This window comes from Amphiprion ocellaris, chromosome 19 (genome assembly GCF_022539595.1).
Source record: "Amphiprion ocellaris isolate individual 3 ecotype Okinawa chromosome 19, ASM2253959v1, whole genome shotgun sequence".
In the NCBI taxonomy this organism is placed as follows: Eukaryota; Metazoa; Chordata; class Actinopteri; family Pomacentridae; genus Amphiprion; species Amphiprion ocellaris.
In genome coordinates, this window is record NC_072784.1 from 10111164 (window position 1) to 10179286 (window position 68123).

The window sequence follows — 68123 nt, forward strand, 5'->3', positions numbered from 1 at the left end:
CGGAACTAATTAGCTGAACTATTGTTTAACGTCGGCCTGTTTTTCGCGGCGTACAACAATACTGAAATTGTGCTGGCCCCATAGACTGTATATGCCATAGATAAAAAAATAATAATAATAATGATTTCTGTATATATCTATGGTATATGCACTGGCCGTTCAGACTCCGAAGTACAGACCTCCTGAGAACGTGAGAACGCATCGTTAATGTGCAGTCGGAACACCAGCGTACTTGATCACGTCACGTACTCGGCTCATCTCCTCCGATTATTTTTTACCAGCAGTGTCAAACTACGGCCTGTGGGCCAAAACCGGCCCACCAGACGGTCCATTTCGGCCCGCGGGACGACTTTACAATGATAAAAATTACAACAACATTAACTGTAAATTTGTAAGCTGTAAATTTAAAATAGTTTCTAGAACTTGACAAGTTGTTCTGATCATGAACTAAAATACTAGATTGTTCAGTTTGCAGATACCTGTGACTGAAATGTTTTGTGTTTTTGTAGATAAACTGTTATCTGGCAGTTACAATGCATGTGTAAATGATGAACTGAGGCATAATAGGCTACTGTTGAAATTGAACTTGTTTTCCTTAAGAAATTTCAGGTTCATAATATTTTGTAAAAAGATAGTTCATTAAATGTGAATTTTTCAGAATGTACTTTTTTTGAATTAAAACAAAGGGGAAAAGTTGGAGCTGTGGTTATTTATAGGTTATTATGCTGTGATTTTACTGGTGGGGCCCACTGGAGATCAGATTGGGTTTATGTGGTCCCTGGACTAAAATGAGTTTGACAACCCCTGATCTTTACTGTGAAAACAACAAAAATGGAATCAGATAAAATAACACAGCCCTGCATATTCATGTTTTCACAGTTTCATATATATATATATATATACACACACACACACACACCACACACACACACACACACACACACACAAAGTTTATTGAGGGGCACGAAAGTTTTTTGTCCTCCAAAGGGGGCCCGACAGAAAAAATTTGGAACCACTGCACTAACATGATGGACCACGTTTGTTTTATGTATTATCAGGTGTACACCATCAATTTAGAGTCCCGTTACCTGATGGTCCAAGGGGTCCCAGCCATTGGGGTGATGACAGAGCTGATCCAGCTGTGTGCTCTGTACGGGGTTGTGGAGGAGTACAGACCCTGGACGAGTATCCTGCTGAGGAGTTCACTGAAGTGTACCTGGTGAAGTTCCAAGAAACTCACAAGTGCCAGGTCAGGATGCAACTTACCTGGTTCATCATGTCTTATTGGCAAAGTTTAAAAGATCTGCTAAATTATTGGGGTTTTTTTGCTTAAAAACATGTCTTTCAGAGCAGCAAAGCGGCACATGGATGAGAAGAGTTTCTATGGTGGCGCGCTACATGTGTGCTACGTCCCAGAATATGAGACTGTGGAAGACACCAGGCTAAAGCTGCAGGACCGAGGGGCTACGTACGAAGGGCTGCTCAGTATAGAGGTAGAATTTTACATCTAATTTATTTATGCTTAAAGAAAATGCCGCTGTGCTGATGCAGTCGTTTTAGGTGGATAGATACCAAAGTACAAAATCCAGCACTGCCAAAACAAGCAACTTTTTTTCTTGGACTGCTGAACATCTTACAGCTATGCAGCAGTGAATCCTCAGTGTAAATAATCTCACATGCTAAGCCTTACATCAGTTTATTGCTTCTTTGTATGTGTATGTGGTTCAGATCTTTCTAAGTTTTGTGTGTACCCTATACATTATTTATATTTTTTCAACATTTAAACCCTACTGCTGGAGAAACATAATTTAGTCTCAGCTGTATTTTGTAAGTTGTAATGACAAACCATTGTTGAAATTGTGTTCTCTCTTTATATTGTTACAAAGCAAGAGAAAGGGAACAGAAAGAGGCAATACATGAGGAGCCCACATCATCATCAGAAACAACCACTACATCAGACCAGATCATCAACAGACACAATCAAACCTCTGATAATAGCAATGCAGGAGAGACTTTGAACATCAGCCATTATTCAAGCTTTCCTCCACTGCTGTTACCTCCCCAAGAGCATCATTTCTATGGACATAAAAATCAACCAGCGATGATACCAACAGAGGACAAAATGGGCACTTTACATAATGTTGTCCCTGACACAAAGCAGCAACAAGAGCAGAATTCAGGCTCCAACCAGACCTCCTACAACAGAAACCAAGGCACAGAACACAGACCGAACTCAAATCAGGCTCCTGCAGTCAGATTTGTCCCTAGGACCACACACTTGCAGAACAGAAAACGCAAAATGGAAGTGACTGGCGAGCACTCAGTGACTGTTCCTGGACAAAATGAGCCTTTGATTGGACCAAAACTACCAGAACCATCCAAACTGGACATGGAGGATGAAATCGCTAAACACAACTGTTGGCCTGATCAGGAACACAATGAAGCAGGTACCCATAATCTGATACTAACTAAGAATGAAACTAATTCTTCACTATAATGGGAATAATTTTTATGCATGTCAGTAAAAATCTGTCGTCTTTCTTAGGTGGGAACAGTTTCTGACCTGAAGCCGGTGGAGAAACAGGTCAAACCACGACGTCGGATTTGATCAAGCAAGCGCTTGATGGTGGAGTTTTTTGCAGACTTGTTGTACTATTTTAGAAAATGACCTTTTGAACAGTGTCTCCTAAGAGCTTCTTTTCATTTACAAACTTTGCACAAAAATTCTAACTATAATGTTTTTTAATAAAGACAGTGAGGTCGAAAATGTGCATTAATATGGTTTCTTTCTTTATTGTTCCAGCTGTTCTTGAAATACATATTGCTCAAATGCCTCAACACTCTGAAAAGCAAGAAAAACAAATTGTAAGATTAAGATTTCTGACATGGAAATTTAAGCAATTACAGCTTTTAATTTGTAATTACCGTGGAGTCAGGAAGACAGGTTCCAAATGCTTCAAGCAATAGGTTCTCCTCTCGCACTGCCTTCTCAAAGTCATCAAAAGACAGTTTGCCATCGTGATCATGGTCCTATGTGAAGATATGACATGGGCAGGTGTTGACAAACTATCTACAGACCAGATAGCTATTTTTTACCTGCTGAAAACATTCAAATTAAAAGCTATAATTTAATAGTACCAACATCTCACCATCTTCTTGAGTGTGATCTCCACCAGGTCTTTGACTCCTTCATCGGGGTCCTCTTCAGTTGGCTGTCTGACGAGGCTGTTTTTTCAGCAAGCGAAACATCTCCTCCTGGTGATGAAGCCGTCACCATTCAAGTCATACACGTGAAAGCAGTCTGAGCCACAGAATAAGAGAAGGGTTGTTAGCTGGATAAGCTTGTAACTTTGTATGAAAAAGAGAGAGCACTTCAACACAGAAAGTAAGGTTGAAAAGTTACATTTTATTTTTTCATTCAAGGTCCCCCGAAGAAGAACAGACAGTCCCTCGATCCACTCTTTCAAACTGACAATGCCATCATTGTCTTTGTCAAACGCCCTGAAGGCTACAGGACAGACACTCCGTTACATTCATAACATGTCTAGGTTAGCAAACATTCTGCACATTCAGTCAGGCAATGGCTACAATTTGCAGTTATCTAATAGTTGCTAATTATTTGTGACTCTTTGAATGTTTAGAGGCTTCCAAAGAATGTCTGTCATTCTGGCATACAGTATAGATTCGGTCAAGATTTATGTCAAATATCAAACACAACATTGACTCAGTTCATTGCACGAGTGCACAGCTTTTTATAAAGGACTATAATTATCTTTTACACATGTCAAGATTTTGAAACCATATACTTACTATGTAGTTTTTGCACATTATCATGTGAATAATTGCAAATTTCTGCACACAGTAAACATTTTTATCACTTATAATCCCCTGCATTTGCTACATTTGATGTTTTCATTTAACTTGTAAAAACTGTCTGTTGACTTTATTAAACATCTTTTTGTGCTTCTTTGAAAATGTACTACTTGTCAGTGTGTAATGTTATGCACGAAAACACCATGTCGAATTCCTTGTATGTGTGAACAGTAAAAACAGGCTCTGATTCTGGAAAGTAAATGCTTACCTCCGTCCATTATTATGTCGTCGGTCAGGTCAAACGTATGGTGCAGATGCTCCTGAACCTCGCTCTGTCCAGCCCTGGACTGTTCTCCCATGTTGGTGGGCTCCCCCAGCAGGAGGTTAAACTCTCGGATAAGGCACTCAGCTTCCGTTTTATTGACTACAAAATGTAAAAAAAAATTTTAAAAATCACATTCTAAGACGTAGCTTATTTTACTTTTCATTACTGTCGGTAGGTGCTAATTTATGAATGAAATGTAACCTGTATAGAGGAAAGCGCGCCTCACTACTGCTAGCTACTATAACTACTAACTTAGCTTAGCACGGGATAATTAGAAAGAAGAAGTTAAACTGCGATACTCACAGTGCTCCACTTGTTTGGAGATCGTTTCAGCGAGAGTTTGTATCACTTTTCTGTTCATAGCAGACATTTTCCGACATTTTTTAGAAGCAGGACGTCGGACTGGCTGAGGGGAGATGGTTTACATGTCGTCGCCATGGCAACCGCGTAGCATTCAACGCTACTTGTGTCCAATGTTCCCTCTAATTTTTCATGAGTCTGAGCAAACACACAAACTCCCTGAGCGTCCCTTGGACCACTGTGAACAACATCAGACAGTGTGCACTGTGGTCACACCAGCATCACATCCATTCAAGTTACATGGTTCATTAAAAGAATCAAATTACAGCATTTACATTTCTGTTAAAACACTTTGTCAACAGGAGCCAGTTGAAGGCTGCAGTGATTTTAGTGACACTACAATGTATAAGAGTGAAGTTATTGAATATTTTTCTCTCTTTACTGTTGCAGCGGTTTTGCAAATTGCAGACGGACCCTGTTCACTCCATAGACACCAATGTTATTCCTGTAGCTTGAAAGACAGCTACTTTTGATAAAACTGGGCTTGTAGCACATTGTCTGCCTTGCAACAATGGGAAAGAGGCACCGTTTATGTTTTGACAACCTATATCTAACGAGTTATTGAGGCTGGAAGTCCGAATCTGTGAATATCTTTCCAACTTAACGAACTTGGGGCCACTACCACCTAAGGAGTGATATATTTAATTTTGAAAAAAGCATTTAGCCATACTTAAAGCTTTAAGTGCTTTATTAACATGGAACTAAAAATTTTGTATTGTTTTATTATCACAGGTTCTGTCTGAAAAGACGTGGCATCATTTTTAAGTAGTGAAATCAAACTAACAATATGTAATGATCAACCAGTGAGCAATACTGGATTCTGCAAAAACATAAACAACTTTTTAAAAATCTAAATCTTATCTTAACACAGTTAATGTATTAACTTATTTTTGTGTGTATGCATGTATTTATTGATTTATTTAGTACTGTTAACACATCAGAGTTCTGAGTGAATTTTTCTTAAGATAGACAAAGGCCATTTATTGATTACATATAGGCAATTAAATGTTTATCAAAAACTAAAAAGCATTTAAAAAAAAAAAAACAACTTAGGCATTTATTGAGTTACTAAAATACTGTAGAGTACAGACCACATCAGCATGATTATAAGCATCCTCTGGTAAATTAACAACCAGATACTGATGTCTCTCACCATATGGACTTCAGGAGATGACTGGGGGATGATAAACTGTGATCTACTGGTTGGGTTCTCTCTGTTCTCATGTTTCTTACATGTTTGTCCCCTGACAGCCGGGTCCTAATGTTTTTTGAGCAACACACCATACTATGATGTTTTTACAATGATGGTTCTACTATGGAACCAGTTTGACATGTTCAGGTGTTCTTTGTGTGAAAACTCAGAGATTTCAGGTATCAGAAGGTGGTTTTCAACTTTCTTTGTTAACTTTCTGCTTCAACCTTTAACTACATTTCCTTCACTAACCCAAGCCCTCTCTGGACTTCCAGTAAGCCTGTGATCCTATTGGCTGTCCAGGTGGCTGATTGGTGTTATCAGGAACACCTGAGAAGCTCAGTTTCTTCCTGCTTTATTTAGCTGCAGACAAACATTTCCTCTGCTTCTCTTCACCACAGAACTGGGTTTGGCTCCGTTTGCTTTACTTTGTTCTTTAGGCAGTTGGCTTGCAGCTTCCAGCAGTAAAATTGTCTTTTATGTGTTTCTTGGTGGTTTAGGGCTTTGTACTGGGGATCAAGTTGTCTTTGGTAAATGTGGTTTTCTTTAGCCATCATTTAGACACATGAGTGCTAATTGTGTGTGTGGGGGGGGGCCAAGTGGATTAGTGGATTATGGCTGCAGCTGAGTTGTGGTCTTTTTATCTTGGCTGTAGTGAGGTCTTCAAGAGGTTTTCTGGTCAGACACATTCTGTATTCTTGTTTGAGAACCAGCGTTGGTTGTCCAGAAGGTAAGAGTTCCTGTCCTGATTCTCTGTTCTCAGAGGTTCTCTGGTAGGCTGCAGGAGACTTTAGCGTTTGGGTTGTGCTAGTTTGGTTTTTGTATGGTTTCATTTGGACGACTATCTTGAGGCCCCTCCATGTGGTTTAGTGAGGTTTTCTGGAACAGTTCTACAAAGCAACCTGCAGCAGAAGAGACTTTGAGAGTTTTTAGGAAGTTCTGGAGACCAGACTTTAGAGCAGCAGAAACATTTGTCAGCAGTTTGAGCAGGAGAAGGTGAGCTTCAGAGTAGAAATGAGACGGAAACCTTCTTGACCCGTGTGGTGAGGTCCTGTACCAAGAGTTTGAGCAGGTTGTGAAGAGTCTGTAGTTCTTTGGTCTGAAAGCACAAGAAGAGTCGACTCCTTAAAGGAGAAAACAGGAGATATTGTTGGTTCTTCTGTCGCTCTGCAGTTTCCTTAGACTGAATATCAAGTTTATATTTTAAATGATTTCCCATGTGAGCCCAAGAAGACTTCAATAAACTCCCTCCATCCCCTGGACACGACATATTTTATTACCATGTTAAATCTTTTTTTTGTTTGTTTGTTTTCGAGTTTTAATCATAGTTTTTTCTCTTTGCTCGTTTAGTTTTGTAATCTGTGTGAAAGGTGCTAAACAAATAAAGTTGAATTGATAAACTGAATAATTGACTAACTCATGATTGTGACAACAGAAGTATTTTCATTGTGATTTAAGGGTTTGTTTCATTTTTAAGGTTGGGGTTAAAATCTTGACAGTAAAAAAAGATTAAAGAAATAAACTACAGTAAAAAAGTAATTAAATCAAAGGAAAACATTTAATAAAACTTTTAAAAAGAAAATTAAACATTAAATACATTTAAATTATATTAGACAAAATATTTAATTAGATAATTAAACAGAAGATACAAAGCATGGAATTATGAAATTAAACAAAATTTTTAAACAAAAATATTAAACATTAAAGATGAAATATTTTAGATAATTAAACCTTTAAAAAATACAATTAAACAAGAATATTACACATTTAGCAAAATATAAAACATTTAATTAGATTATGAAACCTTTAAAAGTCAAAACATTTAATTAAAAAAGTAAATGTTTAATTAGAAAATTAAATCTTAAAGACACTAAAACTTTAAATAGGAATTAAACAGAAAATACAATGAAGCATTAAAAAAGAAAATTAAACATTAAAAGGTGGTAAAACATTTAAAAAGAAAAACCTTAACAAAGATTTAATCAAAAAATTAAACATTGGGAAAGAAAAGGAAATTTTTCAAACAAGCCGATAAAACATTTGAAAAAACAACAATTAAACATTAAAAAGACAAAACATTTCGAAATCAGATCAGACATTAGAACAGAATAAAAGGTGAGAAAAGAGCAAAACTAAACATTTAAGAAGAATCAAACTAAAGATAAAACCTTTGAAAAGACACCAGTTAGACTTTAGAAGATCAAATCAAACAGAGGAGACAATAAAACGATCAAAAAGAGCAAAAACAGATAAAAGTCTTAAAGTGTTTTCTAGTCTGAAATGAAAACATCAAGTTGTTTCTTCAAACATTTCCTCTTTCTATGTTCTTGGTTTGATTGTGGACAGATTTGCTAAGAACTTATTTCAGAAAACCGATTTCCAGATAAAGTCTACTGGAGGTTTAAGGCATCGATCAAACTAATGTTACCTTCTGATCTCCACAAACTTTACTGTTCAGTGAAGAGAATCAAAGTTTGTTCAGGATTTCTAAAAAAACCCACAGGTGAAAGTCTGAGAAGAACTCAGATGGATGGTCTAAATGTGAAATCAAGACTCATGGTCACAAGTTTTAAGGCTTCTGTTAACCAGAAACTTCAAACTAACAGAGAAGTACTGAGAAACTTTTAAAACTTCAGTCCTTGGACTGTCTGAAGGTTCAAACTAACAGAGAAGTACTGAGAAACTTTCAAAACTTCAGTCCTCAGACTGTCTGAAGGTTCAAACTAACAGAGAACTACTCAGGAACTTAGAAGATATCAGTCCTTGGGCTGTCTGAAAGTTTAATCTAACAGAGAACTACTGTGGGACTTAGAAAATTTCAGCCCTCAGACTGTGTGAAAGCTCAGGTCCTGAAGACTCGGGAGGTCTGGAGGCTTTGGAAAGTCTTGGAACTGAGGGTTCAACCCTCCAGCTCAAAGGCGTAAGTCCAACCTCCTGAGAAAAACGGTCGAGTCGAGACTTGAGTTAAAAAAAAACTCGAAAACGACGAAAAATAGATGATAAATGCGCAAAAAAAAGAAGAATTAGTATCTGAGCAAGTAGCTCAGGGGGATAAGAAGAGAGACTACGGAGCGGAGGGTCGCAGGTTCAAGACCCACCACTGGCACTTTTCTTTCTTTGTCTTTGTCAGGATTTTGAGAAAATTTAAGAAGTGTCTGGTCTTGAACCAGCGACCTGCAGCTCCATAGGCAAATCCTTAACTCACTGAGCTACAGATCAGATGAAAAGAAATAATTTCGTCGTCCCTTTGACATCGTAGTTCCTGAAGTGACCACATGGGCAGAGCCAAGGCGGAGTCTGGGTGGAGTCAGGGCGGAGAGTAGGTGGGGAGGTGGGTGGCGGCCTCCCCCCTCTACTCCCCCACTTCCCCCCACCGCCCACCACACCTTCCCCCGCCCGACGAGTTCTTCGAGTCTCCACGAGTTCTTCGAGTCTCCACGGGTTTTCCCGAGTTTCTGGAGTTTCCACGAGGTCGGAGGCAGAACAAGTTGTCATGTAGAGGTGTTGAAGTCGGCCAGGATGGACTGACTTTTTACAGCGACTAGAAGGAAGACCACTAGAAGAGCAGGTCTTTAACCACCATCCATAAAATCCATGGAGTCGCTCCAGAGAAATGAAGGGAGGTCAACTTTTATCAACCTCCATCCAGATGTTCAACTTGATATCTTTACTTTGACATTTTTAGCACCACAAACTTTTAGTATCACACTTTTTTTATCATTTATTAGGACTTTAATGGAATCCACCAGCAGATTTTGTTTTTATTGACAAACTTTATTCTTGTCGTCGTGGGACTGCAGTATTTAAAACTGTTCCTTCTATTTGACCTCATGTTTATTAGCTTTAGTGGAGAAAGTTTTAATTGTCAATTAGTCTCTTAAAAACTAAATAATAAATTGGATTAGTCAAGAGGTTTAAATTTCTTACTTTGTCATATTTTAAATATGACAAAAAAATATAAAAATAAAGCATCTTGAGACAATTTGACCTGTAATTGGCGTTATATAAATAAAATTGAATTAAAATTGTATGTATCTTGTAATGTTGGAGTAATTCAGCCATATATGTTAGAAAACACATTTTCTTTGTCCATTAATCTGTCGTTTTCTCCAGTAATTCATTTCTTGTTTTGGTTTATAAAATGTCAAGCCCAAATATATTCAGTTTACTGTCATAAAAACCAAAAAGATTTACATTCATGATGCAGGAATCAGGCAGTTTTTCACTTTTTATCTTAGTTTAGTCAGAAAGATAGTTGATAATGTGTGAACTGTTGCAGCTTGTGAGCCGTAGAAGGTTTTAATCTTTGGGGCCGAGCGTCAAAAAACATTTAGAAACCAACATCAACAAAGCACTCAACAAAGATTTGAACATCATTAAAGGGAAATCCAACTTTTGCATGACAATGTCTAATTAAAGGACATTTATTTCCAACGTAAATGTGTGATATTCATCCTCTGGAGCTTTCTCTTCACATCATCTTCCACCTGAACTGGTTTGGTCGGGAGCATGTGCAACAAACATTTGAAAAACTGCACTTTAACATCAATGAATGACACTGAAGTTTAATCTCTACATAAATGAGACTGAGTCTGGATGTGCTGCTCTTTCATTAACTCCTAAGTTTAGGGAAAGTTCAAACAAAAGAGGACAGTTCAGATAAGACTTGAGAATGAGCTTATTTTGAACAAACATCTCAGACTTTCTGAGCTTCAGCACCTCTAGCAAGATATTTTAACAAGTAACTCAAGAGATCCAGAAGTTGGAGTGTTAGCTTTAGCTGAGTCAAAGAACATGTGGGACGCTAATCTAGCAAACATTTCAGACTTTCCTCTGTGAATTCTGAGAAATAATTTCCTATTTAATGACAGAGCTACACATCTTAACTCAGTCTCATGAAAACAGACTCTAATTCAGTGTCATCCATCCATATTAAAGTGCAGTTACCCAAAATGTTTGTTGCATGTGCTCCAACAAAACCTGTCCAGGTAGAAGGCCACTTTGACAAACAGGAAGTGGAAGATTCCAAGCAGATTTATAGAAGGGGGAACCGGACTGTACTAATTGTGGTGGAGTATAGAGGGGTGTTTTGTGGGTTTTTAAGGCTGATAATGATTATTAGTGACACATTTGGAAGCTTATCCTTTTGCAGTAAATGAAATTATTTAAAATCTTAGAGTTAAACTTAAAACAACACAAACAGAAAACTTTGTTGATGCATTTTTGTTTTGTTTACTGATGTTAAGTTAAAGGAGTTTTATTTGTGACATATAACCAATCAAATCACTCCAGAAGACAGAGCGACCACAGGTAGATAAAGGTTCAGAGCCAAAGTAGCGCCACTTTAAAATGTATTTATTACCGTAAATCAGTACAAAATAAAATACTGATAATCAGTAAATCAGTCAGCCCACAATTACTACAATTCTACAATGTATGTCTCTTTCCTTTGACTTGTTATTTGTACAATATTCAATGTATATGATGGCGTTTTTTTCATACCAAAAGCTATACTATGATGTTTTCTAAGAGACATACGATGCTACTCTGGTTGTTCTGGCCCTGCACTCCTCCTCTGTTGTTTTCTGGATTGTACTCAGCTGCATGTCTTCGTCCATCCGGCCTCCGTTGACTCGTCCCGCCTGCCGTCTCTGGAGCTGAAGCTGGATTGGAACAGACCAAAGTACAGTCCAATCACGATGCCAGCTGCCTCTCAAAAGGCTCCTTCATCTGGTGGCACTTCTTCTGAGGGGAAGCTGAGCTGGCCTGGCAGAACTTTGGAGATGTGTTCCAGTGGTTGGTGGATGTGTGGGGAGATAGAGAGGGACCTTTGAATTGTTCAGAAAGGAAAACAGGGAACCCATTGGTAGTTTTAGTTTAGGATGCTACTGTGGTGTGTTTTTGGGCTTGAAGAGGTGAACAGGAAGAGTTTTTCTTTCGTATTGATTATCTTTTACTTTGTTCCTGGTTGGAATGCCCATCAATGTCAACATGAAGTTCACTTTTAGTTCTGTTGGTTTATTTTTATTTTACTAACACCCATTTGTTTTTAACCCCCTCACATGTTGTGTTGTTGTAAACTTACTCTTTCAAATAAATACTCATCTAACCCTCTGGAAACCAGCGTTTGGACTGTTTTTGTGTTGCTCCTCACCTACTGACAGCTGTGGACTAAAGGCTATACTCTGACGTTTGTTGGGCGACATGCTATACTACAGGCTTTTTTAATTGACATATTATTGTGACTGTTTTAGTTTTTTGTTTTTTTTTAGCAACATATAAGAATTCAAACAGTTTTAAAAATTATTATTCTATGGCATTTTTTAGATGACATATTATACTCTTATGTTTTCTTGAATTACATACTATTTTGACAATATACTGCACTATGACATTTTTTGAACCACATATCATACATGACAATTTTAGGCAACATCCTATCATTTTGCGCTTTTTGAACCACATAATAATCTATGGGTTTTTTTTGCCGACATGCTATACTATGAACTACAGGCCATACTATGTTATTCTTGAGTAAAGTATACTATACTTTGACATTTTCTGAACTACATCCTACACTATGGCGTTATACACAGAGTGCTTTGGTTACATGTTGATTTATAATCTAGATGTTTTTCTGTTTTGTTTTTTGATGGGATTACCACAGACTTGACCGTGAACACTGTTGACACCCACCTCAGGGAGACGCTGTCTAAGATCTCAAGGCTGCTTGGTCGTGGTCTTTCTGGCACGTACTCTTCCAAGATGAGCCGGGAAGTTTAACACTGATGGAATGACACCAGGTCTAAGCAGACAAACTTTCAATTCCTCCTCAGCCCATAGTCTCTGGGAAACCTACATGGAAGAAAAGTAGACAGAGAAGTAATTAAGTCTGTACACAACATATTAAAAAGAATTCATGCTAATAAATTGAGTACAAAGAACCAAATTCGCCAATATACTGGAGACCAGAGCTATTTAATTTGATAAGTATAACCTTGTTTAGTAACATTTCAATTATTTGAGAGCAGTCCTAAAGAACTGCCTGTAATCCCAATCATAAAATGGGTTTGGAGGAAGAACATAGATGGTAATCTGGATATACATGAGTTAGGCTTTATAACTACTATTGGTAGTATTGGTGGTAGTAATAGTAATGCACTAAATACACTAACTACTGCTGCTGATACTGGCACTGATACTACAACTTGTAATACTATTACAAATGCTGATACTACTTCTATGACTCTAACAGCTATTTTATACTACTACTGCTTGTACTTTTAGTATTACTACTACTGCTTGTACAACTATACTACAGCTACTATTAATCATCTGGTATTTGCTTGTCAAGCTGCTAGCTCGCCTTAGTGTTTTGCTAGTGGCTAACTAGTTAGCTCTCATAGACTGGAAGCTCTCAACAAGATTTCATAATGAAAAAAGAGCCAAAAACTATTCTTACCTATGAAAAGTCATTCCATGTTTCCTTGTCTCAATCGTATGACGTAGTGTGTAATTGTATGCAGCACAGTGAGCCGGCATACTTGTTGTTTCCGTTTCCACGCCGTCTACATCAACGAAATGCACTGAAACTTTGCCCCCACTAGCTTAGCCTCGCTGTAGCACGCAGCTCAAAGGGGCGTGTCCTATCTACTCATTCATATCTATGACAACAACGATGGCTGCACATAAGGACGCCTGTCAATGACGTTGATTAGCTGCGTAAATACCATTATATACAGTCTATGGTAAATACGTATGTGAATCGCATCATTAGCTGCAGCAGCCAGTCACTGGTCACTCACTGACTCACACTGAAAAATAGCACAGAATGAATTGTTACGTGTTTATTTTATTTTCAATTTAGGTTGGATTTTTTTGTGTGTGCTGCGCAGATTTTCTGTGCACGGAGAGCGTGTCAGCAGTGCGCAATTGCGCACGTAGGCAGCTTAGAGGGAACAGTGCTTCTAAGTCACAAAAGGATCACTGCCAGATGTAAAGAGACACGAAACACCAAAATTACTCCAACAAACTACGAAGACCCACAAAACAATGCCAAGAAACACACAATAAACAGTAAGAGATTCAAACCAATAAACAAAAACACTTAACTGCAAAGATGCGAAAAAAGACCAGAAACAGATGCCAGTCAATTAAAAAGTCATGCAAAATAACACAAATAGACACTAATTAATGCAAAAAGAGACAAAACCACCTCTAAGACACATAAACTGACCACTGCGAGATGCAAAATGAGCACAAATAAATTCAAAAAGACCGCAACACACAAAATGACCAGAGAAATGCCAAATGGTCCCAAACAATGCAGAGCAAAGGCAAACTGAGACCCAATGAGACACCAAAGTAACTCAAACCAACTACAAAGAGCCACAAAACGATGATAAAAACACAGAAAAACACCAGAAAGGGATGAAGATCAATGAAACAGTGACACAAAATGAACACAAATACACATAAAACACGAGGCACAAAAACACCAGATAATGATGCAAACTGAGCAGTAATACATCAACCGCAAATATATTTGTCATTATTGAGAAATAGTAAATACATTTTTATGTTTTTACAGATTTTCCTAGTTTTATTAGATAACTGATTAAATCACATTAAATTATTAATTTACATGTAAACTGTAATTAAAAAACAATGTCCACATCAAATATCTGTATTTTCATAAAAAGCAAATTTACTTTAACAATGTGTAACTATAAAATTGCATTTTTGTTATATTTGAAACAGCAAAAATAGAATTTGAATATTTGCTGTTATATTATTTTTTATTTTTTACATACTTTTTGACACTTTTGCCGCCAGATTACTATTATTTTTAAATACAGAATCTTCTTTCTCATGTAAATCTTACCTTGAAAGTCGTTTCAAAAAGCTAAAAATTCTTCATATAATCAAAAAACTGCCAGAAATTCAAGTTACAGAAGCTTCAAACTGGACTATTTGTCCTTAAAGTCACATCAGCTTCAAGGTAAATATCTGGAAATGAGAACAAAGTTGCTGCAATTCATTCATTAAGACAGAATCCCAGAATATCTGCATTTTAATAGAGCTAAGTTTAGCAACACCCATCTTCAAACAAGTGAGATTAGAACATAAAATGTGAGTTAATCAATAAAACTCTGATCTACATGGAGAAAGTGCTGCTGTGTTCGAAACATCCACCTGCGATTCTACAATCTGAGCACAGAAGTCATCACAGTTTCACTCAACGTTTATTTATTCGTCTAAAAAAAACAAGAATTTTCACATTGATACTAAATACTGATGAAATAAATCCACTCTGAAACTCCTCGAGCTGCTTTTTAAACAGAAAATCTGCTGGTTTCTGCTCTTCATCATCAGCTGCGAGAAGATTTCCAGGACAGAATCCAAACCGTCTGACAGAACAGAGAATAAATGATGAGTTATTTTGGTGCAGCGGCAGCGTTTTCTGACAGAATTATTTATCAACTGAAACTCTCTGAGCTGCAGCTCCAGGCAGAAAAACACCGACGTCTGAGCTGCTGCTTCATCAGGATCAACTTCTCACCTCAGTGTTCACCTGTGAACATCAGTGTTCACCTGTGAACATCAGTGTTCACCTGTGAACATCAGTGTTCACCTGTGAACATCAGTGTTCACCTGTGAACATCAGTGTTCACCTGTGAACATCAGTGTTCACCTGTGAACATCAGTGTTCACCTGTGAACATCAGATTTTTACATGTAAGTCTGGTCAACTATAGTCGTAAACTAAAGTTTCCATTCACCTGTAAACTCCATCATGCCATACTTTAGTTTCCAGTGACTCCTAGAACTCTGGATTTTCTGTGATGGAATCATTTAAACACATGAATCTTTGTCACCAAAAGAATAATTTTGGTTCTTTCATATGTAAATATTAAAGCCCGACTGATACGGAGTTTTTGAGGCCGATGCCGATATTCGGCAGAAAAAATTCCGATAGCCAATTAATTGGCCGATTAATCTAAAAAAATATATAATGAGTATAACAATTTCTTTTTTGGTCCCTTAATGCTTGCAACAGCAAAGATATGAATTACAGGCAGAACATTTTACTGTTTTACGATACTTGGTCCTTTAGTATTTATTTAACGTTACAACAAAGAGGAATTTTCAAGTACAAAAACATGCAACAAAGTATTAAACCTCTGGGAAATTATATAACCTTAAAAGAGTCAATCTATAAATGAGTTACAAAATACATCTGATCTTGTACTGTAGAGGTAGTATATACATATCTAAACATATATATACATATGTGTGTGTGTATATATATATATATATATATATATGTATATGTATATATATATATATATATATATATATATATATATATATATGTATATGTATATATATATATATATATATATATATATATATATATATATATATATATATATATATATATATATATATATATACACTTAAACCCATCAAGTCTGAGTCAGAAAGACAACAAATTTTGTTGAACTGAACCAATTCTGTCCAGAGGAGTCAAAGATAAACCAGAAGCTGAACTGAGGTGAAAATCGACAAATTTAACCAAATACTAGTATTTCTGTTTATGATCCAGCAGATTTTGTCATATTTCCAGAGGACCTTTAATAAATCTACGAAAGAACCTAAATTCATGATTGGTTTTTGTGACAAAGATTCATGTGCTTCAATGATTCGATCACAGAAAAGTCAGAGTTAAAGGAGTCAATGGAAACTAAAGACTGACTTTACAGGTGGATGGAAATTTTAGTTCACAACTGTGTCTTGGCAAAAGTAAAGCAAATTGGAACAGGCCATAAATACTTACAGAACTTTCTGATCATACCTCAAATCTGTACTTTTGGCAACATCATTTCTGCATCTTTTCCAGATCCATTATTGGTTTCCCGCTGAGATAAAAAGTTTTTTCTGCATATAGAAACGCTGACCTGGTGGAAGTTCTCCTGATAAACTGGCAGCTCAGAGAAACATGACGATATTTCAGCAGCTGAAGGAGAATCAGAGGAAACTTTGAGCTGCATCAGTGATATGAAAGCAAAAAAAATACTGAAATGACGTGAAGAGTCAGTCGTTCTGTTCTGGTTCAAAGCGTCTGAAAATAAATAGATAAATTAATAAGATGTCTGTGTAGCTGCCTGTAAATCCATCTGGACAAACTCAAAGTGCATTGAAGACGCTCAGTAGGAAGAAGAAGAGATTCAAGTTCTTCATATTTCTGCAGCGCAAACCAGCGACTTTAAACATGTCTGAAAATCCAGTTTTTAAACCTTTCTTAGTTCAACTTATCATCCTCATGTGGAACCGATTCTTTATCTGCAGTAACTTCATTAATCATCAGAGTTTTACTTTCAAACTATGAATATTTCCAGAGTTCCAGGCCTTTGAAGTACACAGAGGTGGGCCCAGATTTATTTTATTATTAAATTATTTAAACTGATTCATCTGAGATTAACTGAACAGATGAACCTATTTCATTCTGATGGAGTCATTTTACTTTTTACTCTGAATCTGGATCCTGGTGCTGATGTTGAAATAAAACATGTTTAAAACTCGCTGGTTTGTCGCCACATTAACGCTTCTACAGCGTCGCGTTTACAGTTTACATCCTCCACTCTGATTGGTCGGTTCTTCTCTGACGTGTCAGCCCGTTTTCTGATTTGCTTTCACAATTTCTTCGTTTTTGAAACTTAAAACCGGTGAAAATGTGCCACAGAGAGGCGGCACGACAGTCGCCGCCATGCGTCAGAGGATATTTGAGCTCTTCCCCGTGGAGCCGCATCTTTTTCATACAAATCCGCAGGTACGAACCGACCAATCAGGCGCTGGCCACGAAGCACATGTCCTTCTTCAGGTGTATCTGCAGGCCGCCGGCGCTGCTGAACGTCTTGTTGCACTGAGCGCAGCGGAACGGCTTCTCGCCAGAATGCGTACGTTTGTGCTTCTTCATGGTGTCGCCGTCGCTGAAGGTTCGGCAGCAGAACGGGCAGCTGTACGGACGCTCACCTGTGTGGATGCGCAGGTGTCGCCGCAGGTTTCCTCGCTGGCTGAAGCTCTTGGAGCAGAAGGTGCAGCGATGCGGCCGCTCGCCGGTGTGCGTCCGCAGGTGGCGCCGCAGGTCAGCTGACTGGGCGAAGGACTTGCAGCACCAGTCGCAGGCGTATGTCTTCCTCTTCTGCTCCAGGTGGAGGCGCAGCGAGGCGGCTTGACCGAAGGCTTCGCCGCAGCGAGGGCAGCGGTGGACGAGTTCGGGGATGAAGGCGGCGGCTGTGATGTCATCAGGTGCCTCCTGAGAGGAAGTCCTGCTGCGCTGAACTTCTGGTTGCTCCAGACGCTGCACCACCACCGTCGTCCGGTCTGCGTCCTTCTGGATCCTGAAGTCCTCCACTGGAGCGCTCGCTGTCCGACAGTCTGAGTCACTCACCTTGAACTCCCGAGGTTCTGTTTTGACCCGTGGCTCCTCCCTCAGAACCGGAGCATCTACAGGAGGCTTCGGGACCGAGTGGGACGGCAGCGCTGGAGGAGGGTCGGCCTTCAGAACCGGCTCCCAGGGCTCGGCCGGGTTCTGCTCCACCGGCAGGTGAACCGGTCCTGGAGGAGCATCGCTGTGAACCGGCAGCAGCTGCTCAGGTGTCGGTTTTGAGCCAACATGCTGTCTGGGCTGGTTCAGGGTGGAGTCCGGCTCCTCGGACCGGCGCCGCTCCGGATCATTGGGCTGCTGCTCCGGAGCCACAAAACCAAGACTGGACCGGGTCGACCCTGAAACACAGAACGAGCAGACAGTCAATACCGAGGACATCTGGACCTGCTGCAGTCCGACGAGCTGAGAGACAAAAAATTTAAAACCTGCTGGTGCCCAGATAGCGCAAATGGTTGAGCAGGAAACCCATGAACAGGCAATAGTTCCCGATGCAGCGGCCTGGGTTTCATTCCAGCACATTGCCCTTTGCTGCATGTCGTCCCTCCATCCTTCTTCCTACTTTCCTGTCTGTCTCTCAACTATGTCTATCTAATAAAGCCAACAAAAGGCCAAAAAGTAACTTAAAAAAACCTGCTGCAAAAATAAACATCAGAAACTGTCATGAGAGTAAATATTACACCATCTGAACTAGGGCTGCCACAAACGACGCGTCGACGAATCGCCTGAGCACGATACGTCATCAAAAGCGGAAGTGAGCGCGCAATGCAACAGAAATCACCGTCCGAGTGGAGCGCGGAACACGCATGGACATCCGCGCTGTATCGTGCATATATAGTATATGCATATATTATATACGCACAATACAGCGTGGACATCCGCGTTTACGATACAGCGCGGACATACTATATATGCTATATATCGTGCATATACTATATATGCACGATACAGCGCGGATGTCCATGCGTGTTCCGCGCTCCACTCGGACGGTGATTTCTGTTGCATTGCGCGCTCACTTCCGCTTTTGATGACGTATCGTGCTTAGGCGATTCGTCGACGTGTCGTTTGTGGCAGCCTTAATCTGAACCCAAAAACAAACCAAGAGTTGGAAAAACAAATTATCTTTAAAAAAATGAACCAACTCTAAGAGCCAGAAACTGTAAAAATGGAAAGAATTACTGAATTGTCACTTCCCATCTGTCCTTAAAGTACTTATCTGTGAAGCACTGAAAACCATCATATTTCATTAAAATCACATTATTCTACAAGTCATAGAGAAATTCTTCAGAATTAGCCATTTACTTTAAGCAAATTCACCAAAAAATCTAAAAATCTGCACTAGTCTCCACAACTGTGAAGGTACAACTCACTCAGCTGAGACTAGGGTGACCAGTTTTCTGCACAGCATTCTTTTAACACGTCACACAAAAGAAGACCATGTCCTGCATTATGATTGGTTGTCACCCGCTAGCACTCCCCCTACAGCCAATGAGAAGAAGCTGCATGCTGCCGACACACATGGACTCTCTGTTTACTGTCATAGTAGCACTGTGTGCATTTCCAACAATAAAGCCAAGTGGAGAACTGATATGACTTCACCAGCAGCAGCTAACAGAAGCAAATGGCTAGCTTGAAGAACCAGTTCACCTTCTCGGCTCTCTGCTCAGCTGCAGAGGTCCTGAGTCAGGAGCTCCTATCATGGAGAAGTGGTCCACCTTGCTCAAGCACACACAGACAAAACCTGACAGGAGTTGCTTCTTTCCTCTTAAGCATCACCAATGCTTCAGTGGAGAGAGTGTTCTGGACTGATCAGACGAACTGCTGCTCTGTGGAGCTCATAAAGTCAGAAATCCAAGTAAAGGGTAACTTTAGATTCAGTTGCGAGGAGTTCTATGTATATGTTCTAAAGGAGAAGGCCCTGCTGGGGACGGATGTCCCACATTGTCCTTCACAAACATACTCCTTGTCCCACATTTGGTCCAGGGGGTCCTGGTCACCCAAGCTGAGACCAACAGTCACTTGACAATAATTCTGAGAGTTTTTGGATGAACTGCTGACAGTGTAATACAGAGCTGAGAAGACAAATGAAAATATGTCTGTAATATGTAAATATGTCATATTTAACTACAGGTTAAAGTCAAACCCTCCTGTGTTTCAATATTGAGTCTGTTGTTATTTTTTTCCTGTATCACATAGATTCTAATTTAATAATGTGACACTTCAGTCTAATAAAGTGTAAATAGCGTAAATGTGAATAATGTACCTTTAGACCTTGACTGACCCTCATTCTGAAAGTTTCTCAAAGTTATTTTCTCAGAGAATTCAACTGCATGCAAACCGCCTCACGCCAAACTCTATTCTATAATACGCCAATTTAACGTTCAGCTGCAAAATATTCATATATAATTGAAAAAATCGAGGTAAATTCAATAACCAACAGTTTCACCAAACGTTAAAGCTTAATTCGGCTCATGTTTTCTTGAGATTTAATCCATCAACTGCGTTTTAAGAGGACAAACCTGCTCTGACAACATTAGACGAAGCTAGCTTGATGGAAACGAGGAAGTAAACAAGCAAAACGAAAACAGTCGCGTCTGTTTTCACATTTCAGCAAAGTAGCTTCGTTTAAATGAAGCCGAATGTAAGACCGAAGACTTAACGACACGTAGAGACGTTAAAATCCGCGATTGGTCCGGTATTTAACGGTAAACTCTCACTACGACCTAATCGCGCCGGTTTTCCAGCGCAGTTCTGAACGGCGCTCCGTGCCGGCTAGCTCGGCCCTTACTCAGCCACTCGGTCTCGGCCTCCAGCAGCAGGATGTCCCGCAGCTGCCTCCGCAGGCTCTCGTTCTCCCGCCGGGTCCTGGCCGTCTCCTCCCGGTACTCGGTGACGGTGTCCTCCACCACGGCCAGGATCTCCTTCACCACCGCGGTCAGCCGCTCCGTCAGGTAGGAGCTCAGCAGCTGCAGCTTGGTCATGATGGACGGAACCGGACCGAACACTGGACGGAACCAACCCGCAGACAGGACGGAACCAGCCCGCAGACAGGACGAGACCAACCCGCAGACTGAACCAACGGTGGAAACGGTGCTGCTGCTCCTTCACAATAAGTGTCTCTTCAGACATCCAGAAAGCATTTGAAATAACCTTTGGAGAACATTCAGAGAATATTTATTTACAGCAGCACAACACACAAACAAAACGTTCACAAAGAAACTCAAAACATTTAAAAGTAGAAAAACATTTAGAAGAAAATGCAAAATATTGACAAAAACACACAAATCACATACAAGCCGACATAAAACAACTAGACAACACAAAACATTCACGAAGAAACATGGAACATCGATAAGGCCACATAAAACAACTAGATCATCATGGAAACATCAACAAAGACACACTAAAGGTTCATGAACACATCAAAAACATCTACAAAGAGATAAAAACAACTAGAAGTTAACATAAAACACTTGCAAGGAGCCACAAAAAAATACAAAGCGCACAAAATAATGACAAAGACGTATAAGAATAAAGACCATAAATCAACAAAAAACTAAAGACACAAAATAACCACAACGGAATGAAGAACAAGAAGACAATAAAAAAAAACATAAATCTTATATACACTGTTACAAACTCTGATAGAAATGTTACAGACCAACACACAACGCAAACACAGCCGACTGCTTCAGTTTGGACTCTTATTCTGGCGGGACTCAGGATGTGGATCTGTGACGTCACAGTACCTTGACTCTGTTTACGCACCTGTAACAGGTTTCAAACCAGCACTGTAGTTTCTCATTGTGACCACTGGGGGGTAGCAAAAACACACAAACACAACACTGTCAGCGCACTGAACACAGCTTCTAGACAGACACACAATATCACACTTCCTGTGAAAACCTCCAAAATAAAGCAGTAAAACACAAACAGACTTTCATAACAACACTTCCTGTGAAAATTTTTAAAAAGCAGATGACTAAACTGGTACCAAACTGGTAATAGACTGGTTTTGGGATTTGTTCCAGACTGGTTATGAATGTGGTTTCAAACCGAGATCCTTTACATAAAGCAAGATTAGATTACTCTGATTTACTGTCTCTCTGTTCCATAGAGCAACTTCAGTGTCGTTCAAACTCAGTTATTCTGGGAACTAGTGCTGAGAAACTAACCTGGTCCGGGACAGAATAACTGTCAGAAAACTTTGCCAGGCTTTCAGGCTAAGTGGTAGACTAACTCTTAACCGTTAGGCTAACTGTCGGGCTAACTGTCAGACTACTAGGCAGACTAAGGCCGTTTCTCAATTCTAAGAAGGCAAGTCCATACTCGTGTACCTGGCGAGTCGTTCTCACAAGTCCGGACTTGCGAAACCATGAGAACGCATCGAGGCTGAAGTGCATTTGGATCACCAGCGTACTTGATGACGTCACTGCCTCGGTTCATCCATAGACAGTCTATTGGTTCATCTGCTCCAGTTATTTTCACCGTGAAAAACAACGAAATGGAACAGATATAATAATACAGCCCTACGTGTTCACGTTTTAATATTAAAATAGTTACTGTGTGGATATATTCAGGTTTGTGAGATTGTTATACAGCTTTTTCTAAAAATCTTTTAGAGCTGCTGATTTATTGACAGCTGTAGTTTGTGATGAACTGAACCGTCTCATTCTCAGTTCTATCAGTGGATCCACTTTTCAGAAGTTACAGACATATACTGTATAGCTATGGATTTGCTCCATGGTGCTGATTCATAATCTGCCCTTTATTATTCGCAGTGCTAATAATAAAGTAAAAAAAAAAAAATAAATGATATAGAAATCATGTATTGAAATGTATTTGTGCTTTTATTCAGTTTGACTATCCACTTTGCCTCTAGAAACACAGGAAACACACTGCAGCTCACTGACAGCAAAATAATACATCTCTCTGATGCACTTTGTCCATGACAAAAGAAACATACAGAAACAAAAAGAAGCCTGGCAGACTTTATCCTCTCAGCAGCTGTGTGGTTAACTAGTGGCTAGAACAAATCGACAAATAAAAAAACAAAATTAAATAAAATTTAAAAAACAACTTTGACAAAAGGGCAATTTGGGCATCAAGGGGCAAAGGGGCAGGTGCTTCAGGTGCTTAACTGTCAGGCTAACAGGCTTACTAACTAACTGTCAGGTTATCAGTAAACATTTACTAGCAGCTAACAAGCTAGAACTCACTTTTGTTTTCTCTGATGAGCGAAAATATCTATAGGTAGTAATGTCTTAGTACTTTTGTTGTGATTTTACTAGACAGTTTCTGTTATTTATCAAAACAGTAAAAATCAGCTAATAAATGATTTACCAATTTTGCAAAACAGAATTTTTCTTATCTGTAAAATCTGATTTTTTTGGTTCATTTAAATACAGTAAAATATTGTGTAATTTACAATCAAGTATCAAGTGTAAAAGAACAAATAACTGTTTATGAAAATGCTGATTTTTACTTTTTAATATGTAGATTAATATTTTTTCAGTGATTTTACCAGACATTATTTGGAGTGTAAAGAAAAAAAAAACTAAAGAGACAACTGTAAAATAATAGTCAATTGTTAAAAAGATTACAGTAAAAAACTGTATTTTCTTTAAAAATTTTGAATATATATTTTTTGAAATTACAGAAATTCTGCTGTGGAAGCTTCTGACGTGTAAATATTTGTTAGTTTCTATGTATTCTATAATGCTACACGTCAAAAACTTCACTATTTTTGACTGTTTGACTTCAACAATCAGCTGATAAATAATATATATTTATATGTATCTACAGTACAATAGTTTCTATTCTGCTGGACAAACTACTGCTGCAGATTCACAGTGAGCCTCAGAGTTTCAGTGATGCAGCTTCTTAATGCTCCTGTTTAAATTAATTTAAGTTAAATTCATTTAAGTTAAATAAATGCAGCCAGTGTGGTGCTTCAGAGTCGGTGAAGCATCGGCAGGACACCACGGGGCTTTTATTATGAAAGTACCGTCAGATGGCGCACACACGCACACGCACACGCACACGCACACGCACACACACACACACACACACACACACACACACACACACACACACACACACACACACACACACACACACACACACACACACACACACACACACACCCCTCCCTCCACGTCTTGCAGTGAAGCTGCAGCAGCAAATCTCTGCATCACCAGAAATCAAAGAGCCACTGCAGCAGATCGACTTCTTTTCCTTCACTGCTTTCTTCTGTCACTTCCTTTTAGTTTATTTATTTTATTTCCAGGTGTGATTGCATCTCGTCGGTGGACTGAAGCTCCTCAGACAGAATGAAGCTGCAGCATCCCGTGGACTAGCACCAGGTAAAGCTGTAGAACATGTGGTGGGTGTGTCGCTGCATCACCTACAGTCCATCTGCAGCCTTTGTCCTGCTGCCATACTCAGGGATCTGCTGCATTTCTGCTGCGACGGTGTGTTTGTGAGGCTCAGACATGTTTCCATGCATCAGTGTGTTTAATTATGTACGGAACGGTTGGAGTCGTGCTGTGTTCAGGATCAGGTCTGTGGCTGTTGGGGTGTTTTCCAGAAGAAGCCGGTTTCTGCATCTTCTTCTACTGTGGAAGGAAGAACAGGAGACGATAATCAGACCAAAGCTGCAGCTTCAGCATCAAAAACATAAAAATATTCCAATCAATGAGCAGCGTGAGAAGCTTTATTCTGCAAAAAACGGGTGTTTTACCATTAAATTACATTCTATTTGGAGAATACTCGGTCTAAAATACTTAAATAGACTCTTGTTCCAGTTATTTTTTAAGATTAACGAGTGAAGCTTTTGTCCAAATCAGTTTAAAAATACTATCAAAGAGACAAAAGCAGAAGATTTTGTTCGTTTATGGGGTTGAAAATTGTCATTTTGAACATCTACTTTAATATTCTAACATCAAAGTAGCTGCAGATTGGTCGACTAAACTGGGTTTGATCACTAGTTAGACTTTAAATAGTAAAAATAGAAATACAGACTGATGTTTTAATAGTTTTTGAGGTTTGTGATGTTTTGTCAAACCAGTAAAAAAAATGCTCAACTCGTTGTGGTTTTACTTTAATCAGGAGAAAAAAATCAAGTCTTCTAGGATGAAATCACCACTCAGACACACAAAGGGATGATTTTAAACAGAGACAATTTGAAAAAGATACGCAAAATGATCACAAAGCATCACAAAACATGGCAAGAGATTAAAACCGACTAAAAGGTGGAAAACCACAACAAAGAGACCCATTAGCATCATAAAGACAAAATCTGACTCAAAACCAACACATAGAGCCACAAAACGGTGAAAAACTGCTACAAAGACGCACAAAAACATCCAAAAGAGAAACTACTGTTTTTTCTTTAACGTTGGTTTAGACTTGTTTAAAAGTTGGTTTTAGACCTGTTTAAAAATGGATTTAAACTTGTTTAAATGTTGGTTTTAGACCTGTTTTAAACTGGTTATAAAAGTTGGTTTAGACTTGTTTTTAGACTGGTTTAGACCATCTTAAAAGTTGGGTTTAGACCTGTATTAAAATGGACTTAAATTGGTTTAAAAGTTGGTTTTAAACCTGTTTTAAGCTGGATTTAAACTGGTTTAACAGTTGGTTGGAGACCTGTTTTAAACTGGATTTAAACTAGTATAAAAGTTGGTTTATACCTGGATTAAACTAGTATAAAAGTTGGTTTATACCTGGTTTAAACTGGATTTAAATTGGTTTATAAGTTGGTTTTAGACCTGTTTTTAAATAGATTTAAACTGGTTTTCCAAGGTGGCTTTAGAGCTGTATGAAACTGGATTTAAACTGGTTTAAGAGTTGGTTTTACACCTGTATTAAAGTGGGTTTAAACTGCTTTAAATGTTGGCTTCACTTTCATTTTGGAGCCTTTTAGACTCCATCATGTTGAGACCAGAACTCTGCTGGTTCTGTTTGTTAGTTAATGAGGTTCTTTACTAGATGTTTGGACTCGATGTTCTGCTGCAGGATGAATTCAGTAATGAAGAAGTAAATAAAGACACTGAAACCTGTTTAGTCCTGAAGACACAAATGAAAACCTGATCAGAGCAACTTCTTATGTTTCAGCACTTTCTGTTTCTGGAGTAAAATTTACTTTTCTTATTCTGAATAGTTTAAACTACAAGAAATAAATCAGTAAAATAGCATTATTGGGACTTGATTTTACACTGGATCTAGAGTGGTTTTTGGGAAGGTTTTAAATGTGGCTTCAGACTGGGTTTAGATTGATTGTAAACTAATTTTTAAATTGGATTTAGACAGATTTTGGGAAGGTTTTGAATGTGGTTTTAGACTGAATTTGGATGTACGTTTGATTTTGGACTGTATTTAAATGGATTTGGTCTGATTTTGGAAAGGATTCAGACATGGCTTTAGATGGAGTTTGAATGTGTTTTTAGACTGGATTTGAACTGGTTTTCGGATGGTTTCAGACGTGGCTTTGGACGTGGTTTTGGACTTGTTTAAGGCTGGTTTTGGACATGGTTTTAGCATTGTTTTTAGACTGGTTTTAAAAGTTGTGTTAGACTGGATTTGGACTTATTTTTAAAATTGATTTGGACTGGTCTGAGAATGCTTCATAGAGGGTTCTAGACTTTTAGACTGGCTTTGGGGTGGTTTTGAGTATGGTTTTTACTGTTGTTTTTCAACTGGTTTTAAAATAGTTTTAGACAGTATTCAAACTTGATTTTAGACTGAATTTGGACTGGTTTGTAGGCTAGATTTGAACTGGTGTTGGGATGACTTTGGACATGGTTTTAGACTTTTTTTTGGACTGGATCATAGACTGGATTTAGACTTGGTTTCAGATTGACTTTGGACTTGTTTTTTGAACTGAATTTGGACTATTTTTGGGGGTTTCCGATTTGATTTTAGACTGGATTTGGACTGGTTTGTAGGCTAGACTTGGAGTGGTTTTGGGATGATTTCAAGCTTGGTTTTAGGCTTGTTTTTAGCCTGGATGTGGACGTGCTTTGGACGTCATTTTTATTGATATATAGACATTTTTATAGATGTTTTCATGGGACATTCGGTCTGAAGCGTCACTTTGGACATTTTGCTGACTGAAATGCTGAAAATCTTTAACATTTTTGTGAAATGTCACAATAGAAGTTCAAGGTTCCACTTTCACGTTATAAAAACTTTATTCACGTTTTATTGATGCTAGAAATTGCTCTTCAAATATTCATCATTCAGCAGCTCAGGCTTCATTCAACTTTTCAGTTCAGTTCAGTTCATGTAGCAACAGATCAGAACATTTCCCTCGAGGTTCTGTTGACGTCGAGTCAGAACCTCTTGAATTTGTCTGTCCTTTCATTCATCAGAGACTCAACATCAGTTTGACCATCTGGACTGAATCTGTATATTACTGCCGACATCAAAAGCAACACGAAGGACATTAATTCAGTTTCCTCTGTTTGTCGTTAGCTTTATGATTAAATGTTCTTGTTTTAGAGAGTTTTCTTTTTACAAGAATTTCTGTCTTAATTTTTGTAAACTTGTCATATTTTGTACAAGAAATCATCTTAAATTTTTTTACAAGGAATCTGTCTTACTTGTTTGAGAGACTTGTATTTATTTTGGAGATTTTTTTTCACATGTAAACAAGAAACTTATTGGGTTTTTTTCAAAAAAATCTTTTCTTAATGAAACTGTATTTATTTTTTGTTTTGTGACAACCTTTTTTCAAATATTTTAATGAGGAATTATTTTTCTTATTTTTTAGGAGACTTTTTTCCATATTTAAACAAGAACTTCATGTTTTCTACAGGTTTTGCAAAAACCTTTTTAGCTTCATGAGACACATGCTGTAATATATATTTTAATGTTTTATCTTTATTGAAGAAAAGTTTACATTTCCAAGAATTTTTTTCTTTTTTAAATGTAATGTTATATATTTGTGAGCCATGTTTAAGTTGAAGAGACTTTTTCCCTTTTTTTAATTAGAAATATTTTTGATTTATTACAAGAAACTTTTTACAAGATTTCTTCTTTTTTATAAGATTTTTTCTTACATTTCTGAGGTTTTTTTTTTTTTAAACTTTTGTAATTCATCAGTCATGTGATTTCTGTTGGACTTTCTATTGCTGTTTTAAAACCAGAAGAAGTTTCTGATTATCTTGTTTTAACATAAAGACAGAAATTCTACTACGTTTCCCAGGATACATTTCACCAACAAACATCCAATCAGCTTCCAGTCCTGCTCTGAATTTGGTAACTATGGCGACATGTTTTGTTCATGGTAGCAAATATTGTTATTGGCTTCTTCTCCATAGCAACGGCAGCAGAGGCTCATGGGTATTTCAGTGATTAGAGAGCAAATAATTCAGACTGATGAGATCCAGAGTTTGATCTAATTATCAGGAAACACGACGGAGGGCAAACGCCTGCTGCTGCTTTACAAACCTGAAATAAAGATGTTTTTAGAAGCTGCAGTGAGATTTTACAGCAGCTTTAAAAATACCTCCAACATACAGAATAGAAACTCCTGATGTGAATCCCTTCCTGTTTTGTTTTTGTTTTACAGCATAAAAATAAAAGAGAAAAACATAAAAGAGAATAATGTGATTCTGATGGAAAATCTCCAATTTAAGTAGAGATGTTGGAAACACGATGAGTTCAAGGCCTAGTGGAAAGTTGAAAATCTGAAGATCCTTGGTGACTTTTTGTATATGAAGATGATTTATGAGTTAAATGAGACTAAACTGAGACATGTAGGTATATAAAAATATAACTTTTAAGCGGAAATTTTGGAAGCATGATGCATTCATGGCCCAGGGGAAAGTTCCTATAATATTTGGCCTAGAAGTCTGAAACTTGACACAGGTGTTGTAGAGAAGATGTAGAAGGTTTGTGGTGATTTTTAAACTTCTGGCATAAAGCGTTTTTGAGTTGTTGTCATTTAAATACAAATTTTTCCAATGGAGCCACATGACACACAATACATTGAAGGACCACTGGAAAGTTAAAAATCTGACGACTCTGTCTATCTTTACGGTTTGTCACTAATAAACGGTGTCATTTTGGTGATTTTACTTTATAGAAGACATTTCTTTCAAACCCACTGGTGGGATTTGGAGTCCAGAGTTAAACTATTGCTTCACATGAACTGGTTCGACTTTTCATATTTAAATCTTTTGGTCTGTAGCTCCCATAATGTTTGGCCTAGAAGGCTGGAATTACACACAAGTACTGTAGAGAAGATGTAGAAAGTTTATGGTGTTTTTTAAAGTTCTGGCATAAAGCATCTTTGAGTTACTGTCATTTAAATATGACTTAATCTTTCTCATGGTACCACACAGCACGCATGATGTGTTCACAGACGATTGGAAAGTTGATGTTTTTACAGTTTCTGGCTGATAAATGGAGTAATTTTGTAGATTTTATTTTAGAGATAACATGTTTATCAGACCCAGCTGTTGGCTTCAGGGTTCAGATGGTTTCTAAAAGACTAAACAGATTAGTTTAATGGTGTTTTTGTGTATAAAGATCTCAAAAAAGTGAAATGAGGTGAATAAATCAGGAGTTTTTGGCTGTTTGTGTGTCCTGCTCTCTGCAGTCGTATCGTGTAACTGCAGAAACACTGAACTCAGCGGTCGCATTAAAGCGTCGCTGCAGTGTTTCAGCCTCGAGGGACCTGAACGCAACCACTCATCAGTCCAGCTCGTTACTGCAGCTTCTATCCCAAACCTGATAGGATCAATGATTCTGTCCTGATCGATCGGTTTATAGCAGATCAAACTGCAGCTCTCAGATAGATGAGGATCAGTTAAAGCTTTAAAAACACAAAGACTGTGTTCAAAATATGCTGTAAAAAATAGTCACAATCTGGCGGCAGGAAAATAACATTGAAAAAATGTCTTGTTTTTGGCCCTTAGTGTGATGTTTTGATTGTTTTTATGTATCTTTTTTCTCATTGTGGTCAATGAGTCAGTTTTTGTCATTTTGTATCTCTCTTTTCCTGTTTTTGGGTGTCGTTATTTTCATTTTGTGACATTGTGTGTCTGTTTTTTGCTGTTTTGTCCTCATCTTTGTAATTTTTTTTCTTCTGTTTTGTGTTGATTTGTGTGTCTTGGGGTAAGTTTTCTCTCCTTGTAGTCCTTTTGTTTGTTGCTTTGCGTCTTACTTTTTTCGTTTTATATCTCGTTTTTCTTTCTTGTGTCTTTTTTTGCTTTGTGGCTAGATTCAGGCATTTTGTATGAAATATCTCTATGTACTTCAAGGGCCTGGAACTCTGGAAATGTTCATAGTATGAAGGTAAAACTCATGAACCATGAATAAAGTTATTGTAGATAAAGAACCAGGAAGCTCAGGTTGATTTTCTTGGAGTTTGTGAGTTTTATTCCGGCAGTTCTGCTTGTATTCAGATTGTTTCTTTAATAACTTCCCTGATATCAGTCGATGCGAGTCCTGAGATTTAATCGAGCAGAGACGATATTAAAAACCTGAGCTCTGTAATGAAAGAATGTTATTGCATTTTTCTGCCTCACCGTCAGAAACCAACCAGGCTGAAGTCTGAGGTGTTTGAAATCAGAGATGTTCCAGAGAAAACAGCTGAGTTTGGCTTTCTCTGTTAATTCACAGAAAACACATGAAAACTGGACTTGAAGTGTTTTTAGTAGGTTTTCTGCAGCTTTTGATTGTATCAGTTTATCATTTTACGTCAGTTTGGTTTGTCTTTGGGACAGTTTTTTGTCACTGAGGTCATTTAGTTCATCATTTTTCATCTCATTTTTCCTGTTTTGTGACATTCTGTGTCTCGTTTTTATCCTTTCATGTGATGCTGTGATTATTTTTACGAGTCTTTGAGACAGTTTTGTCTCTTTGTGATATAAAACTAAGATCTGTCCCATAATATTGGTGCTCTGAGTTGGTTTCTTTGAGGTCTCTGCTTTGTGGCTCTTTTTTCTTGTTTTGTATCTCATTTTTCTTGTTTTGTATTTCGTTTTTCTTGTTTTGTATTTTGTTTTTCTTGTTTTTTGTCTCGTTTTTCTTGCTTTGTGGCTTGTTTTTCTTGTTGTATCATAATATTGATGCTCTAAGTTGGTTTGTTTGAGGTCTCTGCTGTAGAACTGTGGAAACAAAACAGTTTTGTAATCACAGCTGTTTCAGAGAAAACAGCTGAGTTTGGCTTTCTCCATTAATTCACAGGATTAAATAGTTCTGTTTTGCCTCTTCAGGAGGTTTTCTGCAGCCGTTGGTTGTGTAAGATCTCCTCCCTGTCAGGATTTCCAAACACGCTTCTGGTTTGAGCTGCAGCCAGTTAACGGACCTCGAGGTGGAAATCTTCATGAAATATTGAGCCGTCTCCTCCGACAGCTTATCTAACAGCTGAAACTATGACACCGATGCTTCAGAAGCATCCCGAAGAAGAAGAAAATATTTTTATAAAACAGATCTGCGGCGGCATCTGTGTGGGCTGATTCCAGTGACTCAACACTTTCTTGCCGCTCAGGTTTTCTGGCTCACGGTTCTTCCTGTAGGCGGATTCGTTTTAAAACTGGTCGCTGCAGGAGTTCGGACCAAACGCCTCCATGAAATATAAAGACCATGAAATCAATCGTGTAATTTATCCGCCACTGAGAGGGAATATTAAGCCATCAGTCATTACTCTGTGGCTGTAATTACAAATGAGTTAAAGCGATTTAGTGCTGCAGAAACGTCTCAGATCACAGAGTTGTAGCTTAAAAGCTGTTGAGATCTGAGATTTGCTTTTGTTTAATACACCAGTAAACAAACAATAGGCAGAATCATTTCTATCAATTATTCTGCAATTTGTCACTAATAATTAAATTAAAAGATGTATTTAACAAGTCTTTTAGGCCATTTAGACAAGTTCAAAGTTATTTTTGGACTAATTTTGGGCAGGTTTTAAGCAATTTTGAACTGATGTTGAGTAGTATTAATTAAGCTTTCAAATCAATTTGGACAGATTTCAGTAATTTTAGGCACATTTCAAGTCATTTTAGACCAATTCTATAATTTTTGAAAAAGTTTTGGTCATTTTCAACAAATTTTTAATGAATTCTGGACAGGTTTTGAGTCATTTCAGTAGGTATCAAATAATTTAGACAAATTTTGAGTCATGTTTGAGAAATATTTAGTCAATTTATCCGATGTTTAATTGACTATAATTAATGAACTAACCAATAAATAGCTGTTCTGGTTAGCTGGCATTAACTACATTTAGCTTTTGATCACGTTTCAAGTCACCTGAAAACTAAAACTGTCCATGATAATAGAAATACCAATAAAGGTGCGACAATTAATCGATTTGTTGTCAACTGTTTACATTTGTTGGATAACTATTATGTTTGCGTATTTTTTTAAAGAAAAAGAAGTAAAATTCCCAAATTTTAACTTTAAAAAGTAACTACACCTTTGGCATCAGAAGCTAGTTTTGCTTTTTTTTTTTTTTTTTTTTTAGCAGAAATAACTACAATAGTTGTCAACTATTAAATTAATCACCAATTATTTCTATAATTTTTTTTTTGTCTGGTTCATTTTTTTGAAGGAAAATGTTTTTAAAACCATAAGAAGACACAACTCATGATTTGACTGCAAAGATGCAAAACAAAAGTTAAAAAAAAACATAGACTAAGATGCAAAATGAACAGTAAGGGATAAAAGTAAGAAATAATACGACTCTAAAGAAAAACAAGTGATGCAAAACAACTACAAAATGAAGCTGAAGTACATAAAGACATTCAAACTGCAACTACTAATCCACTAGTTTTCGACTACAAATTAATCTCAAACTATTTCAGTAATTGATTGATTAGTTTGAGTAATTTTTTCAAATAAAAACAGTCCAAAATCTGTGATTGCAGCTCTTTCAGTCTGAATATTTTCTGGTTTCTTCCCTTCACTACGACAGTAAGTTGAACATCTTTGGCCAAAACAAGGTTTGAGGGAACTCTGATCCACATTTTTCACCATTTTCTGACTTTAGAGAGCAAACAGCAAACAGAAAATAACTGACCGATTAATCAGCAATGCCAATAATCATTAGACGCAGCTCTAAATACCAAAATAACGTATAAATGTAGATGCAGAGGATTCCAAAAGTTTCGTGATGCACCGGACCTCCGCAGTCCGCATCGAATTTGCATAAAGTAGAAGTCTACTTTATGCAAATGAGCTGTGGCCTGCTCCGGGGAGATGCACTGAATCGCAGCTCGAAACAAGCCACAACTGGACCAGTATGCAACGCGGTACATTTCACATAGACAATGAATGAGATGCGGGAAATTACAGGATCTAGAGGACACATACCTTTACTAATTTGGTTATCAGGATTCATCATGTTGACATTTATTTCTGCATTAGCTCAAGTTTAAAAACACTGCATTGTTTGATCCTCACCACAAGAAATGCTTCAAAATGCAGCTGAATTACGCGCCGCTTGCAAACAGTGGGTTATTATTATCATCTATTCAATTATAGGAATGCTGTCACAGTAAACTTTAGTTTGTTATGAATAAGCAACATGTGACTGGAAACCTTTAACTGCCACAGAAGTCTTTGTCATGGGGCCCGTTGCTAGCTAAACCCCCACAATTCTCTCTGCTTACCAAGTCAGAACTACCTGTAGTCTTTTGTAAAGCTTTAGCCACACATCTCGGCCTGTATATGTCTATTGCTGTAGCTACTGAAAGAAGCAGAGGAGGTCCAACAATCAGTCAGTTGCTAATCCAAACTATCCCTCAGCAAGTTTTAAGACAGGATCCTGACTGCTTCCATCTCTTTAATCCCTTTCAGAGCGAGTCTTGCCTTCAGCTTCGTCACTTCGTCTGCACCGACCGATGGCCACCAGTCCCAGCGCCCAGCAGCCCAGCAGCATGGAGGAGCCCCAGCAGCCAGATCAGCCAATCAGCATGCAGCCGGATGGAGAAGCTGCTGCCTCAGCTGTGACATCACAACCGACCAGCGCCGAGCAACAAACCCCACCCACGGCAACGGACGCTCCGGAGAGCAAACAAGCAGAGATGGACCACCTGACAGTGATCAGTGACGCCATGGAGACCAGTAAATACAACACAAACAGTCCGAATGCTCCAAGTAGAATCACTTCTTTAGTAGATTCTCAATGTCACCTAACTATACTGTATTATCTACAGTAGTTGGTTGAGTCCCTTTATCCATTCTTCAGTCACAACCTGAGACAGCAAACTGTCAATGTACTAGTCGAGCTACGTTTACGTTAGTTTTATAGTGATGAACAGATTTATACAGCAGACGTAAGTGGCTAAAATTAGTTTTCTATTTAGGACTTGCTCAAATAACACTTTCAACCCCAAGTGTAAATTGAAGGATTCATGGATTGGACATCAATATCCAGATCACACTTCTTAAGCACACAACTTAAGACTCGTTGCTCCTTCGTGTCAAACCTGACAAGGAGGGTGGTGTATCATACTGAATCTTAAACTGTTTTTGTTTGCAGAAATATCTCAAAATATACAGTAGCTTGTTGTACCCAATCACATATTTAAACAGTATTTTGAGAATAAGACTTATTCTTATTTTCTAGTTTCCTTTATGAATGACTCCTGTGCAAAATACCAGAACCAGCCATTTTATCTCTAAGCTACGTCTGAAATCCTGCTGAAGACACAAATCATTTATAAGCAGCTCGCTAGTTTTTAGCAAATGTCACTGAAACAGGAGGAAGTTGTGTATTCGTTTACACTGTTGGTGTTTTTCTCATCGTCCAGGTAACGGCGTCGTCCCGGCGATAGCCGATTTGTCCCCCACAGCGTCCTCTGTGTCGCCCACGCTGCACGCTAAGCCAGGCGGCCACGCTAACGGCCGGCATCGCTTGGGCAGCCGGTCCGGCTCGGTGGCGGCGGGCTCCCCGAGGCCGTCGCTCACCCGCCAGCCCAGCGCCATCACAGAGGCCGCTGTGGACGGATCCAAGCCCAGGGACTACCTGATCCTCGCCATCCTGTCCTGCTTCTGTCCATTGTGGCCCATCAACATCGTAGCGCTCACCTTCTCCGTGATGGTACGACTGTTAAAGCTTCAAGTTAGCTGTTAGTTTGAGTTTATGAAGGAGCTGGCTAACATGCTAGCAAAAGCGGCAAGCATCCCATTGAAGCATTGTTTACAAACTGATGAAAAATCTGATATTTTCTTTCATTTTACTTTGATTTTGGTCTCCACCACCTCCTACTTGGCTCATTTAGCTGCTAAATTTATTCAGAAACACCAAGACTGAACCAAATTGGAAATGTGTGGCAAAGCAAAATTAACGAATTTAAGTTTGGAACTGAAATTCTCACATTTTAATAGTGAACCACCCTAACCAAAAAAGTGAAAGCTGTTGAGTCGATGCAAGAAAAAACAGTTAGCAATCAAGCTAACAAGGCGGCTAAGCCTGGAGAGCATCTTCCTGCCTGGCTAGCATATTAGCAGGTTGCTGATACTGCAATATTTATATTTTTAACTATGACATAATCTTTAATATAAAAAGATATTGATAAATGTGCTACAATTTCTTGAAGTACTTTATTTAGGAATGTACAGTTTTGTATTTTGTCCAGTATGCCAGTGTTTTGAAACTATTTTTTTCCAGACAACAAAGTGTGGTTTCATTGACTAAGTCTTACTGTGGATCCTGATTTAATCATATTTTGCTTCTGTTCAGTCCCGAAACAGCCTGCAGCAAGGCAACATAGATGGAGCTCGCCGTTTGGGCCGCAATGCGATGGTACTGTCCGTCGTCTCCATTTTAGGAGGAATCGCCATCATCGCTGCCGCTATCGCCCTCAACTGGGGATGTAAGTAACACCTGACTTCAACGTGCTTAAGACTTGTATTTGTTTTTTTTTTTGGGTTATTTTGGTGATGTTAAATGTAAAACTACTGTCTTTATCTCTCTCCAGTGATTTTAAAATCTTGATTCAAATCACTGGTACGAACTTCACAACAACATCCCACCGACACCACACCGTTCTCAAAGCACTATCGTTCTCAAGCGCCTGCACCGGATGAAAACTACTAAAAATCTGTTCTTTGCTGTTGTTTCTTGCTGCACGACGAGCATGGTCTGCCTGACGCTCTACCTCCGACCAACCAACCCGACACTGACGCCTCATTCTGGGGCAGGAGAGAAGGAACCATCTCATTCTGTGGTAGCAGCTTATCTTCTCCTCGGACTGCTTTCTCCCAGCAGTGAACAAGTGTTGTCATGGAAATAAGCATCTGTCTCTATGGAAATGGAATTACTCTGATCTCTAAAGCAGCCTCCGAGCCACAGGAGCGAACTGGGAGGACGTGGTTTTTATGTTTTGATGCCAAAAAAAAGTAGAAACTTGGTCTCAGCTGAACTGAAACTGTGAGATGCTGCTGCTGACAGTTTAATGCGAACTGAAGAATTGTTTTTATTGCAAAGGAAGGAGGACAAACAAAGATGGAAGCGCCATGAAGTCACACCTTTGTACTGACACCTTCACCGTCGCATTCACCGTTTATTTTGTTGGTCTTTGTCAAGAAACGAAGCATGAAATCAGCTCCAGCATCTGCTACACTAACTATTCATAACCTGTGTCTACAAAATCAATCACAGACACTCCTCTTTCCTGCTGTATTTGCAGACAGTAAACATACCACAGACACTCTTCTTTCCTACTGTTATTACAGACAGTAAACACACCACTAACCTCTACTTTTCTACTGTTGTTACAGTGAATTTACCACAGACTGTCCTGCAGTTATTACAGACAGTGAACTCACCACAGATTCAGCTGTATTTGATCTTCTCTGACCGCAGTGTTTCCATCTAATGGACACTGACTGACTGGCATTTTCACTTTATTCTCAGTGATCTCTTGGCTTTCTATTCATTTGGGTGGTTTAGGTTTCACCGCACTTCTCCACTCTGAGTGTTCATGGTCTCATGTAAGATGGATCAATTATTCCCTCTGCAGCCTTTTAATTTAAACCTCCTGTTCCTCCACAGGAAGCTAATGGCCTCTTATCATAAAGCACAGAGACTTTTATTGTGGTCAGCGTTTGGGTTGTCCAATAACTCCCGAAATGACCACCCTCCTCTAGTCCTAAACCAGTTTCTGGTCCAGTATCAATATTCATACAAGGCTGAAGTTGTCCCAACTGCACACGACACAATAACTGCACTGTATTAGACACTAGCTGCCACACAAAGCTGTTTTTGTAGGTCGTGTAAAAGAAAATCACACTATTCTTCAACCAAACGAGATCTTAAGCAAACATTCAATATTTTATAGGTGGGTAGATTTCCACTCATGTTATCCACAAGAACATGAGGGGTCTGAGTAGTCTACAACAACCTACAAGCTCACAAATTTAGGTTTCATCAAAGATTGCACTCAGAGCATTCCATACTGCAGAATGATCTGATGTAAAGTTTGTCATCGGAGGTTGAAGGCAGGGTTCTTTACGGGTTTTATGTATTGTCTATTTTATTGTGTGCAGTCCAAGTGCTACAAGGGTCCTATCTCTTGCACATGCGTGACCTTCTACATTTTTTTGACAGTGGTGCCCATAAAGGGCATCTTGAAAACCATTTTTCTGTGTTGGGAGCTTTGGTAGACAAACATAAAATAGCACTTGTCAATAGATTGATCTTTGAAAAACTAATGTTGACAGAACTTCAGAAAACAAAAATGAGTTCCAAATATTTCAATGTTCTAACTGGATTTCAATCCACCAGATCTAGACATCATTCTTTGTGTAGTGCTATCTGCAAATAAGTGAAGATGTACAATCATCATCATCAAAAGCTTCAATGTTCTGTCAAGTTTAATGTGTGGAGCTGACATTTTAATACTTTATTTTTGGTTAATTTGATAAGTAGTGTGCTGAAGATGCCAACCTGCTGCAGATGTGTAGAAATAAGGTGTCCTGAAAACCATTTTTTTTAAGTGTCAGTAGCAGTTAATTGGAAATATTTGCCAGTTTCGCTATAAGAGTGAATAGCAAGCTATGTTAATGCCACAAATGTTCCCACATCACTCAGAATATTTTATTTCGGATATTCCAATCAGCTACAAATGGTACATTTTTATCATGTCTATAGCAACTGTGGGTAAAACCAGCTGCATTGTCTGGACTCTACAACAGATGTTAGCTCAGCTAGCTAGCTAGTATGATCTTGATCATTAAATCATCATTACATCATTAAACTACAGACTACCACAATGAGGGATTTTTTTCCTTATATATTGGAGCCCTGTGAGCATTACATTGTGTTTAATTTTTACTTAGTTCTGGCATGCATCCTACACGAACCCGCTACATGTCAAACTGGGTTAAAATTAGTGCTTTGTTGGGACACGACTTCAGCATCTTAATACTTATCAAAGCCCTAAGCACTAAGGTAAACGTTTTTATCCAATGAAAGCTAATTTACAGCAAACAGAGCCACAGATTTTCTGTTTTGATTGTATTTCTCTCTTGTTTGAGTGCCAGAAAAAGTACTGACTTTGACTGATTCTGCATTTAGTTTAATTCTTTCTCATTCAGAGTTTACTGGCTGATTAACTTGATTTTTTTTTACACAGAAAACTTATCACAGCTTCCTCTTTGGCCCATTTGTGTTGAGCGCTAATGGACACTTTGTGGACAGATGGTTTCAGGGGGAACTTTGAGGAAGTAAGCTGTTGTTCTGGAACTTAAATCAGCCCTTCGTCTCCTATAACCCATGCATGTTTACAGTATTTATTACAGAATGCTTTTACAAAAGACTGTAGCCTCATTTAGCAGGACAGCTAACTGAGTAGCACTTTGTAAATAAATAGTATGAGAAAGTAAAGATATCCCCTTCTTCTCTTCGTTATGAAGACCTGCAGTCAACTTCCCGCCAAAAATGCACTGTTGGTGTTTTTAGCGGGTAAATAGTGCATCCTTGGATGGTCATGTTTTTCAAGTTTGGACGTCTAACTTCAGTGCTTTCATGTGCTTCAAGTCAGAATATGGGAATGACATGGAAAAGAAGATGGGATAGATTTTTTCCTTAGAGCAATTAAACAACACATCAGTAGTTGGTTCCAAAATTGGCGGGAAAACAAAAAGAGCGGTTACAAGCTAATACCAACCTGAAAATTCAATGTTAGACATAAAAATTGATACGTAATTCGGGCTGATTACTGCAGCCAAAAGATTTCATAATGTCTATAAGAAATTAATTTAAACAAAATATAATGCTGCTAGTCAAATTCATCTTTAACTTTGTTCACTGTGTGTTTTTTGCAGGCAATTTACATTTAAATATAAGTGCAGGGAGACGAAGAGAATCTGTAACTCATCTCTACATTACTGGCGCTGGATTATTTACTCCATTCTCCTATGCAAATAATTAACATTACATCAAATTAACATTTTTGAATATCATGGTTTGCATCAGTAATCAAAAGCAGGAAAACAATTACTTTTGTCCCCCATATTTTGTCAAGTATGAAGCTGGTAACGACATAAAAAAACTCACAAGGACATGCTAGAAAAAATTATGAAATGCAGTTAGCGTCATCACAATAACATAATCACTCATAATTCATATTAAACTTTGTCTCTTTTTTGGCAAATTAATTACACTGAAAATACAAATTATAGGAAGATGGTGATTATTTACAAATTCATATATGCTTTATTAACACAATTATTGTTAATACTGGGGCGTTAAAACACCGTTAAATATAACACGAATGTGAGGCTTAAATCTTACGTTTTTTTGTTTGTTTGTTTTTTTTTTTACGGCCAACTAAACTTTTACTTGTAAATTATGTCAGCAAATCGGAAAATTTTTGCGAACGTACAAATAGTCCCCAATTGAAGTTTTTACCCATCTGGAAAAAATTTTGATCATTCTGACAGCACATGAATGCTTTATGAGTTTGAGTCGTACTTTTGAAGCATTTTGGACCAATCAGAGTGTAGAGGTGAGCTCAGGTGAGGTTAGGTGAGGTCAGACTCACAGGTGGGGGAGGAGGGGAGGAATCTTGTGATGCTGCGTTCGTGTCATGTGGGACAAATGTTGGCATTCATGTCATCCAAACACCTTGTCCATTAAATTAATTTCAGTGAGGCAAGTCAGCCATCTTTGTTTTCAGACACCTCCATGCTAATTAGCACAAAGTTTGATATATAGGACCTTTTTCCAGCCGTGCTGACGTGAATGATGCTTGCAAATCGCAATTCCAATAACTTCGATTTGACATGAACGCAGCATAAAGTCCACCTCCGTCTGTTCACCACCCTCCTGTACTGTATGTAGCATGCCTGTTTACTAATCACTTTATGCAAAAAAAAAAAAAAAAACAGAAAGAAAAAAGTTCCGGCTCGATGTCAGTATGAATGCTAGCTTTTCAGATTTTTGCCGCGGTCGTGGACTTGTACACGGTTGTGTATGGACTTTGCTTGTGCTACCTCTCAGAGTTGCCTACAGTGTTTTTATGACATGGTCTGATGATTTGAACTGACTGTTAAATCTCTCGTGCTTCTGTTGTTGTTCTGTTTTTCACTACAAACGTTATAATTATGATATCAACATGCAGGGTTTTTGATTGTCAACACACAAATCTACACGTTCACTCATCTGTAATTCAACTGGCACAAGTTGTGTAAATAGAAAAACCTCGAAAGTAAATATCTCAACAGAAAACTGCCAATAACGAGCTGTCTTACGGTGAGAAATGAGACGTCCTGAATTTTGTAATTCGCATTTATGAGAGATTAAGATTGAAAGTTTACAATATTTAAGCAGTCAACCAGCTTTTTAAAAAACATTTAGCGGTATTTTAAAGTCCACAGTGAACAGACAGTGCCTTGTTTTCCAGTGGGGGGTTTTAAGAGCTAATGCTAACACAAAGTGACAAAAACTAGCAAAATGTGCTGTGCTAAAAAAAAAAAAAAAAAAAAAAAATTCCTTAAACCAGCCCAGTTGAGGAATTATGTTTGATTATGCACCACAGATGGAAAAATCAGGGCTAAATGAGATGCTGTGACCAGATTTTGAAAAATGTATTAGCTAGCTTCACTGAGATGTTAGCTTGATGTGAAGAATTTACACGGAGTGAAATGAAATTTGTTTGCTTTTTTAAATCCAAACTACAAAAAGAAGCTTAGCTTCAGCTGGAAGTAGGAAATAATCCTTAGCTGACTACCTAGCTAGCAAGAAATCAATGGTTTTTCCAAGAGATAGCAAGAAGTTACATCTTAAATTAGTGTGTTAGCTTAGCATTTACACATCAATGAGTCATTTTCAGGCACTCTGAATTTTAAAATACACAAAAGATTAATTTGAACAGTTTACACACTTTTGAAAAGCTGACAACAGGAATAAGTTCAGGATAAGTTTAGCCTAGCTTAGTACAAAGACTGGAAGTAGGATGTAGCTGTTAGCTAGCTACCTGGCAAGCTGGAAATACACCTTTGCTGCAAGAGATAAAAATAACAATCGTAAATTAATGTTAGCTTAGCATTCAAAAATACCAAAATATACTTCTCAACTCTGCCTTATTCTTAAGATATATTTGAATAATTTATATGTTTGAATTTGTTTTAGGTAGATTTTTTTTGTAAAGCCCAGACTATAGAAAGAAGTTCAGGATTTGTTTAGCCTATCTTAGCACCAAGAGTGGAAGTAGAATGTAACTGTCAGCTAGCTACCTGGCTAGCCACAAATCCATTTCCCAACAAGAGGTTACAAAAGATAATATGTTAGTGTTAGTTTTGTATTCAAATATACAAAAATACTTTGTATAATCTAAAGTTATGTAGATAAATTTGAACAATATATATTTTAATCTGAAGACAATTGAAAAAATAAATTACAGAAAGAAGTTAGATGTGTTCAGCCTAGCTTAGCACAACAGCCAAAGTTGGGTAACTGTTTGCTAGCTAGCTAGAAGTCCACTTTTGCTGTAAGAGGTAAGAAAAATAAGAGGTTAAATTAGCTTTGTTTGAATCAAAAACTACTTCTCAACTACGCAAAATGCTGCAGATGATTTAAACGAAAGTTTAAAAAATTGATATTTAGAAAAATTCTGAACAAAGCCCAGGATGTGTTTAGCCTAGCTTAGCAAAAAGACTCAAACAAGGAGACAGCTAGCTATTCAGCCAGCTAGAAAGCAAATTGTGAGTTTAGCATTTAAATGTCATTGTCATTTTTAAACCATCTGTAGTTGGTGACACTTTACATGAAAAATAGCTTTAGCTTTGCTTAGCACAAAATAGACTGAAAGTAGAGGCCAACTGTTAGCTAGACAGGAATTCCACCACTGTTGCAAGAGATAGCAGAAAAAATACAGGGTAAACTAGCATGTTAGCTTAGACAGTAAAGAATTAACACATGTAAAATTAAAGTTTAGCCATAGTCTATAGCATTTAAATATCACAAAGCCTCAAAAAAAAAAAACACATGGAGTCCAACATGTGTTCAGCAGATAAATTCCAAAAAACTTTATAGAATCCTCAAATCTAAATGATAAACTTTAAATTTAAAACCAAGATTCTTTGACAGACTTTAAATAGGTTAAATGTTTGATGCTATTCTGTTCATTCAAACTTTGCTCAATGAATTCAAGAGCCGAAGTTAATAATTGCTGTGTGTAAAATGTGTTATTTTGTGGTCTGTGAAAACAATATTAGAGATAATTGAAGGAGACTAAATAGTTTTCATTGAAAAACACTAAAACCTTCCACAGGACGTCTCATTTCCAGCCCATTTCCTGTACAGGCTGTAAAGCTGCTGCATTTCATTCATTCACTTCAACACCTTCAGTTGTCGTTTTTTCTGCTCTTCTTTCTCATTTCTGTTTCTTTTGTAAAAGCTCTTTGGACACCTGATCTTTGTATTTTTATATTTCTAATCTCATTCTCTGGATCTTTTTGTATTTTCATGGTAACTTCCTGTTTGTAACGCTCAGTATAACCTGCTTCCTGCCTGCTTTTCTAAAACAGCGAGTTGTGGAGGATGTTTGTTAGCATGTCGACCGACTTCATTAAGTCCTCTCTTGGTATCGATCGCCGTCTCCTGACACTTTGTGCCTGTGCATGCCTTAAAGTGACTGCTGAATGACTATGGGTGTTCACAATACATTTATCAAAGACACCGTTTATCTTGACTACTGATGTTGAGTATTTGATCATGTTTGAAGGGAATAAATCCGTTAAATACGAGTTTATCCGAGTCTGATTCTGATTCTTGCTGAAGGATTACTGAAAATATGACTCATCACAGCTTGGTTTAATGACTAATTATTCTGGAGATCTCTTTAGAAGCTTCTAAAAACATTTTATTTTAACTCATTCCTGGGAATTTGTAGTTTTGGATCCAGAATAAGAAGACAGTCTTTATAAGAAGCTATTTTACTGTCGTTTCAGAAAAATATGTGTATGAATTCCACGTTAACCTGTATTTTAGACACATAGCTTTTTTTAAAAATGCAAAACTCACATTTTTTTCATCAGTTATTGAGCAAAAATGATCTTATAAAAGGTCTAAATTTTGTATTTTTATCTCATAGTTTTGACTTAGTAAGTCCACATTTTGATTTTTCATCACATCTTTTTAAATTTTAAGAAACCATTTCAATTTACCGTGAATATCTTACAACAATAAACTTAATTTTATCGAATTTTAACTTATTCTTCAGTCAATCAAGTCAGTTTTTGTATAATCAAACATAGCTGATTTAATAATATTGTCATAATTTCATATTCATCTCATAATGTTTAACTATTAAGTCAAACTTTTGACTTTTTGGTCATAATGTAGACTTTTTATCTTAATTTATAATCTTACATTGTTGATCTTTAAAAAAATGTCAGATTCTTATTTTACTGGCAGAAATGGGCTTCCATAAAAATTAAAGATGATCAGATGACAATATACAGTTTTTTATTGGCTAATACACTTTTTAAAAAGTTTTTTTTAAAGCTGGTTCTTTACTGTTATTTTACAGTTTTTCTCACTTTTGTTAAATTAGACAATAACTTGTAAAATCACAGGAAAAAAATAATTTACATGGAAATTATAAAAATATAATATCTAAAAAAATTTGTAAAAAAATAGTTTTATAACATTTGATCACAAATGAGACCATTTTACTGTATTTACAAATGGTGATTTAGTTGTTTTTTTTTTGCATCATTTGAAACATACATAATGTGGAATAAAACCTCCACCTGCTTCTCTTAACACAATTTTATCAAACTGATTAAGAATTTTCAGCATTTAAAAATATGCTATTCACAGTAAATTTGAACAAAGAAGTGTAGAAAATAATTTGTTTGCAGACAATAAGTATAGTTTTAACACTATAACGTGAAAATAATGTGCAGTTAAAATGCTCATTTCTATCAGTAACAGTGTATTTTATGTAAACTAGGAATCAACAGGATAAAATTCATGAGTCCATTTGTTTCATGAGCACCTCAACAATGAAACTTAGATCTGGAAAAAGTGTTCGTAGCCATTTCAGAATTTATTTTAAAACTTTCCTAAACATTTCCCACTTTTAATTTTCACTTTGATATGACAAGAAGATGTTCAGAGACAGGAAGGAGGAGGCGTTCATCCGTAGCAACCTGTTTCTAGGGCGAGGGAGACGGTTGCCGTGACAACCGTCGGCAAGGGAGTGCGATGCTGGCACAGAGGGGGAGGGAGAGAGAGAGAGAGAATGTTAATGAAAGATCTCTCTCTCTCTCTGCGAGCTGAGCTTCATTTGAATTTTAGATTCTAATAAATTATTAAGAGACTGCCGCCGAGGCTACAGGAGACGAAGATGAGGAGGATGAGGAGGAGGAAGATGAAGGATGCTGCGACTACAAAAAAGCAAAATGAAAAAGTGTGAAATGTGTGCGGGAGTGAAGAGTGGAGGCTGGACGGAGACGGACGGAGGCGTCTCAGGAAGGAAAAGGTGGAAAAGTAATCAGAGTACAAAGGGGGAGGCGGAGTGTCATAATGCAGCTGAAGGGGGGAGGAGGGGGAAGAGGAGGAGGAGGAGGGGGAGGAGATGAAGACAATAAGAAGAGAGAGAAGCTACGTGGCTGGAAACGGCCCAGGAGCTCTTTCATTTCCAGGAAATTAACTCTCAGTTAGAAGAAGAGACGTCCTGATGTGATCTCGGAGATCTGGAGGCTTTTTTTTAACCGATGGGCTTCAAACCTGATCCTGATGCTTTGTTTACTGCTGCACTGATAAAGGGAGAGCAACGTTTGTGGCTGTACGGGAGGAATTATAATTTAGAAAAGCTTTCGTAACCCTTGTGTCGTCCTGCGGATCAAAATTGATCCGGTTTAAAGTTTGAAAATGTGGGGGGGAAAAAATTTCACAGTGAAACTTCTGATGTCCACATTTTCAACATTTTTGGGAAATCTTTGAACATTTTTTGGTGGAAAAAAGAAATGTTAAAAATGTTTCTGAAGAACATTCACAAAAAAATCAACCGAAATCCAGCGAATTTCACTTAAAGCAAATATTAGAAGTTTTACTGATATATATGTAATCACTTTAGATATTTTTAGGATTTTTTTGGAAGATTTTTACTCATTTTTTAAAAATATTTACAAGAATATTCTTGCCAAATTTGGGGGATTTTTTTTTAAATCCAACTTTTAAGGGAAACTTTTAAGCAATTATTGTAATTTTCTTCCTGAAGGTTTTGCAAAATTTCAGAAATTCAGGGAATTTTTTGCAGAATTTTTGGATTTTTTTCAGACAAGGAAACAATATTTTTTGGCGCCTGTAAATGAGGACAACAGGAGGGTTAATCAACAATCACCAGTGTTTCCATCAAAAACATGTTTATAAAAAAAGACTGTTTTATACAGTGGACACAGGGCTGCACAGTGGCTTGGTGGTTAGCACTGTCGCCCTGTAGCTAGAAGATCCGCGGATCGCGTCCTGGCCAGGGCCTGGGATCTTTCTGCATTGAGTTTGCATGTTCTCCCTGTTCATGTGTGGGTTGTCTCCTGGTTCTCCGGCTTCCTCCCACTGTCCAAAAATATGCTAAGGTAAATTGGTAACTCTAAATTATCCATAGGTGTGAGTGTGATTGTTTGTTTCTATGTGTAGCCCTGTGATAGACTGGTCACCTGTACAAGGCGCCCCCTGCCTTAGACCTAAAGCTTGTTTTATGCTTGCCGCGTCTGGGTTGATAAAGGCAAGGCACGATTTGTGGCAGGGTGCTAGGAATGCTAATTTAGAAGAGATTTCCTATCCATCAGTGTTAGCAATAAAAATAAAAAACAATCTGCTTTATTAAGTGCACCTGTGATTATTCCACTGGAATATATGGATTCTGTCAAGCTGATCCCAGTTTGTTGTAAACACATTCGTGCTGGTCGGAGGTCATTAAGTATCCCAGAAGTCTTTGTCATGATGCCCGTTGGTAGCTAAACCCCCACAATGCTCTCTGATTGCCAACATGAACTACCTGAAGTCTGAGTGACTGTATAATTTGTGCCAGGATGCTCTGGATGCTAATTTTGAAGGATTTTCTAAATTAATATTCAGCAGTGTTACCAACAAAACAATCTTTAAAAATCTGTGTTATTCAAAGGACTAATGATTATACCACTGGGGTATAAGAACTCTGGCTTTCTTTTTAAAAAATTTGTCACATATTCCTACGATTTTGACATAAAATAACTTAACTCTACATTTCTATTGCACAATATAGTATTTTATTTAATAACTAACTTTTGAGGTCATAGTTTAAATATTTGTCTTTCTTTCAAACATTTATGTCTTTATCTTTAACTTAATTCACAATTTTGAATCTCCTACTCTAATTTTTATGAAAGAATTTTTACTTTTTATGTTGAAATTATTTTTTTTATTATTTGCAATGTCACAATTTTAACTTTCTAGCTCACAACTTTGCATTTTTGTCCTACATTTCTATATTCCATGTCATAATTTCAATGTCTTCTTGTCATTTTGAATATTTATTTCAAAGTGTTATATTAATACAGCTAGATATTGTACATTCATGTGATTTAAAAAAAACTGCTATTTCATATTTGTTGATATTGCTACTTTATAGTTCTAAAGAGATGGTTTCTTACTAGCAGTAAGTAAAGCAGACGATGCATCTTTCCATCCTCGTCCAGCTGCAGATGTCTGGTGTCTCTGGACTTTCTGCTTCATTTCCAGCTTTTCCCTCAGAGAAGCTCTTTGTACAAACTGTCAGAGAAACAGACAGAATGTTAAATAATTTACAGATAAAAATGGACAAGCAGTGACAGAACACAGCAAACAGAGCAGCTGTCTGTTCTGAAGATAATTAACGCCCACACTGTTCTTTCAGATCAAGTTGTGACATCTCAGCAGAAACCAGCTGCACAAAAACAGCTCAAGGTTTTATTAGTAGTCGATTTCCAAACAGATGAAGCTTCTTTATAAAAGCTGCTGGGAGACACCCAGTTTTCCCATGAGGTAAGTCGCTCCTTTAAGGCGTCTTCTTCATGAGTCAGACTGAAATAAAAAGTTTCATAAGCCTGGGAGTGAAGTAATTCAAACCTCAGAGAGAATCTAACTTTAGCTGGGTGATCAGAGAGGAGCATTTCCAATTCAAGGACACGTTCAGAACATTCGAAGTAAAGTATTCAGCACCGTGGACAGTTCTCCTTATACGGCGTCAACATTATTTATGGTCAGTTTCAATTGTTTCTTGTTTGTTTTGCAAATGTCAAACTGAAAACAGATTCCGACAGTAATGCCAAGTAATTATAAACATAATAGGTAAAATAACTGACATAATGCTCCACACCATGATACTGCCACCACCATGTTTCACATCATGATGCTGCCACCACCATGCTTCACGTCATGATGCTGCTGCCACCATGTTTCACACCATGATGCTGCCACCACCATGCTTCACACCATGATGTTGCCACTACCATGCTACACACCATGATGCTGCCGCCACCATGCTTTACATCATGATGCTGCCACCACCATGCTTCACGTCATGATGCTGCCGCCACCATGCTTTACATCATGATGCTGCCACCACTATGCTTCACGTCATGATGCTGCCACCACCATGTTTCACACCATGATGCTGCTGCCACCATGTTTCACATCATGATGCTGCCACCACCATGTTTCACATCATGATGCTGCCGCCACCATGCTTCACATCATGATGCTGCCACCACCATGCTTCACGTCATGATGCTGCCGCCACCATGTTTCACATCATGATGCTGCCACCACCATGCTTTACATCATGATGCTGCCACCACCATGCTTCACGTCATGATGCTGCCACCACCATGTTTCACACCATGATGCTGCTGCCACCATGTTTCACATCATGATGCTGCCACCACCATGCTTCACGTCATGATGCTGCCACCACCATGTTTCACACCATGATGCTGCCACCACCATGTTTCACGTCATGATGCTGCCGCCACCATGTTTCACACCATGATGCTGCCACCACCATGTTTCACACCATGATGCTGCCACCACCATGCTTCACACCATGATGCTGCCACCACCATGCTTCACACCATGATGTTGCCACTACCATGCTACACATCATGATGCTGCCACCACCATGCTTCACACCATGATGTTGCCACTACCATGCTACACACCATGATGCTGCCACCACCATGTTTCAAATCATGATGCTGCCGCTACCATGCTTCACACCATGATACTACCGCCACCATGCTTCACACTGGGGATGATGTGTTTGCGATGATGTCCAATGTCTGATGGACAAAAAGTCGAGTCTTTGTCTTGTAACTCATTCAGAGGGAGTAATCAGTGTGTTTGGCAATCACTTATTTTACAATTTATATTTTTCAGTAATTCACATTGCGTTGCAGAAATCTGTTTTCACTTTGACATGAAAGTCTTTCTTTTTTGTAAAATCTTGTCTATTAAATTGACCGTGATTTAACAATGAAAAACAATAAAATGGGAAAACTTCTTGGTCGGTTAATTACAATTTAGAGGCACTTTAAGAATAAAACCTAGTATTGATGTTCTCAAACTTTTTAGCAGTAGAACCCCAAAACAACAGACTGATGACCGTTAACTCTCCATGGAGAAAGTTAAATTTAACCACAATTTAATTATTTTTGTAAGTTTAGCTACAACAGAATGTAGTTTCAAATTGTTTTGAAATGCTATTTGATTTCTAGAAAACATTTCACAACCACCATTTGTAGTGTTGTGATCCTCAACCTCCTCTTCATGGAACCAATGATGTCTCTGAGCAAAAACTGAACATAGAATTAAATATTAAGGTAATTTCGTCTGTTGCTCTTTGACAAATATGAATTATTCATCCTGAACCAGCCCCGAAACTCTGAAATAACTATTTCTGAAGAATAAAAACTAACGGTTTATTCCTGAACTAACTCTGTGCATCAGTATGGGGCTGCAGCAAAGACAGTCAGATCCGGACGGAAACAACACAGAACATTTGAAATATTTATGCGTCTCTGGGTTTAAAACATGTTCCTGCTCTTGTTTCTCAAGTCCTCTCCTCAAGTCTTCATCCACCTGAGGAGACGAGTTTCAGCTTGAATTCTTGACTTGTGGTCAGAAGTGGGTTTATTGATTTCACAGTGGCCTCCGATCACCAAAATCAAATCAGCCATCAAGTGAACGTCGGTGCCACAGATAACGGATATCATGAGAACAAAAGTAAAAACCTGAAAACTTAAACCTGTGGCTACAGCTATCATTGAGGCAAAAGAAACCTACACAAACAAAATGTTCAATTACTACAGTGTTTTACATCAACATGAGCTGAGAGGCTCCATGAAGAAGGAAGTTCTTCCTCTAGAATCAGAACCTTAAAGCTCCACTCAAGTTTGCTGCTGATCATGTAGACAAAGAAAAGGCCTTCTGGAGGAAAGTTCTGTGATCATATGGAACAAAAACTGAGCAGAAATATGTTTGGAGGAGAGAAGGTGAGGCCTTTAACCCCAAGAACAACAAACCTACCATCAAGCATGGAGGTGTCAGTATCATGCTCTGTGGAACTGAAGCTTTACACAAAACAAATGGAACAATGAAGAAGGAGGATTACCTCCATATTCTAGAGGAAAACCTGAAACCATCAGCAGAAGGTTGATGTTGGACACAGTTGGATGTTTCAACAAGACAATGAGCCCAAACACACATCAGACGCGGTGAAGAAATGATTCAATCAGGCTAGAATGAAGGTTCTAGACTAGTCTCCCCAAAGTCCTGATTTAAACCCATCAAGAACCTGAAGAAACAAGTCTGAGTCAGAAAGAACAGATTTAGTGGAACTGAACCATTTCTGTCCAGAGGAGTCACAGATAAACCAGAAGCTCGTGGATGGAAACCAGAAGAATTGAACTGAGGAGAAAATGGACAAATGTAACCAAACATTAGTACTGCTGTTTGTACTTTTATGATTCAGCAGTTTTTGTCATTTTTCTGGAAGACCTTTAATAAATTCCTGAAAATACATGATTGTTTAGAAAACTCAAAGTAATAGAAGTCATCAGAAATACTGCCATAATACAGTGTATATTTACTTTTGTTCACAACTGTGTAGAAACTCAACAAGACAACTTGACACTATTTAAAAAACACAAGTCCAAAATGATAATAAGTAAGTTTACATTTTGATAATAAAAGGCTTAAAGTTCGACTCACTGTTTCAAAGCTAGAAGATTTTAACTTACTGTTTATTTTCTCTGTTCTTTATATTATTTAACAAAAAAGGGACAAAACTGGTTCAGTTTCCAATGAAGCATTCATTATATCTAATTTGCATCAAACATAAGACAATGTGATGGTAAAATAGAAATAATTTTAGGGTTGAAGATAACAGCAACATAATAAAGTGATTCACTACCAGGAAAGTAAAAGTTGAACAGTGAGTTTAAAGTCAAAGCCCTGAGGTGGAGAAATGAAGTTTTGTTCCTGCTTAGACAATCTTTCATTCCAGGACGAGTCTGAACCTGAAAGCAGCATAGACCAGATCGCTGCAGCTTCAGAAGAATCAGACTGAAGCTGGGAGTTCAGTAAAACACAATAGCGCTGTTAGTTTGGATTTCAGCTTCTTTAGGAGATAAAAGTCGGTTTCAGCGATGAGTTCCTGCTCAGCTGTGAAAAATCTACACATTTTCACCTGGATCAATCTTTTCTGCTTTATTTATGCAGGTGAGTCTCAGTTCTGTCAGTTTGTCCATTTATGAATCAAGGTGGGTGAATCTTGAGTGATGTTTTAACCATTATGATTGATTTTAGACCAATTTCAACCAATTCTGGACAACATCTGAGTGATTTTGGACAAATTTAGAGCAATTGTGGACGAGGTTTATGTCATAAATGACAAATTCTTGTCATTTTGGACTAGTTGAAAGTCAATTTGGTGACATTTTGAGTAAGTTAGACAAAGTTCAGACCAGGTTTTTGCAGTTTGGACACATTTTAAGTCGCCTATGAGAACATTGCAGTGAAAATGAGGTGGAAAAAAAAGTTCAGAAACTGCTCTATATTCGAGCAGCTAATATGTATTTTAAATGATAAGACTGCTTTTAGAAAATCCAAATCAACTGCAGTCGAGAATCAGACTGAAGATGCTGATTATTGAAGTAAAATGTGACATAAGCGGGACTAGTGAAGAAGAGATTTTTCATTTAAAGCTGTTTTTCTGTCTCTGACAGTTCCTCCAGATGTGCAGGTGCTGGTGACGCCGCCCCAGACGACGAGCTGTGGAGGAAACGTGACTCTGAACTGCGATGTCGAATCATTGAGTCAGCTGGAAATAAAACATCTGTCCTGGGTGGCTGCAAATAAAAACTGTAGATACGAAGAACCAAAGTCCGGCTGTGAAAGCAGAAAGTCGGAAAGGACTCACCGACTGACGCTGACTCTGTCCAACATCTGGCCCATCGATGCCGGAAACTACAGCTGCAAAATGCGCAGCAACATGGAGGCGATGTCTAGAACCACCAGCGTGACTGTGACAGGTGAGTTCAACTAGTTACACCTGGAAAACAGACATTTACTGGAAATAAAAAAATATACAGAAAGGAGACTAGATCTGCAAAATACAGGAAAATAACCCTTAAACAAACCTGTATTTACAAAGGGTCCTTTTGTGTTCTGAGGATTATCTGATCATCTGAACTTCCTGCAGGATGAATAAATTCGGTCTTTTCTGATCCTGACAGAGTGTTCTGGTCGCCCGGCCTCCTCGGTGAATCGGTCCCACGCCCAGTGCTCCTTCAGCGGCGTTTATCCCAGCGGTTCGGTTCACTGGTTCAAGGGAGACGCCAACCTGACGGATTCCACCACCACAGAAGAAGAGGAGGACCAGTGTGGAGCCTACAACATCTGGAGCGTGATGGACCTGCAGGAAGTGAAGCTGCCTTTAAACTGCTCGCTGTGGATTCCTGCTCTGGGAAAATACGTTTCTGAGCAGCCGCTGCGCGATTCTGCAGCCAGTTTGATCCAACTGTGGTGGTTCTGTCTGCTGACCGGATCCATCTTGGTCACATCTGGGCTGTAGGGAAAGTTCACATCTGGATTTCCTGACGATTGATGTGTGGAACTAAAGAACAAAAGTCTGATTTCTAAACACGTTTCTGGATCTTAAGAGGCAAAAGTTTGCTTTAAAAAACAACAATTCAATTCATTTTTATTTATATAGCGCCAATTACAGTCAAATTGTCTCGAGATGCTTTACAGAACCCATAAGCCTGAACTCCCAGAGCAGCCCTAAGGCGACAGTGGCAAGGAAAACACCCTTTTAACAAACCTCGAGCAGAACCTTGAGCAGAACCTGGCTCTAATGTGGGGAGACCCATCTGCCTGCTGGCTGGTGGGTTGAGAGGGACAGAAGAGGTAGAAAGGTAGAGATAGAGGGATGGGAACATAAAACACACAATTTGATACATGCATGATAAGACAGATGATACATGCAAAGTACAACTGACATGGAAACTAATTATAGTTTACTGCTATGGTGTATGGCTCTGACATGAAATATACTACATATATAGCTGGTGGTAAATTCAAAAATATGTAGATGAGCATATCAAGTATAGTGAGGGCAATGCAGAGTAGATTGTTGGAAATGAGCAGCTGGAAGCAGTGGGCTGGAGGAAGGTCAGCAGCAGCATCCCACAGATGGAGATTAGGCCAGTTGGTAGGAGAACAACCACACATCTGAAGCAAGTGTAATGCAATAACAGTATATATATTAAATATAAAGGTAGCTAGAGAAAGGCTCAGTGCATCCAGAGAGGTTCCCCAGCAGTCTAGGCCTATAGCAGCATAACTAGGGGCAAACTAAAGGGACGTCAAGAGGGGAAGTCAGTTGTGCAAATGAAAACACCAGCATACCCCGTCAGGGTCCCCCAGTCAGCCCTAACTATAAGCTTTGTCGAAAAGGAAGGTTTTAAGCCTGGTCTTAAAAATAGAGAGGGTGTCCGCCTCCCGAACCCAAACTGGGAGCTGGTTCCACAGGAGAGGCACCTGATAACTGAAGGCTCTGCCTCCCATTCTACTTTTAGAGATTCTAGGAACAACAAGTAAGCCTGCAGTCTGAGAGCGAAGAGTTCTGCTAGGATAATATGGTACTATCAGATCTTTAAGATATGATGGAGATTGGTTGTTAAGAGCTTTATATGTCAGAAGAAGGATTTTGAATTCTATTCTAGATTTAACAGGGAGCCAATGAAGAGAATCCAATATAGGAGAAATATGATCTCTCTTGCTAACTCCCGTCAGTACTCTGGCTGCAGCATTTTGGATCAGCTGTAGATATTTCAGAGAGCTATTGGGACAACCTGATAATAAGGAATTACAGTAGTCAAGCCTAGAAGTAACAAATGCATGGACTAGTTTTTCTGCATCACTCTGAGACAGGATGTTCCTGATTTTCACAATATTTCTCAGGTGGAAAAAGGAAGTCCTACAGATTTGTTTTATGTGCAAGTTAAAGGACATGTCCTGGTCGATGATAACGCCGAGGTTCCTCACAGTAGTACTGGAGGCCAATGTAATGCCATCCAGAGTAGCTATATGCTTTGAAAGCAATTTTCTAAGATGTTTGGGGCCAAATACAATGACTTCAGTCAAAACATTTTTTGCATGTAATGTTTCATTTTAAACAGAAATGAAACATGACAACTCACTTTTTTCGTATTCTGTGTATTTTCTTTAGTTATTTTTTTGTCTCTGTTCTATTATTTTTTGTCTCGTTTATGTTGTTTTATTTGTTTTCAGGACAGTTTTGTGTTTTGTCTCATTTTTGCTTTAAAAAAAATTCAACTTCAATAGTTAAATGTCAATTAAAATCACTACATAAAAACTTTAGTTGACTGATAACTGTAGATTAGATTTTGAATTAGATTTGCAAAATATGTTAAAAAAAGATATTTAACTGAGAGGAGGATGAAATTACTCAACATCTTGGCTTTAAAGCTGGATAACTGTTAAATCAGCTTCTTTTCTCGTCTTGTTTGTGGGTCGATATGAGTTTGAAGTGAAGCCTGTTGGAACTCGTCGTTTTTCTTTTCCGTAAATTCCTAATAAACTCTGACGGACGGATTAGAAGATAAAGAGAAGCTCAGATCACAGGAGACGCAGAATTACAGTTGACCTTGAAAGATTTCATTAGTCGGATTTCATTCAATTATCGGATCGATTGATTGAGTTAAACAGGATCCTCGGCTGCTGTAGTCGGACGCCCCGATGTCCTCAGATACCAGCTGCTCCACTTAAAAATATACAGAATTAGACATAGAAATATTCACAGAAGTATTAAAGGGCCTCATGACATTTTTAAAACAATCACTTTATAGCATAAAATATGGATGTTTATGAAGATATTTGTGTGATTTTAGCTTCATATGTCAAATAAAATCTGAGATAAATTACTTTAAAAATCACCTGTCCAGCAACTTTCTGTTTAAATGAATACATATTAACCTGAAGCACAGTGGTGGCAGCATCATGATGTGGTAAAATTCCTAATAATCTCAGAAATTAAAGATAAGAACCTGAAATTTTCTCTGTTATTTCTCATCATGTCATTGATCCAGAATCTGCAATATTGGACAAGTAGATCAAATTTCTGATTATGGGCGAGTTGAAAAAACAAAAGTTCCATCTTTGAGTTCGTCAAACTTTCCATCAGTTCCATTTTTCTCATTTTTGTGACCAACTATTTCATAATAAAGTATTCTACATGTTTAGTTTTGTAGTATTGTAACCTGCAGCTACATGTGGTTCAGAAAATATCACTAGTTGACTCTGAGTTATCAGTTTGTTTGTTAATGAGCTCAAAGATGGAACTTTTCATGACAGCTTTAGTTGTTTTTCATACTTTAACTTGCCTGTAATCAGTGATTATTTGATCTACTTGTCCAGTATTACAGATTCTGAATCAATGACATGATGAGAAATAACTGAAAATTTCAGGTTTTTATCTTTAATAGTTCCTGAAATAATTAGGAATGTTACCAAGAAGTATCCCCACACCATGATGCCGCCACCACCATGCTTCAGACTAATATGTAAATTCAAATAGCCTCAAACTTCAGTGTGAGAAAGAACATGCTGAAGGCAAATTTTTAATAAATAAATAAACTTTCTGGAGGTATTTGATATATTATACTTAAATTGTCCCAAATACTATTTTAAATGTAAAGAATTTGTGATAAAACAGGTTTGAAGAAAATCTGAGATGGATGAGTTCTTTTAAACTGCGTGTCTTTATATTTAATATTTTACATTTTTGCATCATATCAGCTTTAAAAAATGTCTTTAATGTTGTCAGACTTCATAGTTTACATCTTGAGTCCTATAATTATATTTTAGACGCTCTTTGGTGGCTGCTGTTGGTTTCCTTTCACACAAATTACACTTTTTATAGTTTCATTTTTAAATCTCCTGAGCTGTAGATTGAAATGTTAATCTCCAATTATTTTGATCATTGATAAATCAATTTGAATGTTGTTTTTTCAACAAAAACTGTCTAAACTCTTTGATTTCATCTTCTTCTGTGTTAATATTTTCTGGTTTCTTTCCTCTGTGACAGTAAATTGAAGATGTTTGGACTAAACAAGACATTTGAGGAAACATTTTAACCATTCTACAGATCAAACAGTCTCAGAACAGAAAGGTTTCATCAACAGCAGCTGAATTGGCTGAAAGACGAATGAATGCTGGTGTGGAGCTTTTTAGACGGTAACATCCACACAGGAAGCAGCTGGTTTGTAGGTCTGTTGGCGCCATCTGGTGGGCTGAAGGCAGCAGCAGTTCACCTCCTTCACCTGATTAATTATTGGGATACTGATTGGATTATTGACTCTGTCCACAGGCAAAAATCAAAAATCGAGCTCAAATTCTCCCTGATGTTTGAGGAAAAGAAAAATTCCCAAATCTCTATCGAGAATCTTATATTCCACAACTGAGAAAATTCTTCAAACCTCAACTAATGTTTTCAGCAGGAAGTTTTCTTTCAGTTCCCAGAAAGTTCTTCTTAAAAGAAATAGTAACTAAAGACATAATTTGAATATAAATACCTCTCTCTTAATTTTACTTGCTTCATCCAGGTCATAATTTTAATGTTTAATCTGGACGAACCATCAGAGACAGAAAAACAGCTTTAAATGAAAAATCTCTTCTTCCCTGAGCATCTTGAGTCTGATTCTGGGCTACAGTTGATTTGATTTTTGAAAAGCAGTTTCATATTTAAAATACATCTTATCTGCTTGACTTTAAATCAGTTTCTTGACTTTTTTTTTCTAATTTGTCACTGCAATGTTCTCATAGCAGACTTAAAATGTGCCCAAATTGAAAAAACCTGGTCTGAACCTTGTCTTACCTACTCAAAATGTCACCAAATTGACTTTCAGCTAGTCCAAAATTACAAGAATTTGTCAAATATGACTCAAACTTTGTCCACACTTGCTCTAAATTTGTCCAAAATCACTCAGGCATTGTCCAGAATTGGTTGAAATAGGTCTAAAATTACTCATAATGGTTCAAACATTTCTCAAGATTTGACCACCATGGTAATAAATGGTCAAAATGAAACAGAATTTTGTCCAAATTGACTCTGAATTGGCCCAAAATCACTCAAACATTGTCCAATGTCTCACACGTTGTCTAGAGTTGGTTAAAATTTGTCCAAAATGAATCCACATATGTCCAAAATTACTCAAAATGGTCAAAACATTACTCATGGTTTGTCTACTTTGTCTCAAAAATGGTCAAAATGACAGATATTTGTCCAAAATTACCCTAAAGTTCACCGAGATTTACTTTCAACCTGTCTTTAATGAAAAAAAAAAGTCAAATAGAACTTAAAGCTTGTCCAAATTTGCTCTAAATCTGTCCAAAATCACTCAAATATTGTCCAGAATTGGTTGAAATCTGTCTAAAATTACTCAAAATGGTCAAAACGTCACTCAAGATATGTCCACCATGAGTCATAAATCGTTAAAATGAAACAGAAATTTGTTCAAATTGGCACTAAATTTGTCATAAATTACTCAAAATTTCTCCTGATTGACTTTCAATTAGTCCAGAATGACAAGAATTTGTCAAATATCGCTCTAACCTTGTCCACGATAGCTCTAATTTAGTCTAAAATCAATCAAATGTTGTCCAGAATTAGTTGAAATATGTCTAAAATTACTTACAATGGTTAAATCATTTCTCAGGATTTGTCCACCATAATTCATAAATGGTCAAAATGAAATAGAAATTTGACTCTGAATTTGTCCAAAATCACGCATACTTTGTCCAATGTCTCACACGTTGTCTAGAGTTGGTTGAAATCCTTCCAAAATGAATCCAAACATGTCCAAAATTACTCAGAATGGTCAAAACATTACTCAAGGGTTGTCCGCCATGACTCATAAATGGTGAAAATGATAGAAATTTGTCTGAAATTACTCTAAAATTCACCAAGCTGACTTTCAACTAGAACTCCAGCTTGCCTAAAATTGCTCTTAATTTGTCCACAATCACTCAAATGTTGTCCAGAATTGGTTGAATTCTGTCTAAAATTACTTAAAATGGTCAAAACATTCCTCAAGATTGTTCCACCATGATTCATAAACGGTCAAAATGAAACAGAAATTTGTCCAGATTGACTCTAAATTTGTCCTAAATCACTCAAACTTTGTCCATAATGTCTCACATGTTGTCTAGAGTTGGTTAAAATCTGTCCAAAATAAATCCATGTCCAAAATTACTCAAAATGATCAAAACATTACTCAAGGTTTGTCCCCCATGACTCATAAATGGTCAAAATGACAGATATTTGTCCAAAATTACACTAAACTTCACCAAATACACTTTCAACCTGTCCAAAATTTTAAAAACTTGTCAAATAGAACTTCAAGCTTGTCCAAAATTGCTCTGAACTTTTCCATGATTGCTCTAAATTTGTCCAAAATCACTCAAATGTTGTCCAGAATTGGTTGAAATCTGTATAAAATTACTCAAAATGATCCAAACATTTCTCAAAATGTGTTCACCATGATTCATAAATGGTCAATATAACACAGACATTTGTCCAAACTGACTCTAAATTTGTCATAAATTACTCAAAATTTCTCCCGATTGACTTTCAACTAGTCCAGAATGACATGGATTTGTCAAATATGACTCTAGCCTTGTCCACAGTTGCTCTAAATTTGTCCAAAATCATTTAAATTTTGTCCACAATGTCTCAAAAATGGTCCAGAATGGAATGGAATGAATTTTTTTCACAAAAATACTTCCTTCACAGGTGTCATAAAATCAGAAACAAACAAAATAGCAGCTGAAGATCCAGAGAAATGCAAACTAAAAGTTATATATACAGAACAAAATCAAATTAAAGGAATAAAACCACAAACCTGGAGAGCAGACGGTGCAGATCAGGTGAGAAACAGGTGAAAACCAGGCAAAACCACCAAATACTGACAACTGATCAGGTGGAAGTAAGGAGGCCAATCAAAAAATGAGAGAAAATGCACAAAGGGAGGAAGTAAAAACACAAGCAACATACAAAAGGAGGCCATTTCATAATAAAACAGGAAACAGAAAAGGGACATGGAAGGTAAACAAACAGCTGAAGACACAAACAAAGAGGGTAAAAAAAAAGAAGAAAAAACACACAAAGAGGAATCGAACAAAATAAAACCCAAAACCTATGATGGTACTGAGACCTCCACAAATCTGGGTTTTCAAAGAACAAATACATTAAAGGTGATGACTACTGGATCAGTTCATTGCAAAAATCATGCAGAACACATTCGACTAGCCGGCTGACAATTAGTGACAAACTTCTATAAAATCAATGAATCTATTGATATTCTTGATGTGAGACTAAAAAGAATCTAAGAGCTTTTGGTTTGGCTTGTAATTCAAGTTTTCCAATATTGTGTTGCCTTTAACTAGAGCTGCACAGTCATTGAATTAGTCGTCAACTCTTTAGGTATCAACTTTTATTAATCAATTATTTGGGGGCAAAATATCAACAGATGCAACATTTCTCTAAGGAAAAAAGCAACTACACCTTTGGTAACAGAAGCTAATATTTGACAGATATTTGTTTTTTTTGTTTTGTTTTGTTGTTTACAGTTTTTGAACATTACAGTATTCCACAGCTGTTTTTTAAATATATTTTTTGTAGCATTCTTGCTGCCATTTTTTAAACAGATTTATCTAACATCACATTACAGTCTATCAAATCCTCAGAAAACCTATTCAGACATCGTTAGCTTGATCTGCTGCTAACCTCTTAGTGGTAGAAGAGTGTCAAGAACCATTTGGGGCTCATCATTGTCATGTTCCTTTATCATCATTCTTATCATTATTCTGCCAACGAACGCGGTGGAGTTATGTGATGATATCGGCGTACGTGGATCCTTCCTTCCTTCTGCTAGCAACATTACTCAAAAACAGACAAACGGATTTGGATGAAATTTTCAGGGAAGGTCAGAAATGACACAAGGACCAAGCGATTACATTTTGGCAGTGATGCGGCTTGAAGATTGGATCCACGGATTTGTTAAAGATTTCCCATAGCGAGATAGCAGCACAGTGTCACTGTAACCACGACAACAAGTCAACATGACAACAAGCTATGCCAGTTGCCTGCTGACGATCACATGATTGTGATCCTGCTACTGATTTATCCGTTGGAAATGATACAAGAAACAATTGATTAAATTGTGAGGGTGTTTCTGAGTTTTCCTTCCATCTTTACGTGAATTTTCGGACTTTCCGGCTGCTTCTTCGTCATGTCAAGAAACCGCTTCTTAGATAAACACTTCCTGTGCCATGGAAATGGTGCCAAAAATAAAAGCCTGTAACTTTAAAAACATGGAGGGAACGGTTATTTTAACACTAGCAAAACAAAGCCTTGCAAAAAGTGATGAACTGATCAACAGACCTTTATAAGAGTAATTTACACACATGTAGGTCACGTGATTCAGTATTCGTACATAATGTCCACATGCATAACACATGCTTGTGCTCAGCGCATGGTCATTTTGTTTGCAGGTACATCTATATTAAATGGCCACATTCTATAGTGCCATGATTTATTATCAATAATTATAATAATAAAATGCTGCATTTCTACAAAAAAAATGCTGCATTTCTGACAATGCCATATGGGGGAATGAGCAGCCTTGGAGGAATACTCTCTAAACACTTTTCTTGTTATTCTTGTCATTGTTATTAATATGAATAGTTAGCAAAAAGTAATGAAAAGTTAGCTTTAAAGTGGAAAATATTGTAGTTGGGTAAAAGCAATCAATTAAATAGTCAACTAAAAACATTACATAGCTAAAAGTGAACAATTAAATGATTAGGACAACTAACTAGTAGTTTAACGTAAAAAATGTAAGGACTAGAATTGTAATGTAATGAACTGTAATAGCTAGAAGTAATATATAGCTAAAAATAATTGCTTAAGTGATTAGCAAAAAATAAATGAAGAACTATTTATTACTTTCAGTTAAGTATCCTTTAGTGTTAACTAATTATTTATTACAACAACTAAACCATTTGCTATATTTAATTAACAATTTATGATCATTTTTGTTGTTGTCATTGCTAGTGTTGTTACACAGTTACAAGTAAATCAAACATTGTAAATGCAGGCGTAAAGAGTCAGTGAGGCTGACTTTTAACTTACAACGTCCTGGACAAACCCCTTTGAGCCAATAAGCGTTCCTCCAGGATAGCTTCCTCTCAGAATCTAGATTTTAAAGGTTCCTCCAGGAACCTCCCAAGTGAGCAGGGTTCTCTGAAAATCCCCAGAGTTCCTAAAAGCTCCCCTGATCATAAGAGAGTATGTAGAGTGTACCAGTCTTTACTCTCAAAGTCTTGATCTTGCCTTACCTTTGATACTCTCAGGTCTTGTTCTGAACTCAGTCTCAAGCTCTCAGAGTCCCGGTCTTGTCTCAATTTTGGTACACTCAGGTCCTGGTCTTGTCTTGGTCTCAATATACTCAGGTTCTCGTCTTGTTTCAATCTCCGTAAACTCTGGTCCCAGCCTTGTCTTTGTAAACTTTAGTCCTGGTCCTGGTCCTGGTCCTGGTCCAGGTCCTGGTCCTGGTCCTGTTCTCGGTCTCTATACACTGTGGTCTTGGTCTGCTCTCAGTATGTTCTGGTCTTAGTTTTGTCTCAGTCTTGCTACATTCTGATCCTGGTGTTCTCTTAGTCTTGTTACACTCTGATTCTGGTCTTACCTTAGTAAACTTTGGTCCAGGTCTTGTCACAGTCTCAGTACACTCTGGCCCTAGTTTTGTCTTAGCCTTGGTACACTCTGGTCCTGGTCTTGTCTCGGTACACTCTGGTCTTGGTTGTGACTTGCGTCTCAGTTTTATACATTCTGACCACAACACTACAGTAAATGAAGCACGGAGGCAGCAGGGTTCCAGTCATACATATATTTATTATCCAGCAGACAATCAGTTCATGTTTCATTTTCAGTGATTATTGATCTGGTTGATATTCTATTAGAACACAAGTTTATCAGGAGCATGTAGCAGTGGAGAGAAAGACATCTTTCTGCGGAGGTTCAGACCAAACCCAGAACAAAAGACAGGATAAAGTCAATGTCTGTTAATTAAAACACAACAAACTGCACACTTTAATGAAAGATGTGAATCATACTTTGGTTAAATGTTTAAAACTCTAAAACATCCTGTATCATCAGCTTCTGAGAAAGGAAAAGATGAAGCACATTTCCTTCCGTTAGCCGTTTATGCTGCTGATAATGTTGACATCCAGCTGTGGCTGGTAACTGTCAGTCATGGTAGCTGAGATGATCAAACCATTTCCCTTGTAAATCAGATCAGAACCAGCATGATCTCTGACAAACTCTATCCCTGTCTTGTAATACATTTTATCATACAGACTGTAATCAACAAGTTCATTCTTGTCAAAGAGTCCCACTGCATAAAGGTTAGAGTAGAAGTTGAAGTTGTAAGGATTGGAGAACATGACAGCCATCTTCTTTTCGTCTCTATTTGTAGATTCGCTGTAGAGGTCGTAGGTGAAGACACCCACAGCTCCACAGGCTGTGTTAGGAGTCTTTGTGAACAAAGCAGAACCATTTTCAGATGGTCCAAGTGTTGATGGTAAAGCATCTTGGCAGTGTCCACTGTAAACGTACACTCTGTCAGAGAAACATGAGACACCTCTGAATAAACAGATTCACTTTTGGAACCAGGCAGCATCGTGGCCCAATGGGTCCACCGTCACCTCACAGCTAGAAGGTCAGTTTGTTTTCTAATTGAGTTGTACAGGTTATAGGTCACATTAAAGGTGGAAAAACTTGAAATGATTCATCTTGGTCTCATTTATTGACATGACAAAAACCTGGCATTTTAACAGGGCTGTGTAGACTTTTTAAATCTACTGCAGATAATGGATGGACTTTAGGAACCTTTTCCACTCAGACATCATCAGACTAAATATTACTGGATGTAACTGTAGTTCTGTGAAGGAAAACGAACAATGGAGTTTTGATATGCCAGACTGCAATCAGAGGGAAACTGCAGGCATAAGTTGGGATCTAGTAAACCGTACATTATGTTACACTGTACTATATCACTTCATATTGTTATAAATCTAATCTAATCTAATCTAATCTAATCTAATCTAATCTAATATAATATAATATAATATAATATAATATAATATAATATAATATAATATAATATAAAACCTTCAGAATAAAAGCCATCCAACCACTTAAACAGTAATATTCATTATATATATATTTTTTTCTGTTATATATATATATATATATATATATATATATATATATATATATATATATATATATATATATATATATATATATATATATATATATATATATATATATATATATATATATATAACAGACCTCAGGTGTGCACTTACATGGGGTTACGTAGCATGTAGTTGTTGGTATTATTGTTAATTCCAACTGCACACTGGCGGTTTCCCATGATGCCTGCAAACAACAGAACACAGATCAGTCACACGTCTCAAACTCTATAAGTTGAAAAGTAAGCAGAGAAGTGCTGAAGTTAAGTCGTACATGGAAACACAACAAATTAAAATAACTTTAGTTTATATAAATCGCGTTTCATTTTGCATGAGGAAACAGATTCAAGAAAGAAGGGAACATATAAGCACTTAACATGTTTATTAAACACCTGTGCTTTGGTGAAAAGAAAACTCCTTCCTATAGAGTGTTCATATAACTGCAACTTGGTGGACTGTTCCATCTTTGGGGGTTTTTTGTATTCAAAAAGAGGGCCAACATGCTGTTTAGCGCAGGGATATTCAACTAAAATTCGAAGAGGAATGAACGGTCTTGGCGGAGCACTGCACTCTCTGAGTGCTTTTCTTGTTTATCTTTTTGTCTTTCTTCCTCTCGTCTGTCCCTCACCTGTTTTCTGAACTCAGCTGTGATGTTTAGCGGCTGGACTGCAGAGATCAATTCATTGGCTGAGTAGCGTCACATGGGATGACTGAACTCGTACCTAATTGGTCTATGTGTTTCCTGAGCTGATAAACTAATGCCGTAAACACTGGGAAAGCTGGTAAAATAGAAGCGACTCATCAAATTTAAAATATCGAAATGCGTTGTCAGAGACGTTTCAGGGATTTTGAGTCATTCTGCGCTGCAGATGCATTAATTGCGTTAAAAATTTTAATCAGATTAATTGTGGTGATTAATCCACATTAACGCGGGGTTAACTCAGGTTTGTACCCAAACCACTGGGCTGTTGATCTAAGTTGGCTCTTTGCTTTGTCGTATAAAGCAAGACTTTCTTACCTTAAGCGCTGATGAAGATCCCCTTTTACAGAAGCTGTGGTTAAGAAGTCAGCTTGTTCTGAATAAAATTAAAGCTGTCTGGTACTGCTCACAAATCTCTGCTGTGCTGCTCAAAATGCCCCTGGAGTCTCTCAGGTTTTTGTTAGGCAAAGGAGTCCCCCCCCCCCAGTCTGACACGCCTACATATTTTCATTTCATTAGCAAAGCACATCCTCATTCTGAGGCTCAATTGTTTTTTTTTTGAAAACATAGAAGTATTGTGTTGGTGATGAAAATTCCATTTACTGTTATTCAGAAACTCCAAACACAACTGCAGTATGTTGTTTTTGTTTTGGTCAGCGCATTGTAGACAATGAACACATCATGCAAATACACTTATATTTGTTAGTTAGCTTTAAATATGACATGAAATATTAAACAGGAAAAAAATATCTTTAAAAGTTTATGCAAAAATCAACAGGAAAACCACCACAAAATCGTGTATAAAGGCAAGACGGAAATAATTGTACGTGGCAAAAAAGAAGGACGGCGTAGGATTTACTGATGAGGATCTACATTTCAGCTACATTGAAGGTGTAACTAGATCCATTCTGACATCATAAATGCAGCCAAACTATAAAACAAAATGTAGAAAAACTCCTTCATCTGTAGAGTGAATTCCTGTAAGACCATCAGATATTTCACTGTAAATGCTGCTGCTGGAAACCTGACAAAAAGCAAGAAGAGAGAACAGCTGAATCTGATTCTTAGATCCTGCACTGACTTTGATTAAAGGCTCGACTCATTCGACACATTAATGTAAAGACATTTCTTCTACATGGTTAATTCATTAGTTTCAGTTTATAAAGTGCATGCTTTTGTTTTTCTCATCTTCAGCCTTTCCCTGTTGTTTTAATTGATTTTATTATTCTACCATAACTGTTGTCACTTTATACAACCTGTCTCTACTGTTTTTGATTTATTTAACTGAATTAATTTGATTCAATTCAATTGATTCAAAAAAAGCATTGTCACTGTGTGTGATAAGGTGCTGTATAAATCCTTGTTCAGGTGTTGTTTTCCTGGAACATAGTGGGGCAAACGTTAGGCTAAAGGATGCCAAAAGAAAAACAAGAAATACGACATACTAGTAGTCGCATGGTGGTTTGGCAGAGTGTAGTCAACAATATTTCTTGTGATCGTAAATCTAACACAGCAGTCACACTGATGGAAGCCATTTAAAAGCGATCAACCCTGTTTAAAGGAAACTAACATCTGAGAATAAGTGAATTGTATAATACATTTTAAATAGTTAATATTTCAGAATCATTCTGAAGTTCCACCAGAAACCTGTGATCATCCAACGTGGTGCAGATCACATTTTTTACCTGCATGTTGATGAACCACACCATATTATCAACCAGAAGCATGTTAAGTTTCGTCTGTTATTTATACGTGCTGGAGTTGTTTAAATGCAGTAAACTTCTTACAGAGTTTGGAATTAGCAGCACTGATTAACAAACCACAGTGCAGCTGGTTAGTCTGAGGTCAGTGAAAAGGGGCAGCAGGTGTGTTTGTTGTAGCTGGAATGTTCTGACATCATCAGGATGTTAAAATCATACATTCTGTCCTTCAGGCGTTTGATGTTCCTCATTCAAACCTTATGTCAGTGTGTGTGTTGGAGTGGTGTATTTATTTAGACAGGTGAGGATACCTGCGCTGGGTGTTGGCCAGTGGCGTCAGCCCCCCTAAAATATTCTTAAGCCCCTCTAAATAGTTTTATGTTCATTTATTTAAAAAAAAAAAAAAAAAAGAATCTTTTTTTTTTTTTTTTACAAAAAAGTGCCGACAAATTCAATATAATGTGGCCAGAATATGAGTTTAAATAAATAATCACATAACCAGTCATTATTAATTTAAATATGATCATAAATCTTAGTTTCCCTTCACTTCATAGTGGAAGGTAGAGAGTCCGAGTCAGTGCGTCGTGATCCAATCCATTCCACTTGTTCATATAGAGCACGCCCACATCACGGAAACTCCAGTCCACGCTTTCCCTGCAACCTCGGTTGCACTCGGTACCTGCAGCGTGTGTTTACCGGGAGCGGAGCACACAACCGACTAGAGCAGTATTAGGAGAAGAACGTGAATAAGAATGGATCTACGAAATTTTTTCAGGAGAGTAAGTATTATCACTGCTGATAGTAACAATAAGTTAGCTCTAGCCCCCCAGCTAACAGCAGAAAGTCCCCACAGGGATACGTCACGTCCACTCCCTGTCCAATCAGAATCCTTTCCAACGCCCAAGCGTTAAAGCGGAATTAAGGAAGGGAATAAACGTGCGGTCCATGTAAACCTCAATTCGGAATTAATATTTCCATGTAAACGCGAAGCACAAAACTTTAATTCCGAATTAATAATTCCGAAATTAAAAACTTCATGTCAACGTGGCCAGTGAGAGGGGAGAGAGCTCTACTGGAAAGGTGAGTCACAGGATAGAGTCATTTGTGATGCAGACAGTCTTTGAATTTTATGGGGTGACTTCCTTCTGGACTTCCTTCGTCTTGCTGTCATGTCACTTGAAAAAGAGGCACTTTAGCACCTAAATCACAATAGAGTAATAGACGCCTTTGCCACCCTTAAAAACAGACGACATTCTTTGATGCTTCCACCATCCAAGTAACTGCCAATTGTAGCCATGAACTTAGTTTGTGTGAGTTCCTGCCATCTGGCTTCAGTAACATAAACAGACAGTGAACTATATCAGTTTACGGGGCCTGTTGTTCTCAGCAGTTTTCCACAAGGTCAATATAACAGGAGAGGAATAATACAAAAGAATGGCACATGAAATCATAAAAAGAATACAGTCCATTTTTATAACACTACCCAGAGCTCGTGACCATAGATGAGGGTTGGAATGTAGATGGACTGGTAAATCCAGAGCTTCATCTTGCAGCTAAGCTTCCTCTTCACAACAGTCTGGTAAAACCCCTACATTACTGCTGGTGCTGCACAAAGTTTCCTGTCCATCTCACGCTCCATTTTCCCATCACTCAGAAACAAGATCCTGAGATACTTAAGCTCCCTTGCTTGACTACTGTAGCATTTAAATTTCCCTGGTGAGGGATCAAAAACAGTCTTAGTGTACCTACAGCAGGGAGAACTGCAGAAAGATTGCAGGTCCAGGCCAGGATGCAAACTGAGGACCTTCTAGTTGTGAGGCGACAGTGCTAACCACAAATCCACTGTGCTGCCCAGTTTCTGAATAATTCACATTATATTATTGGATCATAATTAGTGATGCAATAATGTGCAAGCATCACTTTAATCAAAGCTGTAACACATTAGAGCCACAAACATGCCATCACACCACAGTTCAAGTGGTTTGAATGTTGTCTCTCAGACTCCTGTTGACAGTCTGACGAACGCAGATAAAACTTGTTCAAAATGACCCAAAACTTGCCCAAAAATAACAAAAACATATCTGAAAATACTCTAAATCATCCAAAATGACTTAAATGTGTCGCAGACTGGATAAAAAATTGTCCAAAGTGAGTCAAAAAAAATATTCATTCCAGTGAAAATTGAGCCCACAATGGGTTAGAATGTGACAGAAACTGCAGAACCTGTTGTTGACAAGTTGACACAAGGTAGTAGTTTA

At 37.7% G+C, this 68123-nt stretch overlaps 5 protein-coding genes, 1 long non-coding RNA gene and 1 pseudogene across 6 annotated transcripts; 3 read left to right on the forward strand and 4 right to left on the reverse strand.

Moving 5' to 3' along the window:
• Positions 1-1025: 1025 nt before the first annotated feature.
• On the forward strand, positions 1026-2608 carry LOC129347592 (RNA-binding protein 48-like; annotated as a pseudogene).
• A 161-nt stretch (positions 2609-2769) lies between these two features.
• LOC111567759 (calaxin) lies at positions 2770-4508 on the reverse strand. The gene is given in 6 exon segments (XM_023269057.3): positions 2770-2842; positions 2926-3030; positions 3150-3301; positions 3404-3508; positions 4082-4237; positions 4442-4508. Coding segments are annotated over 6 exon segments (636 nt in total). The 3' UTR covers positions 2770-2791.
• A 6521-nt stretch (positions 4509-11029) lies between these two features.
• Positions 11030-15980, reverse strand: LOC129347672 (uncharacterized). Its single transcript, XR_008599868.1, has 3 exons — positions 13153-15980; positions 12387-12545; positions 11030-11518 (listed from the first exon to the last, which is right to left on the reverse strand). It is a non-coding gene; the product is annotated as an uncharacterized LOC129347672 (long non-coding RNA).
• Positions 15981-16128: 148 nt separating this feature from the next.
• Positions 16129-21231, reverse strand: LOC111582742 (zinc finger protein 358-like). The gene is made up of 2 exons (XM_023291580.3): positions 20926-21231; positions 16129-18478 (listed from the first exon to the last, which is right to left on the reverse strand). The coding sequence occupies exons 1-2, from the start codon at positions 21116-21118 to the stop codon at positions 17538-17540; spliced, it is 1134 nt and encodes a 377-aa protein (XP_023147348.2). The 5' UTR covers positions 21119-21231; the 3' UTR covers positions 16129-17537.
• Positions 21232-24359: 3128 nt separating this feature from the next.
• On the forward strand, positions 24360-43343 carry LOC111582744 (proline-rich transmembrane protein 2). Its single transcript, XM_023291585.3, has 5 exons — positions 24360-24502; positions 33945-34211; positions 34901-35190; positions 35833-35965; positions 36071-43343. The coding sequence occupies exons 2-5, from the start codon at positions 33989-33991 to the stop codon at positions 36085-36087; spliced, it is 663 nt and encodes a 220-aa protein (XP_023147353.2). The 5' UTR covers positions 24360-24502; positions 33945-33988; the 3' UTR covers positions 36088-43343.
• Positions 43344-51132: 7789 nt separating this feature from the next.
• Positions 51133-55079, forward strand: LOC111582743 (uncharacterized). Its single transcript, XM_023291584.3, has 3 exons — positions 51133-51342; positions 51849-52154; positions 52359-55079. The coding sequence occupies exons 1-3, from the start codon at positions 51270-51272 to the stop codon at positions 52694-52696; spliced, it is 717 nt and encodes a 238-aa protein (XP_023147352.1). The 5' UTR covers positions 51133-51269; the 3' UTR covers positions 52697-55079.
• Positions 55080-62081: 7002 nt separating this feature from the next.
• LOC111582748 (DELTA-sagatoxin-Srs1a-like) lies at positions 62082-64618 on the reverse strand. The gene is made up of 3 exons (XM_023291588.3): positions 64484-64618; positions 63580-63652; positions 62082-62827 (listed from the first exon to the last, which is right to left on the reverse strand). The coding sequence occupies exons 2-3, from the start codon at positions 63645-63647 to the stop codon at positions 62404-62406; spliced, it is 492 nt and encodes a 163-aa protein (XP_023147356.1). The 5' UTR covers positions 63648-63652; positions 64484-64618; the 3' UTR covers positions 62082-62403.
• Between the last annotated feature and the right edge of the window lie 3505 nt (positions 64619-68123).

Coding starts and splice junctions, on each gene's coding strand:
- LOC111582748 (XM_023291588.3), bottom strand. CDS start 63,647: ATGGGAAACCGCCAGTGTGCAGTTGGAATTAACAATAATACCAACAAC. Junction 62,828..63,579: donor TACATGCTACGTAACCCCAT/GTAAGTGCACAC, acceptor TTTCTCTGACAG/AGTGTACGTTTACAGTGGAC.
- LOC111582742 (XM_023291580.3), bottom strand. CDS start 21,118: ATGACCAAGCTGCAGCTGCTGAGCTCCTACCTGACGGAGCGGCTGACC. Junction 18,479..20,925: donor GGCCGAGACCGAGTGGCTGA/GTAAGGGCCGAG, acceptor TCTGTGTTTCAG/GGTCGACCCGGTCCAGTCTT.
- LOC111582744 (XM_023291585.3), top strand. CDS start 33,989: ATGGCCACCAGTCCCAGCGCCCAGCAGCCCAGCAGCATGGAGGAGCCC. Junction 34,212..34,900: donor CAGTGACGCCATGGAGACCA/GTAAATACAACA, acceptor CTCATCGTCCAG/GTAACGGCGTCGTCCCGGCG. Junction 35,191..35,832: donor CGCTCACCTTCTCCGTGATG/GTACGACTGTTA, acceptor GCTTCTGTTCAG/TCCCGAAACAGCCTGCAGCA.
- LOC111582743 (XM_023291584.3), top strand. CDS start 51,270: ATGAGTTCCTGCTCAGCTGTGAAAAATCTACACATTTTCACCTGGATC. Junction 51,343..51,848: donor TTTCTGCTTTATTTATGCAG/GTGAGTCTCAGT, acceptor TGTCTCTGACAG/TTCCTCCAGATGTGCAGGTG. Junction 52,155..52,358: donor CACCAGCGTGACTGTGACAG/GTGAGTTCAACT, acceptor TGATCCTGACAG/AGTGTTCTGGTCGCCCGGCC.